This window comes from Xenopus laevis, chromosome 7L, assembly GCF_017654675.1.
Source record: "Xenopus laevis strain J_2021 chromosome 7L, Xenopus_laevis_v10.1, whole genome shotgun sequence".
Classification (NCBI taxonomy): domain Eukaryota; kingdom Metazoa; phylum Chordata; class Amphibia; order Anura; family Pipidae; genus Xenopus; species Xenopus laevis.
Window position 1 is genome coordinate 118,242,396 of NC_054383.1, and position 59,938 is coordinate 118,302,333.

Here is a 59,938-nt window from a genome sequence, read left to right on the forward strand (position 1 = left end):
CACCACTCATATGGTTGTTCACCTTTCAATTAACTTTTAGTCTGATTTAGAGAATAATATTCTGAGATAATTTGCAATTAAGGTTGCCACCTGGCCGGTAAAAATGATGGTTGATCCCAATCGTATTAATAGGGAAAAGATAAATTTATAGGAAAGCCAGTATTTTTTCCAGAAAAAGTGCAATTGGTTTTAATTTTTTATCATTTTTTTGTGGTTTATGAGTTATTTAGCTTTTTAATTAGCAGCTCTCAAGTTTGCAATTTCAGCCACCGGGTTACTATGGTCCAAATTCCCCTAGCAACCGTGCATTGATTTGAATAAAAGACTGGAACATGAATAGGAGAGGCCTGAATAAATAGATGAGTAATAAAAAGAAGCAATAACTTACAGAGCATTTATTTTTCAGAAGGGGTCAGTGACCCCCATATGAAAGTTGGAAGAGTCAGTAGAAGGGAAATCAGTTAAAAACTATGGAAAATAATAATGAAGACCAATTGCATTGCTTAGAATTGGCCATTCTATAACATACTAAAAGTTAACTTAAAGGGGTGGTCAGAATGGCCAATTCTAAGCAACTTTTCATTTGGTCTTCATTATTTCTTTTATAGTTTTTGAATTATTTGCCTTTTTCCTCTGACTCTTTCCAGCTTTCAAAAGGGGGGGTCACTGACCCCAGCTAAAAACAAATGCTCTGTAAGGCAACACATTTATTGTTATTGCTACTTTTTATTACTCATCTTTCTATCCAGACTGTCCCTTATTAATATTCCATATTCTCATTCAAATCAATGCATGGTTGCTATAGTAATTTAGACCCTAGCAACCAGACTGCTGAAATTTCAAACTGGAGAGGTGCTGAGTAAAAAGCTAAATAACTCAAAAACCACAAATAATAAAAATGAAAACCAATTACAAATTGTCTCTACATCATACTAAAAGTAACATCAATTTTTTTTTTAAATTTGTTAGTATACAACGAAAAAAAAAAACACAAAGACAAATGAAACTTTGAAATCGCTAAGTCTTTATTAAGAATAATGGAGATGTGGTCCACCCCCAGTCTCAACTTTTTCTTCCCTGATCTGCTCCATAATGAACTATCCACAAGCCATGTATTTTTTGTTTGGTGCTATTGCCAATGTCCACAATAATAAATAATTTTTATAAAGTAGTATCAATTATTATCAATTCATGATTGTTAAATATACATATGGCTGATGTAGTAATACCAGACGTCAATTATTTTTACATTATTATTTTTAATTATTCTTAATTCATGAATAATACATTTTAACGGTGATAATCTTTAGTAAGACTTGTGTGACAACTTACGTAGCATGAATGTGATAATGGCTGATACTACAGGTGTGGGACCTGTTATCCAGAATGCTCGGGACCTTTGGATCTACTAGAAAATCATGTAAACATTGAATAAATACATTTGGACCCTAGCAACCAGACTCATGAAATTACAAACCGGAGAGCTGCTGAATAAAAGCTAAATAACTCAAAAAACGAATGACCCTAGCAACCATGCATTCATTTGAATAATAGACTGGAATATGAATAGGAGAGGGCGTGAATAGAAAGACGAGCAGTAAAAAGTAGCCTTACAGAGCATTTGCTTTTTAGATGAGGTCAGTGACCCCCATTTATAATTCAAAATCTCTAAAAAATAAACCATGAAGACCAATTGAAATATTCCTTACAATTAGCCATTCTATAACATACTAAACGTTACGTTAAAGGCACACGCTAAGATTCGGAGGGGGTTTAGCTGCCCAGCGATAAATCGCCTCTATTGAGGGGCAACTAATCTCCCCAAATTGCCTCCCGCCGGCTAGAATCTAAATCACCGGCTGGATGGCACTCGTATCGATTCGTTTTCCAAAGTAGCCCGAAGTTTCCTCGTGAGCCAAATTCGGAAAGTGAAGAGCACCGATAGTCATCCCGCCGGCAATTTACATTCTAGCCAGCGGGAGGCAGTTCGGGGAGATTAGTCGCCCCAAAGAAGAGGAGATTTGTCGCTGGACGACTAATCTCCCTGAATCTGAGTGTGTGTCTCTGACCTTAAGGTGAACAACCCTCGAAGTGTATCTATTGAAGTTATTTGTGGCAATGCACTTGTAGTACATGGTGCTGAGTGATCCATTCATAAGAAAGTGCATTATTAATAACACGGGGCAGTAAATAAAACCCTTAAAGTGGACCTGTCATCCAGACACAAAAATCTGTATAATAAAAGTCCTTTTCAAATTGAACATGAAATCCAATTTCTATTTTTTATTAAAGCATTCATAGCTGTTGTAAGCTGATTTAAAAATCTCAGCTGTCAATCAAATATTGTCTGCCCCTCCTCTATGCCATGGGCATAGAGGCGGGGCAGGCAATTACTTTCACTTTCCATTCAGCACTTCCTAGATGTCACTGCTCTCCCCACATTCCCCCAGTTCTCTTCACCATTTAATTGTGTAGCCAGGGCATGGGGATGGACATCAGGTCCCCCATTCTGGTGCACAAACAAGATTCTGAGATGATACAAGGCTTGTCTTAATAACAGTGTCCACAAAATGGCTCCTGCCTGCTTGTTATAATTATGAATTCCCAGACTGAAGGAAACAAGATTCAAATAATTTATATAGTGTAATTAAAGTTCATTTTGCTTCACTAATGTGATAAAATAGGATTTTGAATATTTTTTTTGGGTGACGGGTCCCCTTTAAGTCTGTTATTGTGAGTAATGTTTGGATTTTGTTTCTCAAGTTCAGGAGAAAATATTGCGACCGTCTTTCATATTTCATTCTCCCAATCCAGCTGATCCGGCTTTAATGAATGCAGAGCTTACACCCACTCCTGCCGGAACTTCTTGCACCCAAGATTGGCATCACTCACACAGCTCACTGATAAGATACTTTTCTATAGAGAGAGACACCCACTTGTTTTCTCTTTTGGTGTGACTTCTGTGTAAGTGACTGTGTATTGCAGTAATCGACCCATATCAATGTGCATAAGGGTAGGGGCACACAGGGAGATTAGTCGCCCGTGATCTTTAAAAAGGAAGTCGCGGCGACAATGCGATCGTCTATGTGCAGGAAAGATTTTGCGCAACTTATTTATATATTATTTATATCCCATAGTGCTTCACACTACGTTCTCCTCCCACGCAAGAGCCGGGAGTCGTCTCGGTGTTCATTCCCTCGTCGTGTTGTCTCCATGTCATTACACCAACGCAAGAATTTACATACTATCGCGGCTACTAATCTGTGTGTGTGTGCTTGTAGGAGATTTCAGTACTTCTCAATGTACATGCTATTTCTGACAAATCGCTCCAAAAATGGTCTCTGTGTGTTTTGGAGCTACAGGCGATCTCAAATTGAGCCGTGTGCATAATAGCTGGTGATTTGTATGTAGCTGCCTGCAAAGACAAAACGAACGACTTGTCGCCATAACACGCTTTTAAGAATAGCGGGCGACTAATCTCTCCGTGTGCCCCTACCCTAAAGATTTACTATGTAGTGCCTGCAGTATCTTAAGGGCGGAGACACACACTCAGATTCGGGGAGATTTAGTCGCCCGGCGATAAATCGCCTCTTCTTCGGGGCGACTGATCTCCCCGAACTGCCTCCCGCCAGCTAGAATGTAAATCGCTGGAGGTCTGGAACCATGATCAGATGCAACCAGAAGCATGATCAGATGCAACCATGATCATATGCAACCATGATCAGATGCAACCAGAAGCATGATCAGATGCAACCATGATCAGATGCAACCAGAAGCATGATCAGATGCAACCATGAACAGATGCAACCAGAAGCATGATAAGATGCAACCATGATCAGATGCAACCAGAAGCATGATCAGATGCAACCATGATCAGATGCAACCAGAAGCATGATCAGATGCAACCATGATCAGATGCAACCAGAAGCATGATCAGATGCAACCATGATCAGATGCAACCAGAAGCATGATCAGATGCAACCATGATCAGATGCAACCAGAAGCATGATCAGATGCAACCATGAACAGATGCAACCAGAAGCATGATCAGATGCAACCATGATCAGATGCAACCATGATCAGATGCAACCATGATCAGATGCAACCAGCCCAAGGATCAAGAAGCACCCTCAAATAGGCTGAGATTGAGACAGAGAGCCATCAAAGAACACCCTCTATAAAGAAAGGGAGGCAGCTCGCAGTGATCATAGTGCTAACATAGCAGAGAACAAGGGAGGAAGCACATCTTATCATTAAAGTGGACAAAACCCAATTCCGGCCTTTCCATCAAGGACATTAGTCCTTCCCTAACAGAACCATTCAAGGGTGTTCCAATATTTTTGTTGTGTCCACGTTGACCTTAGGTTTAGTTTCCATTCTTCCAAGAACTTCCCATACAGAAAATCCTGTAAGCTCTCTCAACTCTGGTAGAAAACAACGTACAAGCACAGTTACCAACCATTACCCAGACAACAAGCATAGTCTGCTTATCTAATTGGATCGAATGATCAGGTTGTATTGTCGGGTCACACAAACAATAGGAGGGGAGTGAAACAAACAGTAGCAAAGCCCTAAAGACTGGAGCTTCATTAGTCCCAGACACTCAGCCATCTGCGAACAGCTTGTTCCTCGCTTCCCACCCATCTCCAACTTCTCCCATAACAGAAAGGTGCCTATTATCTCCTGCACCCTATTATGACATATGTGCTCTTTTCTCATTTAAATCCAAACAAAAGTGGAACTAATAAAGAATTCATTTCATTCCCTGCCCCACTTTCACTTTATTTAGTTCTTTAGGAACAGGAATCAGTTAACCAATTAAAGGGGACACAAAGGCAATATGAGCAACATCCCAGCTCTGTTGCAGCACAAGATAAGCAAATATATTTACTGTTCTAATTACAATACTTTCCATATATTTTTTAACGTAAGCAACGTAAGGGCTTTTAGATAAAGGAGATAAATGAGCAAAAGATATTACTAGAATATATTTACAAATGGAACGGGATTTTTTTCTCAGAACTGCAGCCGTATCAAGCAGACATTAATCACTGGACCAAACAATAGAGGTGCCACTTTGCACCATAAGCACAATTCTTTGGGCTCCAAAGTGGAGAATAAAGACCTTGACTTTTCCCATGAATCCAGCTGCATTTGACAGCACTGTATTAATAATGAGCCATGGGTGTGTTTGCTGATCATTGAGTCTTAAAGGAGAAGGAAAGGCTAAAATTAAGTAAGATTTATCAAAAAGTTCTGTATAAGTACACCAGTAAACCCTCAAAGTAATGTTGCTCTGAGTCCTCTATCAAAATAAACACCACTCCTTCTATTGTGTACACATGGGCTTCTGTATCAGACTTCCTGTTTTCAGCTTAAACCCCAGGGCTAGGGCTTGAGCATGCTCAGTTCACTCCTCTCTCTCCCTCTCCCCCTCCCTTTTCCCCCCTCCCTGCTGCAATCTGAGCCCAGACCTATGAGTGCGCAGGGAGAGACGTCACACCAAGCTTATATAGCAGCTGCTATCCTAAACAAACAGAGAGAGTTTCTAGAGCTGTTACTCAGGTATGGTAAAGCATTATGCAGAACATATATAGTGTTATAGCTTGGACTATTGTGGCTAATCTATTCGCAATAAACTTCTTCGGTAGCTTTCCTTCTTCTTTAACTACAGTCAAATGCCAGGACTTCACCTGGATCTACAGATCCATCAGTCCCATTTTGAATGCAGTTCTGGAGATGGGCTGTATTCTCACTTCAGAAGATTTATTAGTGGTGGTTTGTGGCTGCCAGTGGGGTAATGGGAGTTGCTGGTGACCTGCGGGTTGGACACCCCTTATTGATGCCTTTCCTTAGATTAAAAGGCTCTGGTTTGCATTTATAGGATGTAAGGCCTGTCGCCACCCAATCCAAGGATGAACTTTACTTGATGTCTGGGGATCCATTTATAGGATGTTATTGGCCGGTTACTCTAGAGTTCATAGCATGAGTAATAGCAATGTAGTGGGGATATGACATCCCCCATTACACTGAACTGTGCCTTTAAATCTAACAGCTCTGTCCCAGCATGCTTTGCTGCCAGTCTGCCCGCATGATGCAACCAGAAGATCAGATCAGATGCAACTAGAAGCATTATCAGGTACAACCATGATCAGATGCTACAAGAAGCATGATTAGATGCAACCATGATCAGATGCAACCAGAAACATGATCAGTTGGAACCATGATCACACTCCCAGTCTGCCTGCCTATTGGCTGCCTTGACTCTAAATGCCCCCATACATGGGCAGATTAAGTTGAAAGCTTATTGCCCATTGTATAGGGACTTCCAATGGGCTTCCCTGATCGATATCTGGCCGAAAGTTGGCCAGATGTCGATTGGCTTGGCTTAAAAATCCTGTCGGATTGAGGACTGCATCGGTTCGTTGATGCGGTCCTTGATCCGAACGCCTGTTTTCACCTTGTTGTGATCCGATCGTTGGGCCCTTGGGACCATGATCGGATCATCCCAATATCACCCACCTCAAGGTGGGATATCGGGGAGAGATGCACAGCAGTCTCTGAGTGAGGATGTTACCCTGTTTCAATTCTACACTGAACAGTTTCTTTCAGCACATCCGAAAAATCAGAAAGCAGGATTAGTTTGACATCAAACAGCAGCATCAGCTAGACCTTTCCACCAAGGGAACAGATACCCCAATGCCCCCTGTTGTGACTACTACTGGCAAAGAACTACACCCACAACAACACAATACTTCTGAGCAATTGTAGCAACTGTGTGGCAGTGAAGCTCAAGGAAGGGGCAGCCCACAGTGTATAATCCTGCAGTCTTCATAGTATTCAGGAATTCCATAGCTATGGGTTGATGATTGCTCATATTGCATGGTTGAGGGACTGATTATTTTCGAAAATGAAATTTGGATTTTTTTTATCCCGCCATTCACTTTGCACCATGTTCATTTTTGTTATACAGAATGGAGCATAAACTCCTGCCATGATCATAACTTGGTCCCCAAGTCCACAGAACACCATGAGCCATGGGGGTCTATGAGATTTTGATCATTTTGACAGTGTCATTTAAATAGGGATAACCTAAATCCGGGAATTAGTTTTGGGATTCAGCCAAATCCTAGTTTTTTATTATTGGATTTTTTTATTATTTTTGAATTCCAGGTTTGGAGGCAAGTTTTAGTTGCATAAAAAACAGATATACTGCCAAACAGAGTCTCCTGTAGGCTGCCAGTCCACATAGGGGCTACCAATAGCCAATCACAGCACTTATTTGGCACTCCTCTAACTTTTTCATGCTTGTGTTGCTCCCCAACCTCTATTTACATTTGACTGTTGCTCACAAATCGGAAAGTTCACGAAAAAATTGTGAAATTCGGACGTTTTCACAAAAAAATTTAGAATTTTGTAGGTTTTCACTAAAACATCATGAAATTTTACGGATTTCACAAAAAATCATGAAATTTGAAGGCTTTCACAAAAAAATCGTGAAAATCTGACATTTTCACGGAACAATTGTGGAAATTGACGCAGGCAAATTTTTACCGGAGATTTACCGCAGGAGATTCGCAAATTTATTCACCAGCGGCGAATCGCGGAAGTTCGCTGCAAATTCGTGCCAGACGAATTTATTCGCCCATCACTACTCACAAGTATAAAAGGTTAGGGACCCCTTCTTTAGACCATGTTAAAACTAAAGCTGTTAGTATTAGGGATGCACCGAATCCACTATTTTGGATTCGGCCGAACCCCTGAATCCTTCACGAAGGATTCGGCCGAATACTGAACCAAATCCTAATTTGCATATGCAAATTAGGGGTGGGGAAAACATTTTTTACTTCCTTGTTTTGTGACAAAAAGTCATGTGATTTCCCTCTCCGTCCCTAATTTGCATATGCAAATTAGGATTCCGATTCGGTTAGGCCGGACAGAAGGATTCAGCCGAATCTGAATCTTGCTGAAAGAGGCCGAATCCTGGTCGAATCCCGAACCGAATCCTGGATTCGATGCATCCCTAGTTAGTATTTTTCATATGCTAAATTTTTTGCCCACGATTTTGTTAATTAACATATGCAAATTAGGGTTCAGACAAATCCAGAAAAATTTAGTAAATCCCTAAATTTTAGCCTATGGTAAATATTCTTTGCTATTTTGTAGCAGATATCAGTAGAAAGCTTCCTGGGCTTATTTTAAATTAAATAGATATGTATTTTCTTATTGAACGATCAACAGGGAATAGACACTTTTTCTTCAGTAGTCACAGCATCAATATACTGTATGAAAAAATTGTACAAAGTCGCCTAAATGACCTCTTCCTATAACAAGAGCAAATCTGTGCAAATGACAGATTAATTTGGTATGAAATAGGTGGCATTAATGCAAACATAAATCTGGCAAGTGGAAATGGTGTGAAATGTATCTAAAACACTGTGCATCAGGTATGGAAACATTTTACAGGTATGGGATCTGTTATCCGGAAACCTGTTATCCAGAAAGATCTGAATTATGGGAAGGCCCGTCTCCCATAGATTCCATTTTAATCAAATAATAATAAATGATCCCAAATAAGATATAATGAATCCTTATTGGAAGCAAAACCAGCCTATTGGGTCCCATACCTGTATGGTAATTACACAGGCAGGAATATCATTGGTGCAGGGATAATGTGCCCAAATTTAATTCATATTCTCCAGGGTCCTTTAAAGGGGAACTCCACAAAAACATAACATAAGCTTTTTGAAAAGTAATCATAATTTCAAACAACTTTGGAATATACATCAATTTAAAAATATGCAGACTTTTCATGATTTTTAATGGTTTCTGACAGTTCCCTAAGCCTAGCCCTCTGCTCTACTGCTGATCTGTCTGACTACTTTGCTGAGCTGGCTGAATACTGTTACTTTGTATCAACAGCCACCTGTCCTCAGCCTGCATCCTCCAAACCCCACAATTCCCTGCACACGTGATTTCATTAAGGAAAGGAACATCACAGTGCAATGCATTGTGGGTTATGTAGTTCCTGCATGCTGTCTGTAAGCTGTGGAGAAGTTGTTACAATCTGTAACATCAGTGTTTAGTCCCTCCTTCCCTGCCAGGATTTCAAATGATGCAGAAAGAGAAGAACTGTTATACAGCTGGATTTCAGCATAGAAAATGGTATTTATTCATAGTTTTTGAAGAAACCGCTAACTGTGATGGGTATATTAGGGGTTTCTGAGTTATGTGGGCCTCTTTATTAAATTTTGGTTTGGAAGCTGGAGTTCCCCTTTAAAGAATCATAGGTAGAGCTGCATTGTCCAACTATGTTCCTATAGAGGGTCAATGATCAATGTAAATGTTGTCTGGATCCTATTAATACAATAATATCGTACAACAGGAGACTATGGGGTATTTTTATCAAAAAGTGAAGTAAAGATAGCCACAGTTTACTAGAGTGAAATTACGCAGCTCTCCATTCATTTCTATTTTGAAAGCTTATTTATCAAAGGATGAACTTTCACTTACACCCATTGATAAATACTCTTTTAAAAATCCCAGAAATGAATGTAGAGTGGCGGAATTTCACTGTAGAAGACTGTGACGACCTCTATCTTCACTCCTACTTATATACCCCTATGAAACCCTCAGCCAGGTAAGGGCCATAAAAACCTGTTGTGCCAACGGTTTCTTGTTGTAGATCCCTAATATAAAGCAATGCAAAGTAATTTCATACATAACCTCACCACATCATTGCCCATGCTCAGTAGGCTTGGGACTGCTCTAGTCGACTACTGTCCATGATTGAAGGTTGATCAGTGCCTGTTGCACAAGTTGGGTGATATTGAGAGTTGGATGGATGACAAATGCATGGCAATATGGATCTCTGGTTAAAAATGTTGGAGGTTTGGATCTTCACTCGTGTACTTCCAGGCTGGTAGAGTAAACCCTACGGATACGATACAGATTTTCTAACCAAATCCAATTGTAATCTTATATAAATGAAGATGAAGCTGCTGCCAATAAGAAGGCCAATTTTAATCACAAATTCCTCCCTCCAAGGACCACGGCTCTAATAACTCACAATGTGCTCTAGATCAGGGGACCCCAACTGCCGAGCCACAGACCAGTGCTGAATGGGGCCACCATACTGGGCCACTTCTGGTCACAGTTTCAAAGAAAATCTTATAAAAATTAAAATAATTAGTCCGTTTAGTACTTATTTCTTGCTGATCTCCTCACAGTCTTTCCACTGTCCAAGAAATATCCAAATACAAAAAGAGATGATCAGCGCCTGTGGCAACAGAAATCAGGAACTAATATGGTGTCGTACGTTTGATTATATAGGCGCCACCCAGTGTTTGCATGGATTATTACAAGGGTGCCTACTTTCCACCTATAGTATTAACACCAAAGTTTGGATTAGAGCTTTATACTTGTGATAGTGAACGTTCCTGTGTTTGATCCCAAATAGAACAAACAAAACAACCTCCACCGAATGGCCAAAGTGCCTACTTACAAACCACTGGTTTTGTATGGCGTGTAATGTGGATCCTCACATAGGTCTCCCTCCGGCTGTACACACGTTTTCAGACTCCAAATATAAAGATAAAAAACGAAAATAGTGTAATACTATTTTGTTAAAATATAATCTTTAAAGCAATTTCTCTCACGTTTCACTTTTTGAACCAATCGCTTATAGTCCAAATGGGCGCAAAGGGGTGATCCTGCCGGCTCCCTTTCAGTCCACCTAGTGGTGTTTCTCCTTTGCCTAACGCGTTTCGCCAATTGTATCAACTTCATCAGAGGCATGAAAACTAGAAATGCCTATTTTCCTTTTTAAAATCTGACCACTTTGTCGCAACTTCCGGTTGTCTGCATCCCACCGCTCGTCTACCACTTCCGTGATAGGGAGATTTCACTGTGGAATCGGTTGCCGTGGTGAAGCAGTGAACTCTGTTGCCACAGGCGCTGATCATCTCTTTTTGTATTTGGATATTTTAAAGAAAATGGCCCCAATTACCTGCGATTTCTGCATCGCATTTATGAAGGGCCATCACCATGACCATCCAGTGTGCAAAGCCCAGGAAGCTTTCTACTGATCACCAAAATACAGTTTTTTTAGCAAGCCTACGAGCTTAGCAAAAAACAAGGGTTTTGCATATATACATATTTATATTATATTCATATATACATATTTTATATATGCACTGACTGGTTTGTGTCCTTTGAAAAATTGTCTTGCTTGAAACCTTGACCCCTGGAGCAGAAATGGTTGGGCACCGTTGCTCTAGATAAAAATTCAATGGGGGCAGTGACTATAACCCCCTGCATCCCACCATCATATTGCTGTGAGGTAGGACTGTGATGATAAATGACCAATGGAGAGAGGCTCCATTCAATCTCTTCCACAATCTGTTGGACTTTATTGGGTCCATTCAATACTTTTTAAGTATTGTCTTTAAAACCCCCTATATACTTTGGAAAGGTCTCCATTAGGCTATGTAGGTGCTTTGTCTTTAGAATGACAGATAGGTAGTTCCTTTCAGGGGTAACGGAGGTCGTGGTTTTTATGTTTGACCTCATGTTTTCGCTTCCTTCTCCCTCGGCACAATGATTATCAACTAAAATTACTTGGCTAATTATGTTCTTAATCTGTGTTTATTCCTCTTTTTACATGCTCACAGGAGGGTTTTAATTAAATAAAGTGCCCTCTTGTCGGAGGAAAGCGTCATTAGAATAAAGAATCTTAATGGACAGATGACTTCCAATTAACTCATCCTCGTGCTGCTCTTTGAGCTCCTATTAAAGCCCAGCCAGAGCTTTTAACATGTACAAAGCTGATGATCAAGGCCAAGGGAACACTAAGCCGTGCTTTATTCTGCTCCCTGACCTCTTATTTCCAAGTACTTTGCCATAAACGCACAGAAAAATGTTTCCTGAGACGAGACCATTTTCTTCTTTTTACGTAAATCACATTTGAGAGCATTAGACTTTATCACCTTGATATTGAATGGCTTCCATTATGTTTAATAACTTGCTACGTTAATGGTACGTTTAAAAAGTCAGGGATTTTAAAGTAAATGGAACTTCGTGGCTGTGACCATGAGTGGGCATGGTCAAGGTAAGAGTTTAAAATGTAGGCGTGACCTAAAAAACGTTTCCTGGCAGCTTTTGAAGTGCCAAGTTTGATAGGTGTCCCTGGATTTTACGTTGAAAATATGTGGCCCTGTATTTTTTGTACGGCCTGCACCTGGGCCCTGCAACGTATAGTTATCTTACTGAAGAAACAGTAGAATGCTGGGTTCCAGTGCCCATAAAGGACATCATAGAGTTAGATTAGAGAGTACATAGATTGGCCAGCATGTTAATAAAGGGAAGATAGGATCTTAGTTATGTTATGTTGGCCAGGGTGGAACTGATTACATTGAAGAAGAATGGGAGGAATGGCAATTAATCACTTAAATAAATACTGTACGATACAATTCTATTAGATACTTCTTATTCACCATTATGTCCCCCTTCTAAAACATAGGGTTTTTGTTTTTAGGGAACATTGGGATTTCTTGTGCACAAGGCTAATGATATTAATATTAAGACTAATAAGATTTTGGAACAAAATGAAACACATTTAACTGCCCCCCTCGTCTGTATCAATGTACAGTAAGAAATATGCATCTCTGTACAGCTCTCTGTATCTCTATATCGGATTAGTTATCCGGAAAACCATTATCCAGAAAGTTCCCGAATTACATGAAGGCCATCTCCCATTGGGGCAGATTCGCTAAAGGGGCGAAGTGGCCGTTGATATCGAAAATTCGCCAGAAATCCCATCCGCAGGGACATTGGCAATTTACTAAAAGGCGTAGAGGACAATTAGTTATCGAACGAGACCGTCGCTAATGTTCGTTCGCACCCTATCACCTGGCGACTTTTCCATCTGGCGAACAGTCGTTACTCTGCAAATTCATCATCATAATTATGCAAATTTTACTGAACGTTACCTCTTTCGGCTGAGTTTACTTCACCACCTGAGACCAGGCGAATGGATAAACATTAACGTTATGTCAGTGACATCATATCTTGTCTGCTGGAAATGCATTGAAGTTGTAAAAAAAGGCTGGCGACTTTTCTTTTTTTAAAGCGGGATTGTCTTCAAAAGTCCGAATTATTAAAGGGATACTGTCATGGCTTTTTCAAAACGCATCAGTTAATAGTGCTGCTTCAGCAGAATTCTGCAATGAAATCCATTTTTCAAAAGAGCAAAAAGATTTTTTTATTTTCAATTTTGAAATGTGACGTGGGGCTAGACATATTTTCAGTTTCCCAGCTGCCCCCAGACATGTGCTCTTTTGAGAATTGGATTTTAGTGCGGAATTCTGCTGGAGTAGCACTATTAACTGATGCGTTTTGAAAAAAACTTGTTTTCCCATGACAGTAGAATGTTTTAAAACTAATTTGAGGGGCATGGCACATTTGTTTAAGGGTGGGCTCATGTCTAGGGCATTAGAGTATCTATTTTGTCTTTATTATGACTCATTGGACATGTGTTTTAAAAAGTGGTCACTTCAAACATTTGCACCAACATTACTAATAAAGACGTCCATACGACTTTTAGGTACCCGCCCTATTTAAATGAACTTAAGCGTAAGAGTGCTAGCAAAGTTTCTCTAGGCAGAAATGAACGCAAGAGAAAATTCGCTATGAAATGCTTTTACTGGCGATGTAACGCTAGTTAAATTCGCCAGCGTTCGCATGCTGTGACGCAACTTTCCATTTTAGTAAATTAGCATTATGGTATTGAATTTGGCAAAGTGAAGCCTTTAGTCAATTTGCCCCATAGACTCCATTTCAATCAAATAATTCAAAGTATTGATTCAAAAACTTAGTTCTCTGTAATAATAAAACAGTATCTTGTACTTGATCCCAACTGAAGTATAATTAATTCTTATTGGAAGCAAGACGAGCCTATTGGGTTTATTAATTAATTTTTTCAATAGCAGATTCAAGGTATGGTGATTCAAATTATGGAAAGATCCCTTATCAAGAAAACCGCAGGTCCAGACCATTCTGGATAGGGCTGCATCGAATCCACTATTTTGGATTCGGCCGAACCCACAAATCCTTTCCTAAAGATTCAGCTGAATACCGAACCGAATCCTAATTTGCATATGCAAATCAGAGGTAGGAATGGGTAAACATTTTTCACTTCCTTGTTTTGTGACAAAGTCACGCGATTTCCCTCCCTGGCCCTAATTTGCATATGCAAATTAGGATTCGGTTCGGCTGGGCAGAAGGATTCGGCTGAATCCGAAACCTGCTGAAAAAGGCTGAATCCTGGCCAAATCCCAAACCGAATCCTGGATTCGGTGCATCCCTAATTCTGGATAACGGGTCCCTGTATAGGTGTAGTATTATAAACATACATTTGAAACGCACATACACCTTCACTAGTGTATACACAGGTGTGGTATTGGCTGCTGTCTGAGCAGCTTCCCATGATTGTGTAATGCAGCCTGGAACTAATCACTTTACCTGCTTCCAACAAAATCTACTACTTGTGGATTTAGGATGGTAATTCTTTGTGAATACTCCACTCTCCTTGGTTATTCTGTGCTGTTATTCTTTAGTCTCTTCTTGTTGGATAATCATTCAGAATGAAATTAATCTGAATTCCATCTAGAGACTGGATATTTCCTAATGTGACAAAAAGACAACCAGAAAATTAAGGGTGAATCACCAAAGTCAGACATTAATAGCAGCTGTCTTCACTGTACAATATGTGCCACTCACACACTACTTTGCATCTCTCTCTGGATTTCTTGCCATATTAGCTAGGAAATCATTACATTGGTTCCACATCATTGGCTGCTAATATTCAAGGTTGTTATTCAAGGATGGGAGCATTTTTGGTGGTGCAACGTACTTTTTTTTTTAAAAGCTGGAGAGAGGCGGAAGAAAAAGGCAAATATGACAGTCATGAGGGTATTTTCAATTGGTCTTCATTTGTTAATGGTTTTTGAATTTTTATTTTGGAATTTCAGCATCTGTCTTGGTACTAACAACTAGACAGATTGAATAAAAGACTGGAAGATGAATAGGAGAGGGCCTGAATAGAAAGTGAAAAGACCAATTGAAAAGATCAGTAGAACTGGCCATTCATATATACAGTCATATGAAAAAGCGACACCACATTCCAAGAAAAACACCTGCTACCTACTGTCAAATGTGGTGGAGGTTCCATCATGCTGTGGGGCTGTGTGACTAGTTCAGGGACTGGGCCCTTGTTAAAGTCAAGGGTCGGATGAATTCAACCCAATATCAACAAATTCTTCAGGATAATGTTCAAGCATCCAGTGTCAGACTGGGACACCAGGGGCCCATCATAAAACCTTAGACCAGGGGCCCACTCTCAGTACTAATATTCTTCATCTCCTCAATCAACCTCTATTCACCTAGTTTGTTTTCTTTACATACTATAATCTATTATTCCATTTATTTAGCCTCTTTGTTCTCATATAATAGGGAATGGCCATGAAATAGGCCAAAAGTGTAGCAGCATCAGGGCCCAGTGACACTTTGGCCCACCGGGAGTTTTCCTGGTATCCCGGTGGGCCAGTCCGACACTGCAAGCATCAGTCACAAAATTGAAGTTACGCAGGGTTTGGATATTCCAACAAGACAATGACCCTAAACACACTTGGAAATCTACAAAGACATTTATGCAGAGGGAGAAGTACAATATTCTGGAATGGCCGTCACAGTCCCCCGACTTGAATATCATCGAAAATGGGATGGGATGATTTGAAGCAGACTGTCCATGCTCGGCAGACATCAAATTTTAACTAAACTGGAGAGATTTTGTATGGACAAATGGTCAAAAATACCGCCATCCAGAATCCAGACACTCATCAAAGACTATAGGAGGCATCTAGAGGCTGTTACATTTGCAAAAGGAGCTCAACTAAGTATTGGTGTAATATCTCTGTTGGGGTGCCCACATTTATGCACCTGTCTAATTTTGCTATGATGCATATTGCATATTTTCTGTTAATCCAATAAATTTTATGTCACTGCTGAAATACTGCTGTTTCCATAAGGCATGTTATATATTAAAAGGAAGTTGCAACTTTGAAAGCTCAGCCAATGATAAACAAAACTCCAAAGAATAAAGAGGGGTTCCCAAACTTTTTTATATGAATATATATGTATAAAACATACAAAAAGTTAACTTAAAGGTGAACCACACCTTTAATTGAGAGTTTTAACTTGATCAGCTGAAGGATAGCATAGTCCTGTATATAGTACATAAGCTCATAGCAACACACAGTCATTTTTGTTATCTGACAAAGGAAATGTGTGCAGCTAGTGAGAATGTCCATATTAAATCCGGCACATGTTTAGAAGACATTAGGAAATAAAGGGAATATTCGTAAAGGTCGTAGTAGAACCCAAACAATAAACATGCAATAGTTCAGGAGACCGACTTGCTCCCCTGTAAGTTTTCCTCTCGTTCCATTACCTGTAATTTATATCAGTGACTGCAAGAGACTCCTCTCTCGCAGCCAACCATATTTCTATACGTCCTTGCAATTTGTTTAGAGTTTACAGCGTCAGTTTATTAGATTTCCATTTTCGGGAAGCGCCACTCATAGTTGGTGTTGGATTGAGCCTGCTTAGCTCCACTAGAGAAGCTGACATTCAGGCCCAATCTGACAACAATTACATTTAGACATAATATAATCACATGGAAATAAAGGCCTGATGGCTATTGACCTTCGCTCGGGACTACTAGGGTTGGGATCCAATGGAAGATGCCCTGGTATTCTGGCAAGCCAATCAGAACCTGTTCATGAGAATGCAAGATCACTTTTGCTTATGCTCTCTGTAATTTTATAGGGTTTTCATGGTTGAACCCAGAGGACATTGCACCCGAGATCAGTTGAGGTCCGTTATACTGTGACTGTGAATACAATTGCATTTGGTTGGTTCTCAAAACAATTAAGTGAGTAGCATTAGCACTGACCTGTGGCCAACCACAACTAGTATACTCCTAACTAGTAGTTAACAGGGCCAGCTGGCAAATGCAGCAGAACCGGCACAAAATATACATCTTAGATGTCCTGTTATACAAACTGAAGTTCATCCAGACTGAGACAGCTTGAAGCCAAAAAAAACCCTCATTGAGAACGACGTAAGACCAAACCCAAAAAAGACAGCGTGGGGGGGGGATAACTGGAATATGTATGTGTAGGGAGAGCAGAGGAAGCGAAGAGGAAAATGTAAGACATAAAGTGAGCACTTGACTGAATCCCTTTGTATAACATAGGAGTCAATTATAGGCAATTATAGCTATCAAACTCATTTTCCTGTTGAGAAGGCAAATAATAGCATTCGCCTAATCATAAACCTTTTTGCGTATTTATCTTTTATCCCCTCCTTGCTTGCCATTCCCCCCTCCTATTTGTTAATGACACGAATTATGCAGACTTATATCTTTGCTTTGTGCATAAATAGTTCCCGGAGCGCTTTGCACTTGCCACAGGGTCTAGGAGACTAACAGGAATCTGCCTGGACTATAACAAATTATTTCCCTCTAAATTAGGGAAACAGGGGGGAAAATAAGACCATTTTATTTTCTTGAAAATTGTCGTTTAATTGGCTCACGTAGGACAGCAGCAAAGGTAAGATGTTCCTTTAATTTTGCTTTGATTTGCTCAGGGCAATATACATGTCTTGTGTGCTAAGCTTGCATTCTAGTGCTAAATTTTAGTGCTAAATTCTAGTGCATATTTTATGTTCTGCTCTATGAGTAGATAGGTACTGGGAGAGTAACGGAGCAGGGTGACCTACCTGACCTGCCAGTTGTCTCTGGTTTGTCTGGAGATGGTGCCTGATTTGAACTCTCTGGTCTTTAAACTGATCATCTCCAAAAAAGTATCTCCGTGATCCTAGGGTCACAAATCAGGCATTTGAATCTGCTATTTTAGCTCACTGTCATTTTAGGGCATTATTTATTGAAGTTTGAGTTGTGTTTTCTACGAAAATTCAAGTTTTCGAGGTTATCTTTTGGTCAAAACTCACATTTTCAAGATTTATTATACCCGAACCTGAAAATAGCTTGAATCATAAACTATACTCTTGACTTGTGGGGCTCATTTATGAACGCTGGGCAAATCTGCAACTGTCACCCATGACATCCAATCAATTATTTTCTGCCTGAAGCTGGAGGAATAATGTTAATCTCTGGATGCTACGGTTACAGCCCTGGTGCATGTATGCCCAGTCTTCATAAATAATCCCCATTGGGAACTAAAGTCTAAAATAGAATAACAAACAAATGATTTATGCTTTCAAAGTTGGCCACAGGAGGTCACCATCTTGTAACTTTGTTAAACATCTTTGCAAGACCAAGACTGTGCACATGCTCAGTGTGGTCTGGGCTGCTTAGGGATTGTCATAATTTTTTAAAACAGCACAAGTCAAATAATATCTGCCAGAAGCCGATACAGCAAGACTGATTAATAATCAGAATATACAGACTGCACTGGGTCCTGTGTTGTCATGTAATCTAATGTGGATTTTATAGTTTTTGTATTGTTTAATACAAACTTTCTCCAACTCTGCAGAACTAGTGGCTGCAGCAAAATAATCCTCCAAATAGAATCACAGTTTATCTGTTTAAATCTGGCTCCATGATCTTTGTCCCTGCAGCTGGAGTTGGAAACAGTAAAGGGGATGTAAAGGCAAAAATAAAACCCAATACAAAACTCTACACAGTCGCCAACTGCTCTACAGGGAAACAAACAAAGCTGCTTGAGTTCTGCATGGCTGGGATGTAAGGTGGGGGCTCCCCCTGCTGTTCATAAGTATGATTATTTCCCTGCAGAGCAGTTAGGGACCATCTGACAATTCCTATCCACAGCAGTAAATGAAGGGGGAATTTCACTGCATATAGTCAGGTTTCTCAACGGTACACATTTTTTAATTAGAGTATATTGGAGGTAGGTTTCTTTTTCGTTATAGAAAGGATTTTATTTTTTTGCCTTTACATGCCCTTTAAATATGCTTAAAGGGCACCTGTTGGGTAAAAATGTTATCCCCAAGTGCTCATTATGTGCTTGCGCGTGACCAGACATGGCTGCTCGCACCAGGAGCTCCCTCCACAACTGGAATGCTGGCTCTATTAGCCTGCAACTTTGGTTGGGGATAAGATTTTTATTCAACAGGTGCCCTTTGAAGTCTAAATGCCCAGTTATTGGTTAATATAACTTTGCAATAATAGGTAAACCGTTTTCAACTGTTCTAGCATCCCATAGCAACCAATCAGAAGGCAGCATTTACAGTTGATAAAGAACTAACTGGTTATATGGGTAATGACACCTGGGAAAGCTTTATCTTTTATCCTTTAACCTGAAATACTGGGGTAGTTGACTGTTGACTTTTAGTATTTAATTGCCTGTTCTTAGCAACTTTTCAATTGGCCTTAGTATTGAGAGTGGCATTGGATTATATATGCTATGCCACCCTTCAGCAAATCAAATTCAAACTTTCGCTTAAAGGGGTGGTTCACCTTTAAGTTAACTTTTGTATGTTTTATAATGGCCAATTTTAAGCAACTTTTCATTTGGTCTTCATTATTTCTTTTTTATAGTTTTTGAATTATTTGCCTTCTTCTTCTGCACTTTCCAGCTTTCAAATGGGAGTCACTGACCCTGGGAGCTAAACTTTCTCTTGCTCTGTGAGGATAAAATTGTATTGTTGTTTCTTATTAAATATCTTTCTATTCAGGCCCTCTCCTATTCATCTTCCAGTCTTTTATTCAATCTGTCTGGTTGCTAGTGCAAATTGGACCTTAGAACCAAGATAGATGCTGAAATGTAAAAATAGAATTTTGCTTAAAAAAAAGTAATTCAAAAACCATTAACAAATGAAGACCAATTGCCTCATGACTGTCAGGAAAGAGTCTTAACAAACTGACGTAGAAGATACCTGTGTCAGTTCATCACAATGTGTTAGACTGCTCCAAGCACACCATTTTGCTTTATGGGGTGTTAGAGCTCAGTGCAGCTCACCAATAGTGTTAGGCTATTATACTGATATCTGACCACATCAGTATTTTTTATTTTACCAAACATTAAGAATGATTGCTACTTATGTTATGGGTTGTGCTGGAAATCTAATATTAATAGACTGTGCTGCAGTCTGATGCTCTTATGCTGTCTCTCTTGCACTATATGCAGGTAAAACACTTCATTAAAGGGTTTAAATGGGATTCAGCTGGTGCCTGCTCACGTGCCAAATCTAAAGGGAATCAATACAATAAGCAACTTTAAAGGGGTGGTTTACCTTTCCATTAACTTTTAGTATGTTATAGAATGGCTAATTCTAAGCAACTATTCAGTTGGTCTTCATTCTTTCTAGGGATGCACCGAATCCAATATTTTGGATTCGGGCAAACCCCCGAATCCTTAACGAAAGATACCTTCTACCCCGGCCGAACCGAATCCTAATTTGTATATTTTTTTTCATGGTCAAAACTCTCAAATTACAATTGTGAATTATCCATACTCGATTCGAGCTTTAATTAAAATTTCAAGATTTATCATACTCAAATTCTACTATTCGCCACCTTAAGCCTGCCGAGTTCATGTAAAAGCCAATGGGAGAGGTCCAGGCATCCATTTGGACATGTTACTAGGCTCCCTGACAAAAGACTTGAATCGATTTTAGTCTTATTCAATTCGAATTCGAGTTTTCGGGTCATAAAATTTGAGTTTTAGATATTCAATTTCTAGTAAATTGCAGTTTAAAGAAGTTTAAAAAAACTCACCTGAATTCGAAATTTGACCTTTGATAAACGTGCCTCTAAAAGTTAATTTAAAGGTGAACAATCCCTTTAAAGAACCAGACCTTGGCTAGATTCTTTGGTGCCTCATGTGACTTAAGGTGGCCATAGACGTAGAGATCTGCACACATTAAAGTGGGTGATATCGGGCTGATCCGATCATGGGCCCTAGGCCTCAAAGATCAGATCGTAATGTTTCCAATATGGGTGGTCGGATCGTGGGACTACCAAAACGTACAGATGCGGCATCGATCCGATGGGCCAATAAGCTGCCGACACGGTCTGTCAGCAGCTTTTATCGGCCCGTGTATGGGGGCTTTGAATATGAGTCTAGTCATGTAACTCACTGTTCATTTTCTTTCCTAGATGAGGAATTGTCAGTTCCTATTATGTATCTCTCTTCTTCTCTGTGGGATAGTGACAGAAAGCTTTAGCTTTGCCTTATTGGTAAGAAACCTCTTCTTCTTCGCTATAATACTTATACATGTTATGATTACTGGGCTTGCGTACATCCATTTTCCATTCAGATCTCTTGATTTAAATTTTTTTTCTGCATGTGCTCATTGGCCAAAATGAAACAAAAAGCCCAATCAATGATGGGATATCCGAAGTTGTTGCTGCTGTACGATTCCATAGAAAGTTACCATACAGTGGGCTGGTAGGGGGCTGTTTGGGCCTCTGTGTACATGGAATGACAGGGCCTATTTTGACTCCCAGTCCAGACCTGCTCTGCAATATCATATATTTTAGGCTAGTGCCACAAGGGGGGGGGTGGGTGAAATCAGCATGCGTATTTTACCTCCGCCCCCCTTCGTGGCTGATTTCAGAGAAGAAAGGTGAGACTTTGAATTAAATTGGCCACATGTGCCTGCACCCAAGCCAACACAACAGTTCCAGGCGCAGGTAGGAGAGGAGGCTGATACTCTTGTAGGGGTAGGTTTGATTTTTGGCTGCATATTTCAACAGGCCAATTTCAGCCCCCCGAGTGGCACCAGCAATAGTGCTTTGTTGTGAATATGTATTTGCATTGCCACCTTGGCTTTGTCTCATTGGTGGAGTGTGTGCTACATTGTCTGTCTGATTGTCTGTACATGTTACCTTATCTATCTTAGCTCACTATTCTAATACTCTGTCTATATAACCACACTATTCTCCTTGGTGAGCTGTGTGCTACCACATCTATCTGTCATGGTATCTAACACTATTCTTCTTTTCTCCTTAGTAGGTTACAAGTTACCTTTTCTTACAACAGTAATTGTATCTTGGGTTCCATACTACCTTGTCTATCTGACACCATGTATTACTATTGGGGTTGCTATTGGGGGTGCTTGCCTCTATCTGACACTACTAAACACTAATAAATGTCTTATGGCAGGAACCCTCTTAGATAAACTTACCCAAGTACCAACCTTACCCAATTACTTTACCCAAGTAACTTACCCAAGTAACTTACCCAATTACATTACCCAAGTAACTTACCCATTTACATTACCCAAGTACTTTACAAAAGTACCTTACCCAATTACCTTACAAAATTACATTACCCAATTACCTTACCCAATTACCTTTCCCAATTACATTACCCAATTACTTTTCCCAATTACATTACCCAATTACCTTACCCAAGTACCTTGCTCAAGTGCCTTACCCAATTACATTACCCAAGTATATTACTAGGGATGCACCGAATCCTTCGCGAAAGATTCGGCCGAAATACAGAACCGAATCCGAATTTGCATATGCAAATTAGGGGTGGGAAGGGGAAAACATTTTTTACTTCTTGGTCTTGTGACAAAAAGTCACGCAATTTCCCTCCCCACCCCTAATTTGCATATGCAAATTAGGATTCGGATCAGCCGGGCAGAAGGATTCGGCTGAATCCGAATCCTGCTGAAAAAGGCTGAATCCTGAACCGAATCCTGGATTCGGTGCATCCCTATATATTACCCAGTTACCTTACCCAAGTATCTTATCCAATTACCTTACCCAAGTACCTTACCCAAATACCTTTACCTTACCCAAGTACCTTACCCAAGTACCTTACCCAAGTACCTTAACCAATTACCTTACTCAATTACCTTACCCAAGTACCTTAACCAATTACCTTACTCAATTACCTTAGCCAAGTACCTTATCCAATTACCTAACCCAATTAGCTTACAACTTTTAAAATAAACCCCAGAGCTAAATATATGACAGACAACATGGGCCTCATATGTTGATATCTTTCATGGGCACTTTAGCTAATACTGGGTGGCCAATAGGTAAATGTACAGTACTGAATGTGGTCTAGTGCTCAAGGCCTTCTGTTGGCTATTTAGGGTGGGTGGAGGTAGTAAGAACTCATCTAACACCTCACCATTGATTTAGAGGGCATCTATTACTTAAAAAAGAGTCCACACTCCAGATGATGGAAACAATAGTACTAGGGAGTGCTGTGCTTTCCACATTGGGATTAAGTTCCAAGTGCAGGAGGCCATGTTGGGGCAAATGCATGCACAAAATGATGGAGTTCCCAAGGTTGCTCATTATGTGCATGTGACCTAAAATCAGGGGACATGATGCCTGGGGGAAACTTTTTTATGTGATAGATGCTTTTTTTAAAAATAATTTTTATTAGTTTTTCATAGCATGTTTTACATTTCGTGGACAATTTATATGTCCAATTACTAGTAGGCAGTAATGATTGATGTTATAGTACATGCATTAAATAAAGGAAAAGAGTGAAGTAAATAGGAAGAAAAGGGTAGATGTAAATATAATTAACATAGTATTAGATTTTCATAAAACTAGTTCTGAGCTTAATTTACAATTTTTCGGCTACATTTATTTACCGTAGGTAAGATGCCAAAAGCCTATTAGTACGATGACTCCTGGTGATAGATGCTCTTTAAAAGGGTGGTTCACCTTTAAGTTACCTTTTAGTATGTTATAGAATGGCCAATTCTAAGTAACTGACCCCATCTAAAAAAGCTATGTAAAGCTACAAATTTATCAGTATTGCTACATTTTATTGCACATATTTCTATTCCAATCCATTCCTATTTATATCCCATTCTCTTATTCAAATGAGTGCATGGTTGCTAGGGTAATTTGGACCCTAGCAACCAGATTGCTGAAACTGCAAATTGGAGAGAACCCAATTGCAAATTGTCTCAAAATATCACTCTTTACGTCATACTAAAAGTTAACTTAAAGGTGAACAACCCCTTTAAGAGAATATGCTACAAAGCCCTGTATAATCCAATAGCCCAAGACAATTCTACCTGCAGGAAAACTATTCACGACAAGGCGGTAGCGTTGGAAAATCAGAAAAGCTAATCACGTACACAATAATAATCATACATTTCATTGTTACGTTTTAAATTCGGAGTTTCTTCTGTTTTCCATGTCTGATTTGCTCTGGAATTATCCTTTCACCCCACCTTATACTGTGTTTTTTAGCCTAAAGATAAAAGGGGATGGACTTTAAACAGTGCTGGATACTTACTTGGACCACGTAAGTTTTACTCTTCATACCAATAATAATGCTGTGCTCTATGGAAAGTTCAGACCTCGCTTCATACCTGAATATAAGATAAGATGCCATTTGAATTAATGAAAACGGTAAAACATTAGTGATGGGCGAATTTATTTGCCAGGTGCAAATTTGTGCAATTCGCTGGCGAATAAATTATTCGCTAAAGAAGGCTGCGAAAATTTGCTGGCATAAATTCACCGGCGTAAAAAAAAAGCGCAGTTTCGCCAATTCTTCACCATTTCATGGGAAATTTGCGAATTTTTCGGCGAAGCGAAACGGCTCAAATTCGCCCATCACTATAAAACATAAATAAAATAGCACATGATTGAATTTAGACTTTTCCACTATACAGTGCTAGGCAATATGTTGGCGCTATATAAATACATGCTAATTGATAATAATAGATGGAGCAGGCTAAACTAAAGGCAGAGAAAAGTCTTTGCTAATATCCTTGGTAAATGGTGTTGTAGCAAGAGCTCCAGATATCACTGAAACCAGACTTAGCATCATTTCTATTTCCTGATCTAGACAGACCTGAATACCTTGCAACAGATTGCACTCACTCAAAGCCTGTAAACAAATAAATGCTGTTTAATTCAAACAATTCTAGTGTTTTTCAGCGGAAAACTTGATTAATTTGAGCATTCGGGTTTTTCACCACGAATTCCCTGATTTTTCCTATTCGAGTTTTTTCATATTTCAGAAAACATTCGAGTTGTGAATTCATTCGAGGTATAACAAAACCTCCCAAACCTCTAAAACTCGACTTTTGATAAATAACCTTAGTATGCTATAGAATGGCTAATTTTGTAATTTGCCTTCTTCTTCTTCTCATTCTTTCCAGCTTTAAAATGGGGTCACTGACCCCATCTAAAAACAAATGTTCTGTAAGGTTAAAAATATATTGTTATTGCTACTTTTTTTATTTGTCTTCTATTCTGGCCTCTCCTATTCATATTCCAGTCTCTTATTCTTATCAGTGTGTGTTTTGGACCCTAGCACGGACATCTATAGTTATTTTTCTCTTCTGACCCAAATGCTAGGCTGGTGCTGAGCACTTACTGAAGCTTCACATAGTTTTCAATCACAAACCTTAAATATTGCTTCCCTTGGGCATTATTATCTTTCCACATGCAGTCCACATTCTAATAATGCGACTTACCCTTCACGCTGAACAATACATGCTCATTGTAATAGCTTGGGTTCCAACCAAGACATTATCTTCATAGACTTTATATGCTCTCCCCGCATTTGCATTTGTTTCCTCTTGATGCTCCAGTTTCTTCCCTCAGTCCAAATACATAAAGGCAAGTGCTCCTAGTGATGTTAAAGTAAAGGTAAAGATCGTAATTGTTACATCTATGGCCACCTTAAGTGTTTTTGTGCCTGTTATCTGAGATCAGATTTATATTCCACAGATGCCAAAATGGTAAAATTAAACATTACAATCTGCAACATACTAAATGTTAACAGTGACCCTGCTTTAAATAAAATGTTTTTCCCTCTTTTGTGATGAACAGATGCTCATCGGACTCTGACTGATAAAGTTAATATGGCTGGGAAAAGGGAGGCAGTGGAAGACATATTTAAGTCTGGAAGAGATACGTATGGTAAGAGCATGTGGGAGAGGGAAGGCAACTCTGCATAACTCCTTATCCTTAGACCTTAAAGGAGAAACAAACCCTTAATAAAAAAAAAACCCTACCCCCTACCTTACATAGACTCCCCTCCCCGTCAGCTTAGCTTCCCCCCAAATTCCCTTAAAGGAGAAACAAATCCTTAATTAAAAAAAAAAACTACCCTACATAGACCCCCTCCCCCTAGGCAAATGCCTCATACTCTTTACTTACCCCTCCGTGCAGATTCTGTCCAGCAGAGTTCACGGGCGCCATCTTCTTCTCTTCGGTAATCTTCAGAATCAGACCAGCGAATTGGCGCATGCGCAGTTGGCTCAATCTGCCTGTCAATGCGCCGAAACTCACAAAAATTGGCGAAGCGCCAGTCTCATTCTGAAGATTACCAAAGCGGCTGAAGATGGTGCCCATAAACTCCGCTGGGCAGAATCTGCATGGAGGGGTAAGTAAGAAGTTAGTGGCATTTGCCCGGGGGGGGGGTCTATGTAGGGTATGGTTTTCTTAAGGGTTTGTTTCTCCTTTAAGGGAATTTGCCAGTTAAGGAGACCCATTTCATATATATCCATGATGGTAAATTTAAGCTGGGAAAGGGGGCCTGTGTGTGAGGAATAGATACTGTAGCCTAATGAGGCAGGAGGAAATTTGCCAATGTTTTGGAGGATGGGAGTCAAATTGTATATCTATATGTGTGACTAACTCCATGTAAAAGCCATGCTCAAATTGTCCTCATATGAGATTGTCTGAGTAATCGGATTATAAGTGAATTGTCTGTAGGCATGGATGGCCATGCTGCACTCATCTAATCAACTGCACTATGGGTCAGGCAACTGGACCTCATTGTAAAATGTCAAGAAATCCAGATATATTAATAACTGAGGGTCAGCAAACATTTTTTAAATTTTTTCCACAATCTTTTTGTTTCACATTAGGGTTTTTTCTTTTAAATATCATAAAAAAACACAAAGCTTTCCACCTGATCATAGAACAAAAAAAATGGAAAAAAGTATTTGAAAAAACCAAGATCAAGGCAAAGAACACAATTCAGAATTTCCCAATCCCAGCCCACCAAAAGTACATATGAAAATTAAAAGTAGCCTGTGTATGTTTATGATTTTTTCTGTAGTTAAGTCATTTATTTATTTGTTGAAGAAGTGAATTAGAAGTGCTAACAAATTTAACACAATTCCGAATAATTCCTTTTGGCAATGTGTTTTTGTTTCTTTTCTAGATGATATTGCCATTTATGTTAAAGCACATTGTATGGTTCCATGAGAAAGATCTATTGTACATATGTTGTTTCTACAGGAATCCAGCTGCATTCATTGGATGACGACACAGTCACAACCATCCTTGAATTCTTGTCATATCTGCGCCTCAAAGGTAATACTAATAATTTCCCAAACCTATTATAAGAAACATCAATGATGCAATTGAAAATGTCAACAAAAATGAAGAAAAATCTTTTATAGAAGTGTTTTTGAAATAAATCTTTGTATCCAGTCCAATCTCAAGACAATTCTGGAGGTCATGGCCTTGTCATTGTATATACAGCTACACATAAGTCTTGTCTTGGATAATAAGCAATAATTAGGGACCATTTACTTCAACACTTGCTATAGGGCCATATCTGTGATCTGCACCGTATTATAAATTCTGGTGCAAGGTTCATAGCGCAGTAAGGGCTCCACAACACCAAGCTGGGCTCCCTAACCACGGCCATTCAGCAACTCACTTCCAAAATCAATATGATAAAAATCCCTCTAACCTAAAACTCAGCTTTGAACAACCTCCTTATATTGTCGTCTTTCTCTAAGCAACTTATTATTTAGACTCACCCTAGTTCTTTATACTCTATACTTTATACTTTAGATCCATGCAATTCTGGGCTGGTTGACAACCTTGATATTTGCCAAAATCACATCCTTTTCGGCTAAGAAGCTATGATTTGTTCGACCAAACTGCATGTGATGGACACTATAGACAGAGGACTCAAACTGTATGAAATATTGATATTACTATGATGATTTTATGATCTATTGGGTCATTTTGTTTTCCTGCAGAACTGGGAGCTCTGGACCACTTGGCAATGCTGATTACTGAAGATTCTTCACAATCCTAGTCACCACTCCCTATATATTCCAGCTTTAACAAAGCTGTGATCTCAGATCTACTGCCCAGTATTCAAATTATACAAAAGAAATTACATTAAAAGAATTCAAAGAACATTAACCTTGTACAGTTTCCGATGTACCGATTTTTTTTTGTTGCCAGTACGTTTTCTACATTTGAATCGGAGGCATTTCTTAAGAATTGAACGGTCAATGTCAAAAGTTTTTACCACTATGTCCTTTGTCATGTATGTTCTAGAGCTGCAATTCTACAGCTGACGCCCTCAATCATCATACCAGGTTTTTAATGAAAATCATAGATAAGTTCATGTTGCTCTGACACAAAGATGATGATTTAATATAATGCCATCTTTATAAATAATCTTCTTTTGAAGCCTGATGGTCAGAGGTCCACAACATCATCCTGTTCTATAAAACGGGAATAGAACAAACATTTTTAATCTACCTAATTACAAAAATTCAGAACCCTAAATTAATCAGCTTTTCATGAAAAAAAACAATGTTTTCTTTTCTGAAGCCATCTGAGCTAAAATGGTCTGAGGTCACAAGTAGTGATGCCTGTATACAGTATATACCTAATTATGGGAAAACAATTAAAAGAAAAGGCCTGATTATTAAAGGATAACTAAACCCTAAGGTTAAAAAAAACCTACCCCCCTACCCTACATAGACCCCCCTCCCTCCTCCCCCACAGTCGAGCTGCTACCCAGGCAAATGCCCCTAAGTCTTTACTTACCCCTCCGTGCAGATTCTGTCCAGCAGAGTTCACGGGTGCCATCTTCAGCCGATACCGTAATCTTCGGAATGAGACCGGTGCTTCGGTAATTTTCGCAAGTTTCGGCGCATACGCAGTTGTTGGAAAAACATAAAAATGCTCTGATTGCGAATGTGCCGATACGCAGAGACGCCGGTCTCATTCCAAAGATTACCGAAGAGAAGAATATGGCTGCCATGAACTGCGCAGAACAGAATCTACATGAAGAGGTAAGTAAATACTATGGGGCATTTGCCCGGGGTAGCAGCTAGGCTGGGGGGGGGATGGAGGCAGGGGGTCTATGTATAGTAGGGTTTTTTAACTTTAGGGTTTAGTTCACATTTAATATTATATATTTCCCATCTAATGCTGAGACATAAAAAATAGTCCTGTACACCGCTTATGATTGGAGGCTACTAAAGACTGTAGTCTCCAAGATAGTAATTATTAATTTAACAGTAAATGTGACACAGTTAGACATTAAAGTAAAGCTGGCTATAGATGCAAAGATCCGATCATTTGAATCCTCGAACGATCGGACTTCCCCATCTCCCGACCTGCCACTAACCATTCAGATCAAATAAAGTAGAAAAGAACAGATCAGCCGATGTTCTGCCCCTGACAGCAATCGTACGAAAGTTATGTCCGACAAAAGCTAGTGACAGTCTCCCTCTGAAAATCGTACGATCGGCAATACACGCAGAGATATTATCGACAGCCGTCAGAAATCTTCTAACCTGTCCGATCGACCAAACGACCGATCTCCGCCGGACGAAAAATGTCGGGACTCTCCACGCACGGTCCGAAAATCGTATCAATCTTTGATTCGTACGATTGGATATTTGCGTCTATGGCCAGCTTTAATGTAGGGCATCTTGAAAGGATTCTCTTGAGTGTTCTGTATCCATGCTTATTCCCTTAATAAACTTCTATTTACTGCAACATGCTCTTTTATACATTGTATGCATTTCAGTGACAAAATGCTCTTTTGTGTTCTCTAAAAGCCTTTTGGAAAAAAGTCAGGCAGTACAATAGGGTAAGATGCAAACAGGGTAGAATTGAGTGAGAAGGGTAAGATGGAGCAGAAGTATTATAAATTATAGGACAAAATCCTATGAGAAGGGAAGGATGGAAATTGTAGGGCAATATGGAAGGCGTAGGGCAAGATTAAACAAGTAGGGTAGCTAAAGAGAACAAGACCAAGAGGGGAATTCACTAGGGAAAATTTTCACCTGTAAACGATCCACCACACTTTGCGCCACTTTGCCAGGTGTAATTTTGTTACCACTATGCTAACTGAAGAAAAGTTGTGTCTCGTTGGCAAAGTTTCCATAGTAATTCATCAGCACGAGCATTTCATAGCGAACTTTCGATATGGTTCATTTCTGCCTAGCATAACTTCACAAGTACTTTTGCGATTGGAAACATCAGAAGAGGGTGGCACAAGACTTTACTTTGCCTATATTATAGTCTCTTCACAATCACATTTTTGTTTTCTTAAAAATGGGTGTTGGTCTGGGCAGTCTCCCCTTCAAAAGCCGCATATGCAGGTGGCTGGGGAGGATCTACTCCACAGATTGAAACCAAGGTTTTATATTTTGATCACAGGTAAACAGGTTAGGGACCGCCGTATGGGGTTTAACTTGATGTGGTATGGCGGCTTACCAATTTTATGATCATAACTTTGTAACAAAAAACCCTGTTTTTCTTTTTTTAGACAGGGGATTATTGTATTTAAATATGTTTTGATAAGGCCTCAGGAGTGCACCTACAATCCTCCTCTTGTACAAGACTGGACCACATCAAGTAGAGAAGCCGGAGTCAGATTGTAAAGGTTAAAAACTTCCATTTTATTTTCCTTAATAAAACCAGGACTTCTTACGATTAGGTCAATTTGAATAGGGCGGGTACATATATGTTGTATAGATGTCTTTATTAGAGATGTTGGTGCAAAAGTGGCCACTTATTATAACACATGTCCAAGGAAGCAAAATAAAAACAAAAGAGATGCTCTAATGCCCTAGACAAGCCCACCCTACAACAAATGTCAGATGCCTCTCAAATTGGTTACAAAAATGAACACACAAATCTTTAATAGTTAGGACTTTTGAAGGCAATCCTGCTATAAAATGTGAAAAAAAGGCGAGTTTTTTCGAACTTTTATGACTTTCCAGCATACAGGATATGATGTTACTGACATAAGACTGAGGAGGATGTAGCTTCATCTTATCAGTTCGCCAGGTCTAAGCTGGTGAAGGAAACTCTTTACGTTATGTAAAATTCACACTTTAGTGAATTTGCAAGTAAAAATCATTCTCCTGAGCGAACATTTGCATGGCGGTAGGGACGCAAAACTGGGCTAGCAAATTGTCCTCTACGCCTGTTAGTAAATTTCCAATGTCCCTGTGGATGAGATTCCTAGCGAGTTTCTGGTAGAGAAGGGTTTTCTTATATAGTCCTCACATGGCAATTTACAGAAAATATTAGGGTTGCACCGAATCCACTATTTTGGATTCGGCCGAACCCCCGAATCCTAAGCAAAGGATTCAGACGAATATCGAACCGAATCCGAACCCTAATTTGCATATGCAAATTAGGGGTGGGAAGGGGAATTTTTTTTTACTTCCTTGTTTTGTGACAAAAAGTCAAGCGATTTCCCTCTCCACCCCTAATTTGCATATGCAAATTAGGATTCGGATTCGGTTCGGCCAGGCACAAGGATTCGGCCGAATCCGAATCCTGTTGAAAAAGGTCGAATCCTGGCCGAATCCCGAACCGAATCCTGGATTCGGTGCATCCCTAGAAAATATATTTGCATTAATGAATACATTATTGGAATTGCCACTGATCCAGTTAACTGATGACCTCACACACAAGGCAAGTCAGTTAATCAGTCATCATTCAGTAATGAGGTAAACAAGGGAACAGTCTGGCTGAAAAAATTTGAACTATATTGTAAACTGGTCCTTTAACCTAAGAGCCTTACATGTTATAGAAAATGAGACAGAGAATATAAAATACCCAGAAAACACATAGATAATCAGTCAAGGATTTATTATATCATATGGGAACCAATATAAAAAAAAACAGATCTTTGAAGAAAGATAAAGATGATTAAATTCTGTCGGTGGTGATGTCACACGAGGTTTCCACATCATATTTCATTATAAGTAGTTCTAAGTATCTAATAACTTCTAGACTGAGAAGAATGAAGAGTTTAATGCCTGGAGTCAATTGCTTGATTGTAGATATAAAGTAGGTGTCCTCGTTATTTTTGTCCTTCTCAGATTTTTCCTTAATTAACATTCTTATTTCTCAGTTATAATCTCTAAATTCTCCCTAACAACTGCCGGTGAAAACCCATCTTCAGTCGGAGTCTTCACTGTTTTCATTATATTTAACGATGTCAATCTCAACATGTCTTCTTCTGCAATTTTCTGCTGTTCCACGTCATAATCCAAGTATGTTTTACTATCCCATCTGATATAAAAACTGGAGGAAGAAAAGATAAAATAAATAAAACTTTCACATAAAATATCTGTGTAGCAGAAGGGTTTTTATCACTACAGTGCCCCATGATTTCTAATAAGCATTCTCCACACATATCACACATACAAAGCTAAGTGACTGCTCTAAAAAAACTAAACAATAATTGGATCTGAGAGGTGATACTTAGTCAACTGTATTGTACTGTGGTCACCATTATAAAAAGAACTGGATATCAAATAAAAATATACTCACATCAAGCCGACTATTACACCAATAACCAGGAAAATGCTAACAATAAGAATGGCCACTGCTATAACTAATGTCCAGTCTACATCTGGAATATCTGGAATATCTTGAATTGGTGGCAGTGTTCCTTGACTGATTTCCAGAGGTCTTGTTGCGCCTTTTATCACTGTACAAGAAAAACAAAACAAATTTGCATTAGGGGTTTCTAATGGTTTTAATGTTATCTGTAAATGTAATAACAATTAAAAGAAAAGACCCAGAAGAAAAGGGATAAACAAATACTGCTTTCTATTGCAATTTTACAAATAACTTTATAACCACTGACATTTCTAAAACATGTCTGTTGGGAAGTTGATTAGAACTACACTTCCCTTCTAATGTAAAACACTTTGATTGGTAATGGACCCCTTTAAACACAGAGGGAGAGCTGACAAAAAAAACTCCAATATTAAATGAATCGCTTTGGAGTCTGTAGTTTGATAAAAACAATTATTCCTGATTGCTAATGAAACAGGAAAAGTTTTTTTTAAACTTCTGGTTAAAAAAAAAAAAAAGAATAGGAAGCAGTTGTGTATTTCCCCCATAAATACTGTATAACATACCTTTTACGTTAAAATCAACTGTGCTGATTGGAAACCTCGTTGTTCTTGATCGTGCAGTGCAGGAATAAATGCCAACATCACTAAAGTCAGCTAAATATTTAACATATGTTGGCTGGGAGAATGTTTGTATAGGAACCATTGTTGAGCCATTTTTCTAAAAAAACAAAAAAACACTTTCATTAGTAGCAGTTGACCGTACTAAAATTTTATTTATATAATACACAAGAGCCATTAATATCCTGTAAATTATATCCTTATAAATGGTGCTAAGTGATGTCATCAGTTATAATCGGGGCTTAGTGATGTCATTTCTGTCACATGATTCACTGAAACGTGTACATTATAATAAAGTACCCCCTGTTACAAAATATGAGGATAATAGAAGTCTCCTTGGAGTTCCATGACCTGTATAAATATACTCGGCCTGCAGCCTTGTGTTTTATATGGTCATAATATCCTTATATTTTACAAGAGGGGGTACTTTATTCACTATTAATAAATAAAGTATCCTCTGTTGCAAAATATAAAGATTTTTATATGGTCATGGAACTTCTCTGTAACTTATAATATCCTTATATTTTACAAGAGGGGGTACTTTATTCACTATATAATACACAAAAGCCATGAATATCTTGTAAATTAAATCCTTATAAACGGTGAGTTCTGATGTCATCAGTTATAAACGGTGAGTTCTGATGTCATTTCTGTCACATGACTCACTGAAAATTGTGTATTATAATAAAGAAAGTACCAACAGTTGCAAAATATGAGGATATTAGAAGTTACCTAGGAATTCCATGACCTGTATAAAAACACTCTGCCTTCAGCCTTTTATATGGCCATGAAACTCCTCGGTAACTTATAATATCCTTATATTTTACAAGAGGGGGTACTTTATTCACTATATAATCATCTAATAATAGCCCAATTTAAAAAAGTATTCTTAACTTCATCACATTTAGCGGTGGTGGGCACCTCTCAAATATTTACATACAATCATCTACAGTAACTGAATTTCATTTTAAAATACCTTTTCAAGAACGTATTCCATTTCATCCCGGATGCCGTAATGAAATTTAACGCTGCAATCAAAATTCAAGTCGGCTTCTTCTTCAACTTGAATTTCCCGAGCTAGAAAATATATATAAGAAAGGGTCATTTTAATACTGTACATATGAATCATTTTTGACACAAAAGATATTTTATTTTAACTGTTTAAACTTTATAAAGAGACCCAGGAAGTTTTACTTGATGCACTTGTGTTTCTTCTTCAACCCCATCTAATATAATACCACAATTATAAGTAACAACTGAACTAAAGAATTGGATTTCGTTATATTCTTATTAGAGGCATAAATAGAATAATATTGACTAATGATGCCTCTATACAATGATTTTGGGCCAAGGGTATAGCTGAAATATGGAAATATACTTACTCCCACACGGCAATATTTCTTGAAGGCACTCTGAGTATCCTTTACAAGGTGTGCAGGGTTCTTTAGTCCTTACATCTGCAGAAACATTAATAAAGTTATTAAATAGTTGTATTGCTCACAGAGGAACTGTCACAGTTGCTGGGCTTAAAGTCTTAATGCTTATACAGTAAAAAGAAAACAAATGTATACGTTAATGTTGTTATATATTTATCTTCAATTCACTAGAACACACGTAGTTGGATTTGGTGTGAAAGAATATTGCTTCCCTATCTGGATTATGGAAATTTTCATATTACTTGACCCAAGTATAATATGGAATTCCAAAATGTGCAGCCAGCCCTGCAACTGTCATATTATACTAGGGATGCACCGAATTCACTATTTTGGATTCGGCCGAACCCCCGAATCCTTCACGAAGGATTCGGCCGAATACCAACCCGAATCCTAATTTGCGTATGTATCCCTATATTATACTGCCATACATTTCTTATGATACAGATTTGTGGTTATCATCCTCATTCTCTTATATATGCAGATGGATGAGCTGTTGTTTTAAAATGATGTATATAATCCTATACCTCATGCCAGCTCTACCTGCCTGCAATACCTTTTTTTGATTACTTACCGAAACATTTGCCTTTAATGCACTGGCACATCGGACATGAATTCACCAAATCTATGAAAAAGAAAACAATATGGGGTTATTATATTATTACATAGTTTAACTACATGCATTTAATGACTCTCTAATTAGAAATAATATTAAAATAAAAACTGGTCCAGCAGCCACAATAAAGGTGAATAAACCAGCTCTGCTAATAATATTATTTATTTCTGTGTTATTGACAGGTTACTTACCGGTACACCATTTGTTTGTACCCCCAACACACATCTGAAATTCTTCTTGGCAAGTTTCACAGTTTGTCACTTTGTCAAATAGGATTCCTTAAAATAAGCAAAATGTGATATATATAATACATATATGCATAATTAAACCTAAAATCTTGGGTTATGAAACAAATTGGTTTTTAGTACCCCAGAACTAAAAATCCAAGTATCTGTTTTCAATTGCATTATGGCAAATTCATAGGCGCTGCTCACTATAAATAGAGACCCAGCCTGATGGCAGCTAGCCTACCATCTAGAATGATTAGGGGGGTTATTTATCAAAATCCGATTTTATCTCAACATTTTCTGCTACAAACTCTCATCAAATCCACTCGGGTTTTTTAACGCTTATTTATTATTACATTATTTTCATCCAATTTTCACGACTTGTTTTCGATTTTTCACCCGAAAACTCTGATTTCTTATGTTTTTTCGTGATTTTTGCATTCGGAGTTTAGTAAATACCCCCCTAACTGTTTGCTTGGATACTACTTCATGTGACTGTTACATGTTTAAATGTGTATTAGGGTTATAATCTAAATGTAAAAAGGGAACTTGAACCCAAGAATCTGAAAGCCTCTGTTCTATTCTAAGTGACAATTTTCCAGTATGTGAAGGATGGTCATGATCAACTGAGTCTGTAATAAAATAGTTGTACTTACCACAATTGGAACCTGGAAAAGAGAAAAGAAAAGACAAGAGTTAAGAGATATCAGAAATTGCACAATAAATTAATAAGTAAAAAAGCTACTTTTAAAACAGGTGGGAAACTTGTATTAGTTAAAGGGGATATTTGAAATTAGCAAGTCTATTATATTGGTGCCAACTCCAATGGATGGTAACATAGACTGCATTACTGGTACTAGGATAAGGGCAAATCTTAAATTAAAATAGCTCTGTAAAAATCAGAGGAACAACAGTCAATTCTAAAAATTGCTTATCAAATAAAGAAGCTAAGTATTCTGTATAGTTCATTCTGTGTCTGTGAATAACTTACTCTACTCATATTACACAAATACATTTGATGAGACTTACCTTTCTGATTAGGACATTTACCTAAAAAAGAAAAAAAAGGAATGTTAGGAATTTTTTTATCAGTAAAATCACAATAACATGCATTTTTAATCTGTACTGTCACAAATATAAATATTTTGACAATTCTCAGCTTTTTTTTACAATTGATTTTATAATAAAATACTTACGCTCTTGGAAACTAGCAAAAATGTCTTCTACTGCTAGTGCTAGTTCTTTGAAAGTCGGAGTGAGGTCTTTGACTATCTGTAATGCTATATAAAAAAAAAATCACAGTAAATAAAGAAGAAATGCTATGTCATTTTAGGATCATTTTATTTTAAAGGAAAAGTTGGTATTATGGGCACTTGGGTATCAAACTTTAAGATTCACAACTAATATTTGCAGTCTCACGGCTAATGATTTAGTAAATTACTAGAAAATATTATAGGCCTTAATGTACAAATCCTTTGTAAAGGCGCAAATATATATATATATATATATATATATATTAATTTGGGACAAAGTTTTACAATGAGGTGCAGGTATTTGTGCTCTATTAAGTTCTTGCTAAATAAAACCATGTGTGAATTCAGAAGCTATTAATTATTAAGGGAGAAACACATGGACATTCTCCAAAAGGCCCTGTTTGGCTTAAGTTATTAAGTTATCAAGGAGGTGGAAAGTACAGGGACCTGTACTTAAAACTGCCAATGGCAGGCATGAAATAAACTGTTGCTTGTACACTATGGGGCAGATTTATCAAGGGTCGAATTGAAAATTCAAATTTACTTGTTTTTTCATGGCCAAAACTGTCAAATTCAACTAGGGAATTGTTAAAATTCGATTTAAGTTTTTTTAAAGGCGAAGGAATCCTAGTCGGCGCAAACCCCCCACCCCCCCTCCCGTTTGTTGCCCACCCTCCCTCCTCCCCCCTGGCCTACCCGTCCCGCTGGGCAGATGCCCCTAACTTGTTACTTACCCTTCTGCGCAGGTCCAGTCCAGGGAGTTCACAGACGACAACTTCTTCCACGCAATCTTCTTCCTGCTGTGAACGGCGCATGCGCAGTAGGATCATTTCGCCGGTACGATCTACTGCGCATGCACGTGACTTTTGGCGCATGCGCAGTAGATCCGTACCCGCGAAATGATCCTACTGCGCATGCGCAAAAAGCCGTTTACAGCAGGAAGAAGATCGCGTGGAAGAAGATGTCGCATGTGAACTCCCTGGACTGGACCTGCGCAGAAGGGTAAGTAACAAGTTAGGGGCATTTGCCCAGTGGGACGGGTAGGCCAGGGGGGGAGGAGGGAGGGTGGGCAACAAATGGGAGGGGGGGTGGGGGGTTTGCGCCGACTAGGTTTCCTTCCCCTTTAAATTTGAATTTTGAAATTTATCATACATTTGCCCTTTAAGGATTTTAATTCGACTATTTGCCACCTTAAACCTGCTGAATTGCTGTTTTAACCTATGGAAGACGTCCTGGGAGGTTAAAATAGGGATCCACCGACGGGTCCAACAATTGTCTCATTAGGCACAATTGTTGGACCCGTCAGGAGCCCCCACACATGGGCAAATAAGATGCTGAATCGGTCTAAAGGACCGATATCGGCAGCTTTAATCTGCCACCTTTTGTTTTGATAATCCGTGTTCTGATAGGTAATAGGAAAGTTATAATTACGCGTCTTTTCTTCATCCAACTCTGTCTCCAATTTCTTTTGTAGCTTTGTTAATTTCATTTTATATTCTGAAACTATCATGTTCATTCCGTATCTGTCTGCAAAGTAAAAGAAATGAATACATTATTTAGAATTCAGGGGGGCTATGTAATAAAAGACATTAAGGGGGTTATTTACTAAACTCTTTTTAGTATAAAATCTGAATTTTTAGTAAAAAAAATCACACATTTTTCAGAATTTATTAAACCCAGAGGATGGAAAAGTCTGAATCAGAAAATCCGGCATCTCAGACCTGTCGAGGTTGCATATAAGTCAATGAGAGAAGTCCCAATGATTTTTTGATGTGCAATACCCCGAAGTTTTCCGGCAAAAAGCATAAGAAATCTGAGTTTTCTGGTTAAAAATCCAAAAAAATCTTGAAAATCAGGTAGAAATTCCGAAAAATTTGTAAATTTCTTATTTTTCATGATTTTTCTGATTTTATTCCAGCAGACAAAATGTTTGGTAAAGTGTATTAATAAATAAGCCAAAAAAAAGTGTGGATTTGGTTGTAATTTTTTTCAGTAAAAATTCGGATTTTGGGAAATAACCCCCTAAATTTGCAGTAACCCATAGCAATAGGTACTATTTACTGGTCAACTGTTGAAAAGAAAAACACATCTTATTGGTTGCTATGGGTTACTGCTCCAGGGCAAACTTAGCTCCTTTTATACATATGGTGGATTGTCTGTATATAGATTTTACAGTCTTAGACAATGCAACCCTCATAAAAGGAAGTCCAGTGAATATTAAAGGCTGAATTCCTTTCCATTATATATACAGTACAGGATTATACAGGGTCAATATTTGACAATGTTATAAGGCATCTACTACATACACTTTGTATGGATAATGGGTCTAAATCTAAAACTGTCCTTAGAAAATGCAACATGCCAGACTGTGATCCTATGCTATAACTCCATAATAAATGAACCCTAAAATGTTAAATGCAGCTTTTATTTTGCAACTTATAAGGCCTCTTTCATGCAGCAAAAATAGAAATGATTCAGAAAGAGCAAAATCCTAACATGTAAGAAAATTGCAGCCTACTAATAGTTTGTCTTCTCCATTTTCCTATGATGATACTGCTTAAACATATGTGCCATAAATGCAAAAGATTTAAAAACGTGTAAACGTTCTACCAAATGTAGGGTTTTTCCCTCAATGTTTTTGCTCTCAGATCACAGCGCTTACATGAAGCAACTCCGCTTACCTAATTTCCTCTGCAGATACTGAGTTTGTAAACCACTAGAAAACTCTTGAATAAAATCTCGGACAGCCATAAAGTTTTCTCTCTTTCTCCAATACAAATCTTCAATAGCAGATAGGAAACTATTTTCCACTTCCTTTGAGCTGGGATCACAACTGAAACACGAAAAAACTAGGGGAATATTCACTGTTAGTAAGTAAATAGCAATATAGAATAATAATAATGATTTTGTTAGAAACGTCATGATGAAATAAAATAAAGTAATAAAATAAGTTTTGAATAAGTTTGTAGTATAAGATGTCACTTGCTGCTCGTCAAAAACAGCAATGAAATGATGATCAACAAGACAACACTTGTAGTGTAGCTCATGTCATGTGACAATGATGTCACAGTGACTGACCTTGACCTTTACAGAAAAGGTCACACCTGAAACAACTGTTACGGTGATGTCATAATGCCTCACAAACTAGTTTAGTGAAGATGTTATGATGATGTCATAATGCCTCACAAACCGGACTGACTGGTCGTCAGCCATGGTTTTTTTTTTCCATTGTTAATTAATAAAAAACATATGTCTGCTGAGCACATAGTTATTTATCATTTTTTTAGTAGTTGTAACTAAATTAAAAGATGTTAAAAAAACTCAATGTTTAGTTACAGGACTTTTTCCATACTTTTGTATTGTGATACATTTCTGCCAATGTAAGAAGCTATTCATGACTTTGATAAATCAGCCAGTTTATTAGTAGTTTATTGATCATTGAGAAAAGCTGTCAATTGTTTCAGAATATTAATATAAGGTTGTACATTTTTAAAGGATTATACCATGTTATAACAAAAAAAACCCTTCCTTTTATAAATATGACCCTAATTATATACTTTTGGCAAGACCCACCCACAGTAAAAACACCAGTGGATTAACAATTTATATAATTTGTTAAAAAAGTTTATTTTGGAACAAAACTATTGTGGAGAAATACATTTTTCCTACATTTCCCTCTTTTAAGAAGATTTTTGTACTAGCAGCAAGTCTTTTTAAAGGGGTTATTTACTAAAACTTGAATTTTTCTCGCTGGGCTTTTTGGGGCAAAAACTAGAATTTTTCGTGGAAAAAACCCCCTCTAATTTGCTTTAAAAAGCCTGAATCCGAAATCTCAAACCTGTTCTGTATAAGTCAATGGCAGATGTCCCTATATGAATTTGAAGATATTGTGGTTTTGCCCAATAATTGAAAAGTTTGGGGATTTCAAACAATACTGAGTGGTTCGGGCGCAATATATATATATATATTTCTTTGTCAACACAAAGGGTGATCAAATTCTGAATTTATCTCAATATTTTCTGCTACAAACTCTGATCAAATCCACTCGGGTTTTTTACACATATTTATTATTACATTTTCCAGAAAATATGGTTTGAGGGGAAAAAAAAATCAGATTTCTTTTTGGATTTTTCCATCCGATTTTCACGATTTTTTCGGAATTTACACCCGAAATCTCCGGAAACTATATAAAAAAATCATTGGGACTTCTCCCATTGACTTATATACAGTACAACCTCGACAGGTCTGAGATACTGGATTTTCAGATTCTGACTTTTCCATCCTCAGGGTTTAATAAATTCTGAAAAATTTGTGATTTTTTAAAAGTCAGATTTAGGGGCAGATTTAGCTAGGGTCGAATTTCAAGTTCATGAGAGTTTCTAAAAACTCCCATCAACTCCCATAAACTCGAAATTCTAAAAAAACCAGACCAATCGAAATGTATTAAAAAAGTAAAATTTTTTAGAAACGTGTGAATAGGATAAAGCTGCAATTTTTTTTTTTTTAAAGGTTCACCAAATGACTCCAAATTGATTGTAGGAGGTCCTCCATAGGCTAAAACATAAATTCAGCAGGTTTTAGATGGCAAATAGTCAAATTAGAATTCTTAAAGGGACATGATAAATTTCAAAATTCTATTTTTTTCTCATTTTTTTCAAATTTGAATCGAATTTGGACTGTTCCCTAGTTAAAGTACACAAAAATAATTCGAAATTCAAATTTTTTTCATTCGAAAATTGACCTCAACCTTTGATAAATCTGGCCCAATTAGGGTTATTTACTAAACTCCGAATGCAAAAATCAAATGTGTGATTTTTTTTGGTATAAAATCTGACTTTTAAAAAATCACAAATTTTTTCGGAATTAAAATTGAGGATGGAAAAGTCAGAATCTGAAAATCTGGCATCTCAGACCTGCCGGGGTTGCATATAAGTCAATGGGAGAAGTCCCAATGATTTTTTGATTTATCGCAATACCCCGTGAAAATCAGATGAAAAAAATTTCCAGAAAAATGTAATAATAAATACAGTAAGGGGCATTTTTATGAGGGGTCAAATTTCGAATAGAAAAAAAGAATTTCGAATTCAAAAAGACTAACCGAAATTAAGTCAGTTTTTTTTGGTCAAATAGGTCCTTTTTCAATCAAATAGGTCCGTATTCGGGCGAATTCGAATCAAAGTAATAGCGCATTCGATCTAATTCGATTCAAAGTTTTTCCCCAAAAAAAACGTATATTTTTCAGAGTCCACCAATTGACTCCAAAAAGGTTCCAGGAGGTCCCCCATAGGCTAAAACAGAAATTTGGCAGGTTTTAGATGGTGAATGGTCGAAGTCGAATTTTTAAAGAGACAGCATGATATTCAAATTTTCTTCAAATTCGAATCGAATTTGGACTATTCCCTAGTCGAAGTACACAAAAAATAGCTTTAAATTTAAAATTTTTTCATTCGAAAGTTCACCTCGAGCATTGATAAATCTGCCGCTAAGAAGCATATTTATCAAGGGTCAATTTTCGAATTGAAAAAAAAGTCAAATTCGATTTCAAAAAGACCAACCAAAGTGAAGTCGAAGTTTTTTTTGAGTCGAAGAGGTCCTTATTTGGCCAATTTCTAATGGTACGATCAAAGGAATAGCGCATTCGTGTGAATTCAATTAGAAGTTTTCCCCCCAAAAAACTTTGATTTCTCAATAATATTGTAAATCCACCTTGCTGATTGTGTATGTTAATATCTTTGACCTTGCAGTGCAGGAATAATTCCCATTGAAGTTTACTTCATGTAAATCAATGAGTGTGGGAATTCTGACAGTCTTGCTTCTGAAATGAGAACCCAGTAAATATGAGAAACCTGGTAAAGAACTCACTGACATTTGTGCTGAGAATAAAAATCATTTCATTTTTATATATTTTATGATTGACAATTCCTCTTACTTTCACCATGATTTGCTTGTGCCCATTTGCCAGCAGACTCTTTTGGAGTCACTATTATCTCCATTGTATAAAAGTATGGAGCAGACCATTCCAGTCTCACCATTTGTGCTTGAACTGTGAGCTGGAGCACATCCCCACCAAATGGTACAGTCAAACTGACCAGTAACTCACAGTCAGAAGCCTTTTAGATTGATTTTGAATGAACAGAGAGACAGCCTTTTACTGTTATCACTGTTATGTTGTATTATTGGGAGGTTGGCTTAATCTGCCCAAAGTATAAAAAGGGGTTGTCCAACTGAAGGTCAGATGTTGCCTTTCAATTAATTATTATGGGCACAACCCGCCTAATGGTTCCTTATGAATCTATATGTAACATCATCATTTTAAAATATATATCGGCCTACTAACATATTCACTATACATAAAAACTGGATAATACTGGTATGAAGGATTTTAAGATTACATGTCTGTGTGTGTGTTTGTAGATGCATTTTAATGCAACTGACATATTTGATCTTGTAATCCTTCTAGATAGAGAATAGTTATATGAACATACCACAAAGGGACACTTGGACCATAGATCTTAATGTCTCTGATGTAAGAAATACTGTGTAACTTGTTATGTAAAGATCAGTGATAATAAGTTAATTCTATAATGAATTACATTGATTTACCACAATATCCATCTGTAAAAGAGAAAATAAAACACTTAAAGGAGATGTTAGGAATAAGAAATGTTAGTACAAGTATGGGGCCTGTAATCCACAACACTCAGGACCTGAGGGTTTCTGGATAACAAATTTATCCGTAATTTGGATCTTCATACCTTAAGTCTACTAGAAAATCATGTTAACATTAAATAAACCCAATAGGCTGGTTTTGCTTCCAATAAGGATTAATTATATCTTAGTTGGGATCAAGTACAAGTTACTGTTTTATTATTACAGAGAAAAAGGAAATCTTTGAAAAAAATGGGAGACGGTCTTTCCGTAATTTAGATCTTTCTGGATAACAGGTTTCCCAGAAAACAGATCCCATAACTGTACTTAATGATTGAGCATTCCTCTTACTCCCCCTGATATTGGTAGAGTATCAGAGGATGATCTGCTTTTGCCCATTTGCCAGCAGACTCTTTTGGAGTCACCATTATCTCTGTAATATAAAACTATAGAGCAGACCATTCCACTCTCACCATCTGTGACCTGTGAGAATGAGAACTGAAAGAGTGCGTCCCCACCAAATGGTACAGTCCAACTGACCAGTAAAGCACAGTCAGAAGCATTTTAAACTAATGTTTTGAAGGGAAAGAAACAGCCTTTTACTAAAATAGCTGTCAAAATAGAATTGTAAGCCTATTGCAGAAGGGTAAAAGTAAAGAGACATTTTTCAGCCAGACATAATGTCTGTCCTCTGTGTAGGGGAACTAATAGAAACAAAACAACAATATGAAGGAAAAGTTAACTACATATATTAGTACAGCTATAGGATCCATTATTCAGAAAGCTCTGAATTATGGAAAAGGCCATCGCCAATAGACTCCATTTTAATCAAATCGTTAAAAATTTTAAAATGTTGTCATTTTCTTTTCTCTGTGATAATAAAACAGTAACCTGTACTTCATCACAACTAAGATATACAGTAATAGGATATAACATGGGTGTAATTAATGTTTATATTATTTTATGGTAGACTTATGGTATAGAGATCTAAATTACGGAAAAATTACGGAAAAGTTCCTCGTATGGAAAACCCCAGCATAAACAGGTCCCATACCTGTACATGCACTAAAATTAGTACAGGTATGGGACCTGTTATCCAGAATGCTTGGGACCTGGGCTTTTCTGGCTAATGGATATTTCTGTAATTTGAATCTTCATACCTTAAGTATACTAGAAAATCATGTAAACATTAAATAAAGGCAATAGGCTGGTTTTGCTTCCAATAAGGATTAATTATATCTTAGTTTGGATCAAGTACAAGCTACTGTTTTATTATTTCAGAAAAAAAGGAAATCATTTTTCAAAATTTGGATTATTTGGAAAAAAATTAGTCTTTCTGTAATTCAGAGCTTCCTGGATAATGAGTTTCCGGATAACGGATCTCTACCTGTATGAGATCTATTATTTGGAATGAACCTGGGGTTGGTCATTGATCAGGTATGAATCAGCATACCTTAAATTTACTAAAAACATTTCAATATTAAATAAACCCAATAAGAATATTTTGCCACTGATAGGGATTTATGCAGCTTCATTACAGCTGAAGTACAAGGTACTGTTTTATTAAAGAAAATAATTTAAAAAATGATAATAATTTGCTTAAAATATACTCTTTTCAAAATGCCCTTCCTCTAATTTGGAGCTTTCTGGATCTCACTTCTATCTATCTACTGTATCTTACTTGAACACAAAGAAATTCTAAATATAAGTAACGGGGCATGTGAGCAATCATAAAATGTCCCGTGTGTAGATAAAGCTATTAAGTATGATTATATAACAAAAGGATTTGGTGATCACCAACACAATGATGTTGCAAGACCATGAAACCTAATAAATAACTCACAGCGGTGGTGAAAACAAAATTAACATTATCGTTATTTAACTTTTATATACAGATATGGGAACTGTTATCAAGAATGCTCGGGACCTGAAGTTTTCTGGATAATGGGTCTTTCCATAATTTAGATCTCCATACCTTGTCTACTAGAAAATCATGTAAACATTAAATAAATCCAATAGGCTGGTTTTGCTTCCAATAGGGATTCATTATATCTTAGTTGGGATCAAGTACAAGATACTGTTTTATTATTACAGAGAAAAAATTGAATTATTTGATTATAATGGAGTCTATGGGAGACAGTCTTTCTGGATAACAGGTTTCCCGGAAAACAGATGCCATAATGCTTAATGATTGAGCATTCCTCTTACTCCCCCTGATATTGGTAGAGTATCAGAGGATGAGCTGGTTTTGCCCATTTGCCAGCAGACTCTTTTGGAGTCACCATTATCTCTGTAATATAAAAGTATAGAGCAGACCATTCCACTCTCACCCTCTGTGACCTGTGAGAATGAGAACTGAAAGAGTGCGTCCCCACCAAATGGTACAGTCCAACTGACCAGTAAAGCACAGTCAGAAGCATTTTAAACTAATGTTTTGAAGGGAAAGAAACAGCCTTTTACTAAAATAGCTGTCAAAATAGAATTGTAAGCCTATTGCAGAAGGGTAAAAGTAAAGAGACATTTCTCAGCCAGACATAATGTCTGTCCTCTGTGTAGGGGAACGAATAGAAACAAAACAACAATATAAAGGAAAAGTCAACTACATATATAAGTACACCTATTGCATCAATTATCCAGAAAGCTCTGAATTATGGAAAAGGCCAATCGCCCATAGACTCCATTTTAATCAAATCATTAAAAAGTTTAAAATGTGGTATTTTCCTTTTCTCTGTGATAATAAAACAGTAACCTGTACTTCATCACAACTAAGATATACAGTGATGGGATATATTTCCTTATCTGGAAAACCGCAGCATAAACACATTCCACACCTGTACATGCACTAAAATTAGTACAGGTGTGGGACCTGTTATCCAGAATATTTGAGATCTGGGGTTTTACGGATAACGGATCTTTCTGTAATTTGGATCTTCAGACCTTAAGTCTGCTACAAAATCATGTAAACATTAAATAAACCTAATAGGATGGTTTTGCCTCCAATAAGGATTAATTATACAGTATCTTAGTTTGGATCAAGTACAAGTAACTGTTTTATTATTACAGAGAAAAAGGTTATCACTTTTAATAATCATTTTTAAAAATATGGATAATTTAATTATAACGGATTATCATAATTCGGATAACGAGTTTCCGTAGAACAGATCCCATGTCTGTACAGAGAAAAGCATGGGCTGTTTTGACAGACTATCCTACAATCCTCCAATTGTCCCAAAGTTTCCCTATAGTCCACCAAGGTCCGGAGCCGAAGATGGTAACCCAGAAACCGCTTCCACAACTGGCGATCGCTTCTAAACCTTAAAACACAGAGGAAACAAAAACCGCACCAATGTGAAAAACTTCCAAAGCCGGTATCAAGGCCCTGCTCTGGTTACTACTCACAGGATTTCCCGGACACGGCTTGCACACAAGAACAGATCTGCGGTGAGGTAAGTCTCAGCTTGTCCTCCTATGCGATGCCGCTAGTATACTTCACAATTTCACGGTCCTGTGCGCTCGCTATGGAAAAAGTCAGAATCTGAAAATCCGCATCTTAGACCTGCCGAGGTTGTATATAAGTCACTGGGAGAGGTCCCAAAGATATCCTGATCTGAGCTGGGTTTCTGCAATAATCGAAAGATTTTGTGGTTTTCAGGCAAAGATCTGAGGCTGCAGCTTCCTAGCTTGCTGAGTTAGTGACTTATATACAACCTCGGCAGGTCTAAGATGCGGATTTTCAGATTCTGACTTTTTCCATCCTTGGGCACAAGGCATTCCCAATCCTTTGATCAATCCGTGAGTGCCTGACCCTGACTGACCTGGGAAGTGTATGAGAGGACGCCAAGACTGTGGGATACAAATCAACTTGAACGCTCAGGAACAGAATCGCAGAGATAGCGAGCGCACAGGACCGTGAAATTGTGAAGTATACTAGCGGCATCGCATAGGAGGACAAGCTGAGACTTACCTCACCGCAGATCTGTTCTTGTGTGCAAGCCGTGTCCGGGAAATCCTGTGAGTAGTAACCAGAGCAGGGCCTTGATACCGGCTTTGGAAGTTTTTCACATTGGTGCGGTTTTTGTTTCCTCTGTGTTTTAAGGTTTAGAAGCGATCGCCAGTTGTGGAAGCGGTTTCTGGGTTACCATCTTCGGCTCCGGACCTTGGTGGACTATAGGGAAACTTTGGGACAATTGGGGGATACTGAAAGTTGGTGTATTTATTTTTATTTTTATTTCTTAAACGGAAGCGCATATCAAACTGTTTGTTCGAATTCGATTTTTGGGGTGGAATCCCTTTGTATTTTGCGCATCCGAAGTCTACTATATTTTTGCGCAAGATTTAAACCATTGTCTATTATCCTACAATCCTGTTGGTTTACAAATGATCTGAAACTTTTGAATGCAATGCACCATGTTAGCGATGGTATGAGGCATCAGCAGATAAAGAAAGTAAGAGAATAATAACTTTATGGCGGTGCAATTGCTGTGCCCAAACAGAAGGAACACTTGATAGTAGCTATATACGTGTATGTCCACTTGTAAGGTATTCATAGATGAACCTGTGGGGTCATAGGTTGGACACTTTAATGCATTTTGTATCTGCCAGCATAAAGCTATTTTTTAATCCAGGGCAAGGGGCAGAGCATAGCCAGACCAGGAAAGTCATGCTACTTGAATGAGCAATGACAGGTACACTCTTGTCCACTTCTTCCCCTTTAAATGACACCTTGTATTCCCACATCTAAATATTGAATACATGCCTGGTATTGTAAATCCACCTTGCTGATTGTGTATGTTAATATCTTTGACCTTGCAGTGCAGGAATAATACCCATTGAAGTGTCCTTCATGTAAATCAATCAGTGTGGGAATTCTGACAGTCTTGCTTCTGAAATGAGAACCCAGTAAATATGAGAAACCTGGTAAAGAACTCACTGACAGTGGTGCTGAGAATAAAAATCATTTCATTTTTATATATTTTATGATTGACAATTCCTCTTACTTTCACCATGATTTGCTTGTGCCCATTTGCCAGCAGACTCTTTTGGAGTCACTATTATCTCCATAATATAAAAGTATGGAGCAGACCATTCCAGTCTCACCATTTGTGCTTGAACTGTGAGCTGGAGCACATCCCCACCAAATGGTACAGTCAAACTGACCAGTAACTCACAGTTACTGTTATTTTGTATTATTGGGAGGTTGGCTTAATCTGCCAAAAGTATAAAAAGGGGTTGTCCAACTGAAGGTCAGATGTTGCCTTTCAATTAATTATTATGGGCACAACCTGCCTAATGTTTCCTTATGAATCTCTATGTAACATCATCATTTTAATATATATCGGCCTACTAACATATTCACTATACATAAAAACTGGATAATACTGGTATGAAGGATTTTAAGATTACATGTCCCTGCGTGTGTGTGTGTTTGTAGATATATATATATATATATGTAAATTTAATCTTTGGTACAAAAATAATAAATTTTAATGCAACTGACATCTTTGATCTTGTAATCCTTCTAGATAGAGAATGGTTATATGAACATACCACAAAGGGACACTTGGACCATAGATCTTAATGTCTCTGATGTAAGAAATACTGTGTAAATCGTTATGTAAATATCAGTGATAATAAGTTAATTCTGTAATTAATTAGATGGATTTACCACAATATCCATCTGTAAAAGAGAAAAGAAAACACTTAAAGGAGATGTTAGGAATAAGAAATGTTAGTACAGGTATGGGGCCTGTAAACCAGAACACGCAGGACCTGAGGGTTTCCGGATAACAAATCTATCCGTAATTTGGATCTCCATACCTTAAGTCTGCTAGAAAATCATGTAAACATTAAATAAACCCAATAGGCTGGTTTTGCTTCCAATAAGGATTGGTTATATCTTAGTTGGGATCAAGTACAAGCTACTGTCATTATTACAGAGAAAAAGGGTATCACTTTTAATAATTTGGATTATTTGGATAAAATGGAGTCTATGGGAGATGGCCTTCCCGCAAATCAGAGCGTAATGGATAATGGATTTCCAGATAACGGATCCCATACCTGTATATTACATACAATAAAATATGTGCTCTGCAAAATGTACAAAGGGTTAAAGGGGTAGTTCAATTTAAGTTAATGTTAAGTATGTTATAGAATGGCTTACTTTCTGCAACTTTTCAAAGTGGTTATGTTTATTGTTTCTGAATTATTTACCATTCTCTCTCTAGTTCTCAATGGGCTCACTGACCCCGGCAGCTGTAATTTTTCAATTACTTAACTTTCTATTCAATCAACTATAGCACCTTACAAGTCGAGGCTTATTTAATAAACCTGGAATTTATCTGGTCAAGCTTTTTTGGCCAAAAACTCTATTTTAAAAAGTGTAATCTGACAATGCACCATGTCAGCCAGTGATGATGCATCAGCAGATGAAGGTAAAATCTATGGCCATCTGTTGCTATTAATAAACAGCATATTGGCTAACAGGTGTAGGTCATTTCATACCAGTAAAGTAAAGTAAAAGAGAGAAATAAAACAATTTACCAAAGCTTTTTGCTGAACTATATCCGCTGACCCAGTTTTTGCAGTAGCTGGATATATAACACATAGCTAGTAAAAAAAAGATTCTATGGAAGCCATTCCCTAAGCAAACGTTTTATTATGTAAATTACTAACTATAGTTAAATATACTGTACATATTATACCCTAACTGCACATTCTGTAAGAATTAATTTTCAGTTTTGGGCTGTTGGACAATTTAAATTTTTTTCAACAAAGCAACTTGGAGCTAATGTAAAACAATTTCACTTTAAATGTAGTAGCACCACTCATGCTTTATTTTTAATATTATTTATACACGAAAACTACACAACTCACCTGAGCTGACAGGCTACTCTTAATGAAGTAATGATTACCCTTCAACATGGCAATGATATTATGGTCCCAATTAGTGATGTGCGGGTCGGGATTTTCCTGACCCGCACCCGACCCTAACCTTCCCTCCCTTGGCACGCACCCGCCCGCATCCGCACAGCATCTATAAAAGACGCACAGACGCACAGCATCTATAAAAGACGCACAGACGCACAGCACAGCATCTATAAAAGACGAACCCGGAAGTTGGCATTTGATGGTGGCGGGCAGGGAGAGCAGGAGAAGAGCTCAACCCACCCGCCACCAGCAACAAAGCGTGTGAGGTCGGCCCAAACCTGCCTGACCCACGGGTATTTGGTCGGCCGCACATCACTAGTCCCAATGTTACTTATAGTTTCCTGGATGATCATTTACCTTGTCATTGCTACAGAAGAATTTTCTTAAATCAACCACACATGGGAAATTATGATAAATATATTTGGAAACACATGGGCGTCCACACACATTCTGATTCAATGAACTATTGAGTCACAAACTGTTTCACGGAATTGCCATTGATACAGTTCTGGATTCATCGATGACCTCACTAACAAGTCAAATTATTTAATCAGTCAGCCCAGTCTACCCTTATTTGAAATACATTTTCATGCCATTGACCATATCATTTAGTGTGGCCTTAAACATGAATACAACATACAGTTTGGCTAATGAAATCTGAACTACATTGTAACTTGGTTCTATTGTTTTCAACCTTAGAACCTTAAAAAGAACATGGAATTATAAAATAGAAAACACAAACTACTCAGAAACCACATATATTATCAGACAATGATTTATTATATCATAAGGGAGTGATATCTAAAAAACAGAGATTTGAACCATTCTTATTTCTCATCTACTATTTCTTAATAAGAACTGCCGGTGAAAACCCATCTTCTATAGGAGTCTCCGATGTCTTCATTATATTTAACCCTGTCAATCTCAACATGTCTTCCCCTCAATTTTCTGCTGTTCCGAATCATAATCCATGTATATTTTGCTATCCCATCTAATATAAATATGAGATTATAAAACAAAAAATATTAAATACTCAGAAAACACATAGATAATCAGTCAAGGATTTATTATATCATATGGGAACCAATATTTAAAAAAAACAAAAAACAGATCTTTGATGAAAGATAAAGATTGAATTCTGTTGGCAGTGATGTCACACGAGGTTTCCACATCATAGTAGTTCTAAGAATCGAATATCTTCGAGACTGAGAAGAATGAAGAGTTTAATGCCTGGAGTCAATTGCTTGATTGTAGATATAAAGTAGGTGTCCTCATTATTCTGTCTTCTCAGATTGTTCCTTAATTAACATTCTTATTTCTCAGTTATAATCTCTAAATTCTCCCTAACAACTGCCGGTGAAAACCCATCTTCAGTAGGAGTCTTCACTGTTTTCATTATATTTAACGATGTCAATCTCAACATGTCTTTTTCTGCAATTTTCTGCTGTTCCACGTCATAATCCAAGTATGTTTTACTATCCCATCTGATATAAAAACTGGAGGAAGAAAAGAGAAAATAAATAAAACTTTCACATAAAATATCTGTGTAGCAGAAGGGTTTTTATCACTACAGTGCCCCATGATTTCTAATAAGCATTCTCCACACATATCACACATACAAAGCTAAGTGACTGCTCTAAAAAAACTGAGCAATAATTGGATCTGAGAGGTGATACTTAGTCAACTGTATTGTACTGTGGTCACCATTATAAAAAGAACTGGATATCAAATAAAAATATACTCACATCAAGCCGACTATTACACCTATAACCAGGAAAATGCTAACAATAAGAATGGCCACTGCTATAACTAATGTCCAGTCTACATCTGGAATATCTGGAATATCTTGAATTGGTGGCAGTGTTCCTTGACTGATTTCCAGAGGTCTTGTTGCGCCTTTTATCACTGTACAAGAAAAACAAAACAAATTTGCATTAGGGGTTTCTAATGGTTTTAATGTTATCTGTAAATGTAATAACAATTAAAAGATAAGACCCAGAAGAAAAGGGATAAACAAATACTGCTTTCTATTGCAATTTTACAAATAACTTAATAACCACTGACATTTTTAAAACATGTCTGTTGGGAAGTTGATTAGAACTACACTTCCCTTCTAATGTAAAACACTTTGATTGGTAATGGACCCCTTTAAACACAGAGGGAGAGCTGTCAAAAAAAACTCCCCAATATTAAATGAATCGCTTTGGAGTCTGTAGTTTGATAAAAGCAATTATTCCCGATTGCTAAACAGGAAAAGTTTTTTTTAAACTTCTGGTTAAAAAAAAAAAAAAAAGAATAGGAAGCAGTTGTGTATTTCCCCCATAAATACTGTATAACATACCTTTTACGTTAAAATCAACTGTGCTGATTGGAAACCTCGTTGTTCTTGATCGTGCAGTGCAGGAATAAATGCCAACATCACTAAAGTCGGCTAAATATTTAACATATGTCGGCTGGGAGAATGTTTGTATAGGAACCATTGTTGAGCCATTTTTCTAAAAAAAACAAAAAAACACTTTCATTAGTAGCAGTTGATAACCGTCCTAAAATGTTATTTATATAATATACAAGAGCCATGAATATCCTGTAAATGATATCCTTATAAACGGTACTAAGTGATGTCATCAGTTATAATCGGGGCTTAGTGATGTCATTTCTGTCACATTATTCACTGAAACGTGTACATTATAAAAAATAAAGTACCCCCTGTTACAAAATATGAGGATAATAGAAGTCTCCTTGGAGTTCCATGACCTGTATAAATATACTCGGCCTGCAGCCTTGTGTTTTATATGGTCATAATATCCTTATATTTTACAAGAGGGGGTACTTTATTCACTATTAATAAATAAAGTATCCTCTGTTGCAAAATATAAAGATTTTTATATGGTCATGGAACTTCTCTGTAACTTATAATATCCTTATATTTTACAAGAGGGGGTACTTTATTCACTATATAATACACAAAAGCTATGACTATCTTGTAAATTATATCCTTATAAACAGTGAGTTCTGATGTCATCAGTTATAAACAGTGAGTTCTGATGTCATTTCTGTCACATGACTCACTGAAAATTGTGTAGTATAATAAAGAAAGTACCAACAGTTGCAAAATATGAGGATATTAGAAGTTACCTTGGAATTCCATGACCTGTATAAAAACACTCTGCGTTCAGCCTTGTGTTTTATATGGCCATGAAACTCCTCGGTAACTTATAATATCCTTATGTTTTACAAGAGGGGTACTTTATTCACTATATAATCATCTAATAATAGCCCAATTTAAAAAAGTATTCTTAACTTAATCACATTTAACGGTGGTGGGCACCTCCCAAATATTTACATACAATCATCTACAGTAACTGAATTTCATTTCAAAATACCTTTTCAAGAACGTATTCCATTTCATCCCGGATGCCGTAATGAAATTTAACGCTGCAATCAAAATTCAAGTCGGCTTCTTCTTCAACTTGAATTTCCCGAGCTAGAAAATATATATAAGAAAGGGTCATTTTAATACTGTACATATGAATAATTTTTGACACAAAAGATATTTTTATTTCAACTGTTTAAACTTTATAAAGAGACCCAGGAAGTTTTACTTGATGCACTTGTGTTTCTTCTTCAACCCCATCTAATATAATACCACAATTATAGAGTAACAACTGAACTAAAGAATTGGATTTCGTTATATTCTTATTAGAGGCATAAATAGAATAATATTGACTAATGATGCCTCTATACAATGATTTTGGGCCAAGGGTATAGATGAAATATGGAAATATACTTACTCCCACACGGCAATATTTCTTGAAGGCACTCTGAGTATCCTTTACAAGGTGTGCAGGGTTCTTTAGTCCTTACATCTGCAGAAACATTAATAAAGTTATTAAATAGTTGTATTGCTCACAGAGGAACTGTCACAGTTGCTGGGCTTAAAGTCTTAATGCTTATACAGTAAAAAGAAAACAAATGTATACGTTAATGTTGTTATATATTTATCTTCAATTCACTAGAACACACGTAGTTGTGAAAAAAATATTGCTTCCCTATCTATTTGGATTATGGGAGTTTTCATATTACTTGACCCCAGTATAATATGGCATTCCAAAATGTGCAGCCAGCCCTGCAACTGTCATATTATACTAGGGATGCACCGAATCCACTATTTTGGATTCGGCCGAACCCCGAATCCTTCACGAAGGATTTGTCCGAATACCAAACTGAATCTGAATCCTAATTTGCATATGCAAATTAGGGGTTGGAAGGGGAAAACATTTTTTTACTTCCTTGTTTTGTGACAAAAAGTAACGTGATTTCCCTCGCCGCCCTAATTTGCATATGCAAATTAGGATTCAGATTTGGTTCGGCCGGACAGAAGGATTCAGCCGAATCCGAATCCTGCTGAAAAAGGCCGAATCCCGAACCAAATACTGGATTCGGTGCATCCCTATATTATACTGCCATACATTTCTTATGATACAGATTTGTGGTTATCATCCTCATTCTCTTATATATGCAGATGGATGAGCTGTTGTTTTAAAATGATGTATATAATCCTATACCTCATGCCAGCTCTACCTGCCTGCAATACCTTTTTTTGATTACTTACCGAAACATTTGCCTTTAATGCACTGGCACATCGGACATGAATTCACCAAATCTATGAAAAAAAAAACCAATATGGGGTTATTATATTATTACATAGCTTAAGTACATGCATTTAATGACTCTCTAATTAGAAATAATATTAAAATAAAAACTGGTCCAGCAGCCACAATAAAGGTGAATAAACCAGCTCTGCTAATAATATTATTTATTTCTGTGTTATTGACAGGTTACTTACCGGTACACCATTTGTTTGTACCCCCAACACACATCTGAAATTCTTCTTGGCATGTTTCACAGTTTATCACTTTGTCAAATAGGATTCCTTAAAATAAGCAAAATATGATATATATAATACATATATGCATAATTAAACCTAAAATCTTGGGTTATGAATCAAATTGGCTTTTAGTACCCCAGAACTAAAAATCCAAGTATCTGTTTTCAATTGCATTATGGCAAATTCATAGGCGCTGCTCACTATAAATAGAGACCCAGCCTGATGGCAGCTAGCCTACCATCTAGAATGATTAGGAGGGTTATTTATCAAAATCCGATTTTATCTCAACATTTTCTGCTACAAACTCTGATCAAATCCACTCGGGTTTTTTAACGCGTATTTATTATTACATTATTTTCATCCAATTTTCACAACTTGTTTTGGATTTTCACCCGAAAACTCTGATTTCTTATGTTTTTTTGCCTGAAAACTCTGAAAACTTTGGGGTATTGCACGAAACCCAACGCACATCAAAAAATCGATGCATAATTAAATGCAACCTCGACTGAGGTGCCGGATTTTCTGATTCGGACTTTTAATAAATTCCAAAAAATTTGTGATTTTTTTAAAAGTCAGATTTTATTTAAAAAAAATCACGAATTTTTCGTGATTTTTGCATTTGGAGTTTAGTAAATACCCCACTAACTGTTTGCCTGGATACTACTTCTTGAACTGTAGCCATGTTAATGTTACATGTTTAAATGTGTATTAGGGTTATAATCTAAATGTAAAAAATGAACTTGAACCCAAGAATCTGAAAGCCTCTGTTCTAAGTGACAATTTTCCAGTATGTGAAGGGCGGTCATGATCAACTGAGTCTGTAATAAAATAGTTGTACTTACCACAATTGGAACCTGGAAAAGAGAAAAGAAAAGACAAGAGTTAAGAGATATCAGAAATTGCACAATAAACTAATAAACAGGTGGGAAACTTGTATTAGTTAAAGGGGATATTTGAAATTAGCAAGTCTATTATATTGGTGCCAACTCCAATGGATGGTAACATAGACTGCATTACTGGTACTAGGATAAGGGCAAATCTTAAATTAAAATAGCTCTGTAATAATCAGAGGAACAACAGTCAATTCTAAAAATTGCTTATCAAATAAAGAAGCTAAGGATTCTGTATAGTTCATTCTGTGTCTGTGGAACTTACTCTACTCATATTACACAAATACATTTGATGAGACTTACCTTTCTGATTAGGACATTTACCTAAAAAAGAAAAAAAAAGGAATGTTAGGAATTTTTTTATCAGTAAAATCACAATAACATGCATTTTTAATCTGTACTGTCACAAATATAAATATTTTGACAATTCTCAGCTTTTTTTTTACAATTGATGTTATAATAAAATACTTACGCTCTTGGAAACTAGCAAAAATGTCTTCTACTGCTAGTGCTAGTTCTTTGAAAGTCGGAGTGAGGTCTTTGACTATCTGTAATGCTATATAAAAAAAAATCACAGTAAATAAAGAAGAATGCTTATGTCATTTTAGGATCATTTTATTTTAAAGGAAAAGTTGGTTTTATGGGCACTTGGGGTCCAAACTTTAAGATTCACAACTAATATTTGCAGTCTCATGGCTAATGATTTAGTAAAATTACTAGAAAATATTATAGGCCTTAATGTACAAATCCTTTGTCAAGGGCGCATATATATGTATTATATTATATATATATATACTAGATAGGTGCACTCAGATAGCCATGTTAATGCCTAGGTGCCTGGACAAAATTCATATCTATAAAACAAAAAAAAACTTCCGCACACATAGGTCTTGATAAGTGAAAAAAAGCTGGTTGAATTTATTTCAACATTTCGCTTACAAACTCAGCCTTCCTGATGACGGCTTGAGTTTGTAAACCGAAACGTTAAAATAAAATCTACCAGCTTTTTTTCACTTACTCAAGACCTATGTTGTGGAAGGTTTTTTTGTTTGGCAGGCATGAAATAAACTGTTGCTTGTACACTATCAGGCAGATTTATCAAAGGTCGAATTGAAATTTCAAATTTTCGAATTCAAATTTACTTGTTTTTTCATGGCCAAAACTGTCCAATTCAACTAGGGAATTGTTAAAACTCGATTTAATTGTTTTTTAAAATTTGAATTTATTGACAATTTATCATCACATTTACCATTTAAAGAATTTTAATATCGACTTTTTGCCACCTTAAACCTGCCCGAATTGCTGTTTTAAAACCTATGGAAGCACGTTCCCTAGGAGGTTAAATAGGGACTCCACGAACGGTCAACAATTGTCTCCATTACGCCAACAAACTTGTTGGGACCGTCAGGAGCCCAACATGGGCAAATAAGAGGATGAATCGGTCTAACACGGAACGATATCCGCAGCTTTATCTGCATTTTTTTTTGATAATCTGCTTAAGTATAGGAAAGTATAAATTACGCCGTTCTTTCTTCGTCAACTCTAGTCTCAATTTTCTCTTAGCTTCGTTACATTATCCATATTTATAATTCTGATTATCATGTTCATTCCGTATCTGTTGCAAGTAAAAGAAAGAATAGCATATAATTCTAGGAATTAGGGGCTATAGTATAAAGAATTAGGGTTATTTACTAAACTCTTTTTAAGTATAAATCCGAATTTTTGTAAAAAATAACATTTTTAGCATTTATTAACCTCATGAGGATGGAAAATTGAATCAGAAAATCCGCATTCTCAGACCTGTCGAGCGTTGCATATAGTCATGAGGATCCCATGTTTTTTCAATTTGACGAATACCTGAAGTTTATCGCAAAAAGCATAATGATATCTGACGTTTTTCGGAGTTAAAATCAAAATGTTGGAAAATCAGGTAGGAATCAGAAAAATTTGTTTTTTTATGACACAACTGAATTCATTTAAAATACCTTTTCAAGAACGTATTCCATTTCATCCCGGGATGCCGTAATGAAATTAACGCTGCAATCAAAATTCAAGTCGGCTTCTTCTTCAACTTGAACTTCCCGAGACAGAAATATATAAGAAAGGTTCATTTTTACATACCTGTACATATGAATACAATTTTGACACAAAAGATATTTATTTTAACTGTTTAAACCTTATAAAGCAGACCCAGAGTTTTACTTGATGCACTTGTGTTTCTTCTTCAAACCCCATCTAATATAATACCACAATTATAAGTAACAACTGAACTAAAGAATTGGATTTCGTTATATCTCTTATTAGAGGCATAAACTAGAATAATCATTGACTAATGATGCCTCATACAATGATTTGGCCAAGGTATGCTGACAATATGGAATATACTACTCCCACCACGGCAATATTCTCTTGAAGGCACTTGCTAGTATCCTTACAAGGTGTGCAGGTTCTTTAGTTCCTTACATCTGCAGAAACATTAATAAAAGTTATTAAAATAGTTGTATGCTCACAGAGGAACTGTCACAGTTGCTGGCTTAAAGTCTTAAGCTATTACAGTAAAAAGAAAACAAATGTATACTTAATGTTGTTATAATATTTATCTTCAATTCACTAGAACACACGTGTTGGATTTCGTGTGAAAGAATATTGCTTCCCTATCTGGATTATGGAAAGTCATATTACTTGACCCAAGTATAATATGGAATCCAAAATGTGCAGCCAGCCCTGCACTGTCATATTATACTAGGGATGCACCGAATTCCACTATTTTGGATTCGGCCGAACCCCCGAATCCTTCACGAAGGATTCGCCCGAATACCAACCCGATCCCTAATTTGCGTATGTATCCCTATATTTATACTGCCATACATTTCTTATGATACAGATTTGTGGTTATCATCCTCATTCTCTTATAATGCAGAGGATGAGCTGTTGTTTTAAAATATGGTATATAATCCTATCCTCATGCCAGCTCTACCTGCCTGCAATACCTTTTTTTGATTACTTACCGAAACATTTGCCTTTGAATCACTGGCACATCGAGCATGATTCACAAATCTATGAAAAAAAAACAATATGGGTTAGTTATATTATTACATAGTTTAACTACATGCATTAATGACTCTCTAATTAGAAATAATATTAAAATAAAAACTGGCCAGCAGCCAAAAAGGTGAATAAACCAGCTCTGCTAATAATTATTTATTTCTGGTTAATTGACAGTGTACTTCCGCGTACACCATTTGTTTGTACCCCCAACACACATCTGAAATTCTTCTTGGCAAGTTTCACAGTTTGTCACTTGTCAAATAGGATTCCTTAAAAATAAAGCAAAAATGTGATATATATAATACATATATGCATAATTAAACCTAAAATCTTGGTTATGAAACAAATTGGTTTTAGTACCCCAGAACTAAAAATCCAAGTATCTGTTTCAATGCATTATGGCAATTCATAGGCGCTGCTCACTATAAATAGAGACCCAGCCTGATGCAGTAGCCTACCATCTAGAATGATAGGGGGGTATTATCAAAATCGATTTTATCTCAACATTTTCTGCTACAAAACTCTCATCAAATCCACTCGGGTTTTTAACGCTTATTTATTATTACATTATTTCATCCAATTTCACGACTTTCTTGTTTATTTTCACCCGAAAACTCTGATTTCTTATGTTTTTCGTGATTTTTGCATTCGGAGTTTAGTAAATACCCCCCTAACGTTTGCTTGATACGTTACTTCATGTACTGTTACATGTTTAAATGTTATTAGGGTTATAAATCAAATTAAAAA

The 59,938-nt window shown here is 37.2% G+C and overlaps 3 protein-coding genes and 1 long non-coding RNA gene across 4 annotated transcripts; 1 reads left to right on the plus strand and 3 right to left on the minus strand.

The window, feature by feature from the left end:
- Positions 1–17,526: 17,526 nt before the first annotated feature.
- On the plus strand, positions 17,527–28,214 carry gal.2.L (galanin prepropeptide, gene 2 L homeolog). The gene is given in 6 exon segments (NM_001143899.2): positions 17,527–17,669; positions 21,200–21,280; positions 24,278–24,332; positions 25,874–25,963; positions 27,293–27,367; positions 28,048–28,214. Coding segments are annotated over 5 exon segments (360 nt in total). The 5' UTR covers positions 17,527–17,669; the 3' UTR covers positions 28,107–28,214.
- Positions 28,215–32,521: 4,307 nt separating this feature from the next.
- Positions 32,522–35,583, minus strand: LOC108697044. Its single transcript, XM_041570060.1, has 6 exons — positions 35,502–35,583; positions 35,269–35,319; positions 34,644–34,718; positions 34,238–34,338; positions 33,208–33,361; positions 32,522–32,771 (listed from the first exon to the last, which is right to left on the minus strand). The coding sequence occupies exons 1-6, from the start codon at positions 35,533–35,535 to the stop codon at positions 32,608–32,610; spliced, it is 579 nt and encodes a 192-aa protein (XP_041425994.1). The 5' UTR covers positions 35,536–35,583; the 3' UTR covers positions 32,522–32,607.
- A 610-nt stretch (positions 35,584–36,193) lies between these two features.
- LOC121395780 lies at positions 36,194–36,864 on the minus strand. The gene is made up of 3 exons (XR_005962676.1): positions 36,734–36,864; positions 36,567–36,587; positions 36,194–36,205 (listed from the first exon to the last, which is right to left on the minus strand). It is a non-coding gene; the product is annotated as an uncharacterized LOC121395780 (long non-coding RNA).
- A 14,569-nt stretch (positions 36,865–51,433) lies between these two features.
- LOC121395626 lies at positions 51,434–56,699 on the minus strand. The gene is made up of 9 exons (XM_041569616.1): positions 56,616–56,699; positions 56,447–56,467; positions 56,096–56,107; positions 54,978–55,298; positions 54,157–54,231; positions 53,749–53,849; positions 52,707–52,860; positions 52,111–52,270; positions 51,434–51,861 (listed from the first exon to the last, which is right to left on the minus strand). Exons 4-9 carry the CDS (start codon positions 55,006–55,008, stop codon positions 51,678–51,680), a joined length of 705 nt encoding a protein of 234 aa, XP_041425550.1. The 5' UTR covers positions 55,009–55,298; positions 56,096–56,107; positions 56,447–56,467; positions 56,616–56,699; the 3' UTR covers positions 51,434–51,677.
- Between the last annotated feature and the right edge of the window lie 3,239 nt (positions 56,700–59,938).

Bases quoted from the DNA above. Each gene is read 5' to 3' on its own strand.
- LOC108697044 (XM_041570060.1), bottom strand. From the start codon at position 35,535: ATGTGTGTTGGGGGTACAAACAAATGGTGTACCG. The intron at 35,320-35,501 runs GTAAGTAACCTG...TCTTTTTCATAG, and splicing joins TACAAACAAATGGTGTACCG to ATTTGGTGAATTCATGTCCG. The intron at 32,772-33,207 runs GTATGTTATACA...TTTCTTGTACAG, and splicing joins AGTTGATTTTAACGTAAAAG to TGATAAAAGGCGCAACAAGA.
- LOC121395626 (XM_041569616.1), bottom strand. From the start codon at position 55,008: ATGTGCCAGTGCATTAAAGGCAAATGTTTCG. The intron at 53,850-54,156 runs GTAAGTATATTT...TATATTTTCTAG, and splicing joins AGAAATATTGCCGTGTGGGA to CTCGGGAAATTCAAGTTGAA. The intron at 51,862-52,110 runs GTGAGTATATTT...TTCTTCCTCCAG, and splicing joins GGTGTAATAGTCGGCTTGAT to TTTTTATATCAGATGGGATA.